The sequence below is a fragment of the Rosa rugosa genome, chromosome 1 (assembly GCF_958449725.1).
Source record: "Rosa rugosa chromosome 1, drRosRugo1.1, whole genome shotgun sequence".
Lineage (NCBI taxonomy): Eukaryota > Viridiplantae > Streptophyta > Magnoliopsida > Rosales > Rosaceae > Rosa > Rosa rugosa.
Window position 1 is genome coordinate 39,233,531 of NC_084820.1, and position 72,089 is coordinate 39,305,619.

The 72,089-nt window shown below is 42.4% G+C and overlaps 1 protein-coding gene across 11 annotated transcripts; it reads left to right on the forward strand.

Annotated features, from left to right (window-relative positions):
- Window positions 1–4,673: 4,673 nt before the first annotated feature.
- On the forward strand, window positions 4,674–19,199 carry LOC133724860 (pentatricopeptide repeat-containing protein At3g58590). Of its 11 annotated transcripts, none has more exons than XM_062151752.1 (6): window positions 4,674–4,887; window positions 5,457–8,205; window positions 8,329–9,988; window positions 10,524–10,625; window positions 13,374–13,491; window positions 18,850–19,199. In XM_062151752.1, exon 2 carries the CDS (start codon window positions 5,699–5,701, stop codon window positions 7,919–7,921), a length of 2,223 nt encoding a protein of 740 aa, XP_062007736.1. In that variant the 5' UTR covers window positions 4,674–4,887; window positions 5,457–5,698; the 3' UTR covers window positions 7,922–8,205; window positions 8,329–9,988; window positions 10,524–10,625; window positions 13,374–13,491; window positions 18,850–19,199. The 11 variants fall into 11 exon arrangements, with proteins under 11 accessions (XP_062007736.1, XP_062007734.1, XP_062007733.1 ...); XM_062151750.1 differs by having other exon boundaries at window positions 10,524–10,621; XM_062151749.1 differs by lacking the exon at window positions 18,850–19,199 and adding an exon at window positions 16,103–16,868.
- The last annotated feature ends 52,890 nt before the right edge of the window (window positions 19,200–72,089 follow it).

The window sequence follows — 72,089 nt, forward strand, 5'->3', positions numbered from 1 at the left end:
ATATTTGAATGGATAATTTTAAATCTGAATTGAATACACTAAGATTTTAAAGGATTGTTTAATATCTCAGTTAAATACCCATAGACTTTTAATATACAAAAAAATCTTGTAGACTCTTAAATGAATACACCCCCCTTAATTAATATTGATATATATTTTTTTTGACAGAGTAATAGAGATTTCATTTAATCCCAAAGCCAGAACGGCACATACAAATAAGCCCTATATGCTTGTATGATATGAGCATTTTAATGCGACGTTTTAACTGCATTTCCCTACATTTTCTGCGTTATTTCCTTAATAAAACTCTGTTTAGGAAAGTTTCCATTCTCCGATTGGGAAAGTTCCTATTTGTAGAAAGTTTCTATTTTTGTAGTTTCTATTTTTCATTTTTGGAAAGTTTCCATTTTTAGTTTAGGAAAGTTGCCATTTTTCATTTTAGGAAAGTTTCTATTTTTCTTAATAGTTTCTATTTTCAGGACCTCGGAGCTAAAAAGTGGAAATGAACTCATAAATGGAAAGAGGAGCTTGCAAACGTTAAGGGGAGCAAAAATGAGGAACAATGGACCACAGAAATGAGCAGAAATGAAGAAAATAAGTTTTCCTGCTTCAACCAGGAAACCCTGCGAAAGGGAGGAGAGCTTACCAAGCAAGTTTCCAACGTTACCATGAAAAAGAAATGGAAAAATGAAGTGTTATGGCGTTGGAAGGTGACAAGGCTTGAAGTTGAAGCAACAAGGCCCAAGAACTCTCAAGACTTATTGGATTTTCGGCAAATTGGATAAAAGCTCATAAAAGCCCATGCAATTAGGGTTTGTGACGCAAGGTAAACCCTAGAGAAGTTGTTGCCGTGAAATCCCAAGAGAGAAACAAGGGAGATGGCGTGAAAAATCAGAAATTAAAAGAAGATTTCGATTGAGATTTTCTAGGGCAATTTTTATGGAAAGAAAATATACTTGGAAACCCTAGAGATCTTTTTGCCGTCCAATGCCAAGAGATAAACAAGGGAAGCAACGTGAAACCCTAGCAAGATGACGCCAAGAGAGATTCAAGGGAGAAATAAAAGGAAAGAGAAAAAGGTGGAGACCAAGAAAAGTGCTAAACAAGTCTAGATACATTCCTAAAATCCCTAAAGGAAGTTTGGCCGAATTTGAACTATAAAAATCAGAAATTATCTCAAGGTATTTCGGCCAAGATTTGTAGGGAATTAAAAGAGAATTTTGTGATTGGTTGGACCACCTCATAGGGCTTATGTGGCAAGCAAGCATTGGAGGAAATTATGAGGAGTTATCACATTGTTGCCGTGAGAAATTTGAGGAAGCACACGGCTTGGAGAGCAAGGAGGCCGTCCCCTATATATACTCTCTCTTTCTCAACGTCAAGGGTTCCTCTCCTTTACGTTTTTAACTTTAGAAAAAATCAGAAAAGTTCCTTAGCATAGCCGTGAGTTTCTCCATCCTCTAGAGCAAGCCACGAAGTTCAAGCAAGGCCAAGGAAGAAGAAGAACCAAGCCGTGAGCATCATCATCCATTCTCCACCTTGAAGCTTGCTTTCGAGATTCAAGACTCCATACGTTTTATCTTCCATCCCCATCTCCATCTCACGGTGTAATTCAACCTCTTTTTTTGTAACCTTGTTTGATTTCGTTGGTTTTGTTCTAGTTGACATATATGTTTGAACAATTGTTAATTTCTAGAATTTTTATGATTAATTGAGAATTTTCAGATTCATATATTGTGATTCTAACATTGCTTATGTGAGTTTGTTTAATTAAATTTGCGTTATAGATATCTTTTGTATTTTAATCTTATGTGGTTCGAAACACTTAGGGTTTTGATATGATCGTTGCTAGGTTTAAGAACATGAAATCAACTTTTTGTTTTGTGTAAACTTGAATCAAAGTAGTAAAGGTTTTGGACAAAGATCGAATTTAATTAAAGAGAATTGCAATTAGGTGGACTTTTCCATACTAAGGTGTACACTTGAGTTGATAGCCTTTCTTTGTGTTTCATGCGTTAAACATGTTATGATTGACTAGCTTTCTAGGGCTTGATTACATGTTTGATAGGATTGATCTAGGTGCTTTCGCTTAGGTTAATTAGCATTGAAAAGTAAAATATGGGAAATCATTTGCTTTCGAATGTTTCACATGATCAACTCCTTTCTCATGACTTAGATGAACAATATTAGGGTTTGAATCAATTTTAATCATAGTTTCGGTTTTGATCTTTGTTCTCTCATTCCATTCGTGTTTTTATGTTTTTGTGTTTTAATTGTTTTCTTTACTTAGTTTAATTTTCGAAAACCAAAACAAAAATCCCCCCTAATTTCGTAAATAATGTTTATACTTGTGAATATCTTTGTGAATATTATACTTTGTTTTAATTTTAATTGTTTAATTGTTTGACAATGACAGGTGTACCCTCAATCCCCGGAATAGAACGATCCCTATTTGCTTATACTATTAACGATATTTTTAGGGTTAAATTATGCGCTTGCAATGAGCGTGTCATTGTACCCTAAATCAGTGGTCAAGCAGTTAAGGGAATACGGGTACCATCCACTAGTACAATGAAGCTCACTTATTTAGAAGCCTACAAACTATAAAAATTCCATCAACACAGAGAAAACTACTGTGAATCTCCATTCGTCAATGCACTCAATTGTGGTACTCCAGGAGATTCATTAACTAGGTGTAAAAAGAACCCATAGTTTGTAAGCTAGAACATAAATGAAACTGAAAACTAAACTTTCCCCTTACCCTTAGAAACAGGGCAAGGAGAGCAATTAGGATAGGTCAACCTTAATGGTTCCATAGCAGCAGCAGGCATCTTATTTTTTGGTGGATTCTTGTTCTTGGCTCCAAGAGGTCGGCCTCGTTTCTTTTTAGTCTCCACATGTTCCTTATCTGCCCCAGTTTGGGAGACCATCAAACCCTCCGAAGTTTCCATGAGACCAAAAGACGTAGCAGAAATACGGGTGGGGAATCCGGTAATTTCACTTTCTTAGGAGGCAAAAAACAAGCTTGCCTACCTTCCAGTACTGCCTCCAGACCATGCTTCATCTTCTTTGGGGACACATTCGGAGATACTGGTCTGTCCCTCTTCTTTTGCATGGAATCAGTCACTGGTACCACTGCCAAGGTATCATCTGTACTTACGGAAGCCCTAGAACCGGCATCCCTGATGACCACAGACCTCTTGTCCTTCCTAGGCCTGACAAACTGCACGTCCGTAAACAGCGACCGTGCCACATGAGATGGAATAGAGGACTGAAACTGAAAAGTTGTCCTGCCCAATTGGAACCTACCTTCAGCGAACTGGAGCACAGGACCAGCCCTACTTCCTTGAGTTGGCAACGGTGCAGTAGCAGTACACCTCCCATCTTTATGAAAAATAAGAGCACAATTTCGGCACCTGCCAATCAAATTCTCAAAGAAAAAATGGATCTCCTCCTCGATGCCTGGACCCAACCTCATTGTTTTTGTCAGAAAAAAAGGCTTAGAGATATCATGCGAAACCCTAACCCTAATCTCCCTTTCATACTTAAAAAGCTTCTCATCCATATCAAGATATTTCCCAGCCATAGATGCTATTTTCATAATATTCTCCTTAGTCTCAAACAAAGGTGGAATATTGGTAATACGTACCCAATATATGATCGACGACAGATCCACTTTGTTGATTGAGGTGGCGCCATCATAATCCTGCAGGATCAAAGTAGCCCGGTTAAGATTCCAGGCTCCTCCCTTCAAGACCTTTCTGCAATCCCCACGATCGTCAAAACAGAAAAGGAAACGGTCCAGTGGTTTTTCCTGAATCTGGAATCCCTTCTCCAGCATCCACACACGCCGAAAGTGGCGGCGCTCGTCCTTGAGAGCCACCGTCTTTATGGTCAGAAAGCGTCCCAGAAGAAACGCTTGAGAAGTACGCTGCACCGGTCCTGCGACCAATTTGCCCATGTCCACCACATCATCCCCTGCCAGCGCAAGAGAGGAAGCGAAGCTCGCCGTCATGTCTTCAATGGTGGCCATGAAGGAAAGCTAAGAGCAGAAGACGTCGAAGAGGACGTCGAGTAGAGGCGCGCGGCTAAAAGGAAGCAGCGCTAGGTTTAGGGTTTCTCACGGAGAGAAAAGTTCTTTGGTTGAAAAAATTATGATATTAATATTGATATATCTTACATATTTTTGTAACTTTATGAGGAATAGTAAAGTTGATAAATATTGCCTTATATATTATTGGGAAGAGGAGCTACTGAGGACCTTTAAAATGAGGACTAGTTGATGATTTTCTAATCAAACGATTTGAGAGACTCAATTTTCAATTACATTTGGACAAATCAACTGTTAGATGTTTTTGCGTGCATGAGTAGATCATTAAATTTTTTTTTTTTTCAAATTGATAATCGTTAAAGTACCGAACTAGATCAAATCAATGGACGAACTAAATATGTCAAACTTGAACTGTTCATGTTTATAAATTATTAATTACAATTATGAATGCCTTAATGATTTTCAATTTAATTGAAAATTTACAAAAATGATCTACAGAACATTTAACTGTTGATTCGTCGAAATGTGATCGAAAATAGAGTTCTACAATGGTTGATTAGAACTTGTATTAAAATGAGTAATTCGACCTTGAAAAAATAAAAAAAAAACCAAAAACCGAAAGAGTGGGGACTTCTCAAACAAACAGAAAAACAAAAACAAAACCAGCCTAAACAACACTAGTGTTCTTCTTCAATCTTCTTCTTCCTCGCCCTTCATTTTTCTTCGTACCCATCACTGCAGCCCCAAGTTTTAACGTATTTCACACCTGAAAACTGAAATTCATTCCCAAGTTTCTCCCCAGCGAGAATCGTCCTCACTAACCCCATTGAACCCAGGTAATCGTCTCTTCTTTTCTTCTAGTGCTGAATTTTCTTTCTAATATATGATTGAATTAGTTGAGTTCAATATTGGGGTTTTTATTTAAGGTTTAACCTTGGCCTCAGTCACTTGATTCTGTCATTGGTTGTATGAAAAACTTGAAATTGTTTCCTACACTGTATTTGTAAATTGTAGTCCATATCTTATATGTTTGATTATACCCAATTCATATTATGAATTTCAGATTTTCAGTAACTGGAATATAGATGTAACTACACTTCTTTTCATTGTGGATATACTAACTAAAATATAGATGTACTTGGCAGAAAATTCAAGTGGTCTCAACATGAAACTGAATTTTAGTTCGAATGCATTCATTGTTAGAGGGTATTGATATTTTTACTAGTGCGAAAGGTTGTGTCGAGTAAGCATTGAACATGCATTTCTGGATAATTTAATAATATCATAGTCAGCAACCTTGTGTAGTTGTCTTGAATGTGGATAAACTACTGGTTCTATGGTTCATAGTTTGTCTTGTAAATACTTATACTGTATTTATCTTGGTTCATTCGTTTCTATTTCGCAGCTTTCGTAGATTTGGGAAATATCAAAAAGGTGACTACCAACATTTGGACCAATTCCTTTTCCTGTGATTGGAGGTTCAGCACACCCTATTCTGAAATCCCGCTCCTGTTTTCCCTTCTATGACAAACTCCCAATTAAAAAGCCAAATTTTAGACTAAGAGATTGTCCATGTCCAGAGCCGCATAAGTTCTCATTGCCAGCTTAACTCAGGCCAAACCAAAAATAGTGCTGCTTACCAGCTGCATGAGCTTCCATGGAGAATTCCTCAAACATCAAAAACGTCTTCTGCAACTACTGCATGCATGCTCAAGGGTACGATCCCTCAGGGCAACAAAAGCACTCCATGCTCTCAACATCACAATGGGTCTGTCTCCAAAGCAGCCCATCTTTGCTTACAACAATATCATGTCACAATATTCCTCACTCGGGAAGTTATTAGTTGCACGTAAATTGTTTGATAGGATGCCTCTTAGAAATGTTGTGTCATATAATATCATGATTAGTGCTTATAATACGTCTGGGTATGTTGGGGAAGCTTGGAAAATGTTTTATGAGATGAGGGTTTCTGGGTTTGAGCTAACTCAGTATGCAGTTAGCAGGTTATTGTCATGCGGGTCATTGGATATTTATCATGGGGTCCTGTTGCATTCTTTGGTAATAAAGAACGGACTGTTTGATGGTGATGCTTTTGTGGGGACTTCCTTGTTGGTTTTTTATGGAAGGCATGGGCTGTTAGAGGAAGCGGTTTGGACATTTCAGGATATGCCTTGTAGGAGCTTGGTGACATGGAATTCCATGATATCTTTGCTTGGGAATCATGGGTTTTTTGAAAATTGTGTGTTTTTGTTTCGGGAGCTGGTGAGGAGGGATGTTGATTTGTCTGAAGGTTCTTTTATGGGTGTTTTTTCTGCATTTTCATGCCCACAAGACTTGGAATTTGGGGAACAGCTGCATGCTTTTGTTATAAAGAATGGGTTTACTTGTGAAATTTTGGTGATGAATTCTCTAATAAGTATGTATGTGAAATGCAGTGCCATATGCTCGGCAGAGAAATTTTTTAAAGAAGTACAATTTAAAGATGTTGTATCATGGAATACTATCATTGGTGCAATAGCAAAAATTGGGGGACCCCAAAAAGCAGTAGAACTCTTCTCTCAAATGTCCATGGATGGAGTGTTGCCTACCGAGATCACATTTGTTAGTCTAATAAACTGTTGTACCAGTTTGGAGGTTCCAATCTCTGGAGAGTCTGTTCATGCTAAGATAATCCAGCATGCTTACGAATCTAATGTCTTAGTAGGTAGTGCATTGGTTGATTTTTATGCTAAATGTGATAACTTGAAAGCTGCCCATCGCTGTTTTTATGAGATATGTGAGAAAAATGTGGTCTCTTGGAATGCTTTGATTTTGGGTTACTCGAATAGTTCCTCACCTACATGTATACTCTTACTGCAAGAAATGCTTCATTTGGGTTACCGACCTAACGAGTTTTCATTTTCTGCTGTTCTTAAGTCATCATTGGCATTAGAGCTCCAACAACTTCATTGCTTAGTTGTAAGAATGGGCTTTGAGCAAAATTATTATGTTCTGAGCTCTCTTATAATGTCGTATACCAAAAGTGGTTTAATATCTGATGCCCTGGTCTTTGTCACAGCTTCCGATGGTCTGCTTCCTGATGTTCCCTCTAATGCCATTGCTGGAATTTACAACAGAACTGGGCAATATAATGAAACTCTAAGATTCCTTTGTCCACTTGAAGAACTTGATATTGTTTCCTGGAACATTGTGATTTCAGCTCTTGGCCGCATCGGTTATTACAAAGAGGTATTTGAGCTTTTACAACAGATGCAGTTCAATCAGGTCTGGCCAGACAATTATACATTTGTTAGCCTTCTAAGTGTCTGTGCTAAAACTTGTAATCTTGCTTTGGGAAGTTCTCTTCATGCTTATATCATTAAGACTGATTTCAGTTCCTGTGACACATTTGCATGCAACGTTTTACTTGACATGTATGGGAAATGTGGTAGCATTGGAAACTCAGTGAAAATCTTTGACGAAATGAGATGCAAAAACTTAATTACCTGGACAGCTTTGATTTCTGCTCTTGGAGTTAATGGTTATGTTCACAAGGCATTAGAAAGATTTAGAGAAATGATCTTCTTGGGCTTTCAGCCTGATGGAGTAGCTTTTACTGCTGTTCTTACAGCTTGCAGGCATGGTGGGTTAGTTAGGGATGGATTGGAGTTATTTGGGCAAATGATAAATAATTATGGGGTTGAACCAAAAATGGATCATTACCAGTGTGTGGTGGACTTACTGGTTAAAGGTGGTCATGTTACAGAAGCAGAGAAACTAATTTCCAGCATGGCCTTCCCACCAAATATGATTATATGGCGTTGTTTCCTTGAAGGCTGCAAGAGTCATGGAAATGCAGTGGACGTGGACCAAGCAGTAGCACATGCTTAATTGTGAATCAGCCAACAAATTCCTTTGGACAACTAAGTATTCTGACAGAGTTTTTGAGCCCTCCTTACAAGCTCTACCTCTGAGAGAACTTTTATGCTGATTGTGCTCACTTAGAAATTGCAACGAGTAAAAGACATTTCTTATTTCTTAAAGCAGAGCATTCTTTATGTGTTATATTTTCATGTTGACGACGTGCGTGCTAATACACCTCCATTGATGGAAAGGTTGCATATCTACAGCATCCAGAAAGGAGGAATCCTAATCCCCATTAAAACTATAACAATGTAAGACTTCATTCAATTACATTTTATTTGCTTCAATTTGGTATCTTATTTTCATTCTTTACTTGTGGCTAATCACACTGTTTCTTCCTTCTTGTTCTTTTATTGTTTTTCTTAATCTATTAGATAAGCTTTGGGAGCAAAGAGAAGATCACGCCTGCGGTGCAGGCTGCAAATGGAAGTTGCACAGGAGTTTATTGAGTTTATTGTGGAACTGAAGAGTATTTGCGGAGTTTGAAACTTTAGTATGTTGCACCCTAACCCCAAATTCTTTCTCAACTGAATGACAATTTTTTTGTGCGTAACTCTTACAGTGCACCACTCACAAGGGGTTCCTTCTTTTAGCGTTCTCAGGCACTTGTTTTCCGTCACAAATAAGTCTACGGGATCTCGAATTGTTGAGTGTAACACCAGATAGTTTCTCTATCTACACCAGAGAATGTTCTCTCTCCGCAATTTGCTGCTTTCCTTCCTTCTCTGTATACTCATTTTCGCCTAAGAGAAGTATGGTGGTGAAGTGCATTTCCAATATTCACAAATATAGCTTCAGCATTAGAGGATCTCTTCAGTTCCAGCTTCTGGAGCAACACTTATCAGGGCAGGCTGTGTAGCTGGGTTGGCATTTTTTTTTGGCTACAAATATCTTGAAAGGCAGAAGATGCCCATCTTACCCTTGATGAGAAGTCTAGACGTCCACGCAATGATTTATCCTGACAAGCGAAACAGGAATCTATGTGAAAATGCAATATTGAAAAGGAAAATGAAGTTGAGATTTGGCTGACAGATCATTGGGGAAGATGATGACACAATTCAGCTCCTAAATCCAAAAGTTGTGTTTTGAATCTGCATCTATACACCACATCCAAACACATTCTGATTCCCATAACAACGGCTACAACTTGTTTAAGCTTACATAGTCAAATTAAAAATCAGTACATTATGCTGGGGAACCTTGTAAAGTCATTGACATGACAGTGCTCTCTTCAGACCAGCAACATGACAGTGCTCTCTTCCAGAACAACATCAAATTGACTCTGATCCCTTTTCTTCAGATTATAACGGGAGCCTGGATGGTTGTTCAGATCTTGATAGCTCTGATGATGAAGAAATCATCAATCATACATCTGACTATCTGAGGAGCAGAAAAACTTATGTCCTTGGTAAAAATGCGGTACACAGAATCGGAGGCTTCAACTGCAATAAAATGATGCGGTATTGCCTTGACAGTTGTTGAATTACTAATTTCATATTGGATGCTCAGATTCCAGAGGCAGAAGTTGTTCATCTCCTCATTGATGAGAAGCCTCATCTACGCAATGATTTATCATGACAAGAAGACTAGGAAACTTTGTGAAATTGCTATATTGAAATGGAAAAGGAAGTTGGGACTCGGAACCAGATCACAGGGGAAGACGATTACACAATTCAGCGCCCAAATACAATGATTGGGTTTGGGACTCAAACTTATCTTTGCCATATCCATGCGAGTCTTTAAGAGGCAGTGACATGACCATATTTTGTACTATGAGAATGCGGCGTTGACTCCTAGAGGGGAGTGGAGCACCATATCCTGTTTTTCATATGAAGTGCAGCCTGAGTTTTTTTATTCGAAGTATTGATGTGTGGCAGCAAGAAAAAGGGGTTATGTTCGCAATCTCCAGATCGGAATTGATTTCGATTTATTCCTCTTCCATCACAGAATATATGGATGCATTTCCCATGTCTACGTGGAGTGTTATATCAGTTCCTTTGGTGGATCTGGTCTCGTGGTTGGGTGGGCTTGAGGGTAAAGTATACCCTTTTTTATAAATGTTTTTGTATCTTGGAGGTGAAGCGCATTATGGCAAATTACAAATCGTGCCCATTTATTATTCTATCTGCAATTCAGACATTTGATATTTTATATGAACGAACCATGATTTCTATGATTTTTGACTGTTGAAAAAAAAGTGATAAATTTATGAGATCTCTGAAATTTTCTTCAGTCCCAATTTCTTCATCACTTTGTTTTTTGTTTCCTATTTTTGATTACGAATGGATTTCTATAAAAGTATTGATGGGATTTGTTTGTGATGCTTTGGCTGATGATAACTAGGTTGTGTCTGCTTTTGCACCACTTTGTTAAGTCTTAAGTCTTATATAATCTTCATAAACAACTAATGTAGATTTAGTTTTTGATGCTCTTGTAGTTTTGTGAATTTGGAAATGTTATATGTTTATTTTGCATGATTTGGTTGATTTTTTTTTTTGGTGCTTGGTCTCTATCTGACTCTCTTTCATTCCAATCATTTCTGTTGACTTAAATTTGACGGTTTTGGCAGGGAACCCCATTGCAGTTAGCAGAGCTTCAAAGATGATGATGGTGTGTCCATGTTTGTTTAGATTGGACTCCTTTCGATGCTTCCACTGGTGGATATGGGTAGGTATCTATATTAGTTTTTGCTGATATTTTAGCTAAACATTGATGTTGATAATCAAATTGAAATACCATCTCCAGATTACCTGGGTCACAGTGTTTCAGTTAGCAGCTTGTGGTAATTCGTTAAATGGTGTCTGAGAGTTCCTTGCTAGGGAACCAGAGATGGGACTTGATTAGACTTGACTGGGTTATCCTTTCAAAACAAGGGGTGTTAATATTTGCTGTTGAAACAACTTCCCAAATATGAATATTAGGAGGATTGTTAACCGATAATTTGATTTTGTTCTCTTGTCATATTGACTGTAAGTGCATCAATGCATTGCAAAGTAAGAATACTAGCGACCGTTCATAGCTCAACTGCTAGGGGTCCAGAGATGGGACTCTATTAGACTCAATTGGGTTATCCTTTCAAAACTGGGGTGTGAAGATTTGATGTTAAAAGAATTATCCCAAATATAAATATTATGAGGTTTGTTAACCAATAATTTGATTCTGTTCGCTTTTCATATTGAATTTAGATGCATCAATGCATTGCAAAGTAAGAGTAGATTGCAAATTATAAATAATTAGTACTGGTAGAAGATCACTTGGCTCTACCGGAACAGTTCCAAAATTCTGATTGGCCCTTCATGATTGGTTTTTTCTTCTATTTTCTCAAATTGGAGTGCTGTTGTAGTTTATCTTTTCTTTATTAGAGTAGTTCTTTGTTGGCTTTGGTTGTGTTCTCTAATGTGTACTTCCTATTTAGTGGATCTCTTATCCACACTTTTGTATCCTCTGTCTCTTCAATGAGATTTAGTTTTCTATAAAAAAAATGGTTAGTTGTCGGTTCATATACTTTAAATGAGGGGTTTAGTTTTTGTTGAACAGGCTTTATATATACCACAGTTGAGAGTCTAAGGTTGTCCACAGTCATAATCTTTAGCACCTCCAGTTCAGTTTAGCATCTCCACTCTAAATGCTACGCAACAGTGGCAAGAGTTGTTGAGAGGTAGCTTTTGCGGTGATGCTCTGTTGTTGAACTTCATTGCTACTACCTGTCTTGGAATCAAATTGAGGAATTTGAGGAAAAGCAGGGAGCATAGGGATGTGTCCATACAATTGTTGTATAACAAATGGCTTTGGAGTTGGATTTTCCAAAAGTGACCAACTACCTTTGAGTGCAGCACAATTTTACTTTTAATTGACTAATTACACTAGAAGATATTTGTAGCCGTGGTAATAGAAATCAGATTATGCTTGGATGTATTGGGCTGATTAACATCCTTTTTCTTTATTCTTTTTTTGTTTTCTCTTAAGGTATTGAATTTTTCTAAATAAATGCAGCCTCCTGCTTATATGTCTCTCAGTGGTATTCAAATTTAATTTTTCTTTTTGTTAGCTCAATTGATGTCATAGGTTGTAATTAGGGCTGCCACTTGGTTTGTTAATTACCAAACCGACCGAATACCAACCGATACTTTAGGTTTGGTAAACTGACTTTTTGGTAACCAAAACCGATAAAACCGAAATCGAAAATTACCGAAAAAGTTGGTTTGGTTTTGGTAAATACCGAATCTACCGATTATCTAAATATTAGCTTTATATACTATGGTTTTCAATACACATACATGTATATTAAGAAATAAACATAAAAGTTTTCATAATAGTATGAACATTACTCAATATACTACATAATTAATAGTACATGTATTTTGAGTAACCTAGTCCAAGATGGTTAAATAACCTAGTTTTATTGAAAATAGATAAAATTTGATGTCATATATACAAAAGAAAGCTATGATTAGTAGATGAATACGAAGTTTACGGTTATAAAATTGAAAAACCTAATTTTGTTCATTCTAATTTATATTACAAAGAATTAGTTGTTCTAAAGTTGGTAATACCGAAAACCAAAATACTGAATTTGGTAGATATGATTAAAAACAAAAAATTTTGGTTGGTAATTGGTAGCTCAATTTTGAAACTGAAAGCTTTGGTTTTGAAGTTGGTAATACCTATAACCGATTCGGACCGACCGAGTGACAGCCCTAGTTGTAATATATATTAAATTTTAGGCACAGACAGAGATATAAGGGGGCAACATGTGCTACAGCCAGGTTTTTTATTTTTTTTTGTTTTTTTTTGTTTTTTTACCAAGTAGTCCTAAACTCCTAATATACCAACCTTCAATTATATAACCTCAGCCCGCCCACTACACTAGGTGCAAATACGTAAACTATTGTTTAATTGCAGTATATTTATCAATGGAACTTATTTAAGAGTTACTGAAGTTAAAGCTCTACCTAGTATTTGAATGACCATTTTAATTAATTACCAAATGATTAGCAACCCTAAATCGTCCTTTTGTTTTATTTATTTATCCAAACTAAATGGCTGTGGCTTTTGAAGAAATAAATACAATTCGCACACATTTTGACAATTTTTTATTTAGAAAAAAAAAATTGTTCGTAAGGTAAATCTAGCCCAGTCTAGTTCGAAATTTTGGCTCTGCCCCTGATTCCAGGAATTGAATAATGCAACGGACATCTCAGAAATTTCAGGTTTATGATTTTGCAATATTGCAAGAGACAAAAACCAGATATGTATATCTGGAAGTCTCTTAAGTTGTTCATGTTGTTTACACCATAGGGTTCGTGTCTGTGCTTCAACTTGTGGATATGTGGTGATTATCTACATGTATTCTGATGCTGCCCTGAAATTTTAGTTAAACAGTCATAATCTGATATTAAATTGGCACTACCATCTGCAGCTGCCTGGGGAGCGCACTAGTTCATTCAGCTGCTTCTTGTTATTGCTTACATTCTCATTGCTTGGGAGCAGATCTCCCTTAATTAAACTGAACTGGGTAACCCTCTTCAATGGAATGGGTAAGTTTATTTTCTTTTGAACATTAAATAATGCATCTTGCCAAATATGAAATACTGTGAGGTCAGTTTTTGTCCATACATGTGACTTTTGATTGCGAATTTTAGTCCATGCTATGAGCTCCATGTTAGTTCATATGTGATGCTACTAAACTTTAATTAAGCAAGCATAGCATGACCAATAGATTGCAAATTAGAAATGAAGTAGCGTGTCTCCATACCTCCACTGCCATATGACCACCTGGCTAGGCTGACTTTGCCATCCTAGTCCAATATATTAATTGGTCAAGTTAGATCAGACTTTAACCAGGGTTGCAACTTGTTTATTTAAAACCATAGATGTCTTTGTTCTTCATATACTGATTTATATGGGGATGGTTAAAACAAAGAAATATATAGGTGTTAGAGAGATTTCCTCTCCTAATCAAAACTGATTGTATAACTGCACATCAATAGCATTTGATTTCTTGTAATCATAGCATTCAATAGTGTTTATAGCATTTGTAACAGCTTGTAATCTTTACATTGAATACTGTTCTCTTGTAACAGTCAGTCATATGTTAGCTATATATATATATCTGTAAATTGTAATCCTACAGAATCAATGAAAACCATTTTCTACAATAGGTAGCATCTTCTGTCTCAAGATTCTTGAATAGATTTTATAGATTACAAGCTACCAGCTATTGAAGTTTATTGTTTTAAAAAAAAAAATTTCTATGGTTAGTTTGTAAGTTCAAATTAGGTGTTTTAGTTTGTACTCACAGTTGAGAGGCCTATGGATTTCGTGTCTAATTCAGAGCCATCCACCTGTAGTCCAGTCTAGCATCTCCCTGGGTGACAATTGTTTCTGGTCTCGGTTCAAATCCCTGATTTTGTCCAATTCCATCAAATTAGACCCATGAGCAAGGGTATATACCACTTTCCTGTTATAAAACAGTAAAAAACTTGATCAGTTAACTTAGAAATAAGAAATTGCATTCAATGAAACTGTAATACAAAGCTGTTAAAGAATTTGACTGAAAATAGAAGGAATTATAGACTTGGACTCAGATTGGCGAAAATTGTCACCCCATTGAAAAATTTTTGACCAGAGGACAAGATTGTGAATCACCCCACCGCATGGATTATCCTGATTTTCGCCCTATGTTTTGTTCATATTAGGCTAGCAGTGTCCAACTATCCATTGAAGATGGGGAATGACATTTGATGTTGATGGGCTTGTTGGATGATAAATGGCAGGGAAAAAAATATGCCTTTCCAAGGTTCCCAAAAGCATTCTACTTCATCAGGCTCAGTGGGGCAACCTTATTCTTTCCTTCCTCACACGATTCTGCTTGCAGAATTCAGAGAGCATACTGTTGGACTGTTTTTGGTGGGCTCTCATCTGCATCATAGTCCTTTAGAGCCTTCTTGATCCTCTTAGTTAATTTTGCACCAGCAAGGCAAGTTTTAAACTATTTCCGCTTTCTCCAAGAAGTCCCCCATCTCCTTGTCATGAGAAATGCATAAAATATATTAATGGCAGAAGGCGAATAAAAGGAAATCTGTTCTCGATCTGGAGATTGTGACCATAAACCTTTTTCTTGCTGCCGCACATCACTTTGAATCAACAAACTCAGGCTGCATATCATACGAAAATCGGGATGTGGTGTTCCACACCCCTCTAGGAATCAATGCCACATTCTCATAGTACAAAATATTGTCATGTCGCTGCCTCTTAAAGACTCGCGTGGATATGGCAAAGATAAATTCAAGTCCCAACTTCCTTTTCCATTTCAATATAGGAATTTCACAAAGTTTGCCTGTTCTTCTTGTCATGATAAATCATTGCGTAGATGAGGCTTCTCGTCGAGGAGGAGATGAGCAACTTCTGCCTTTGGAAACTTAGCATTTGATATGAAATTAGTCATTCAACAAGTGACTAGCCAATATCGCATCAATTTATTACAGTTGAAGCCTCCTATTCGGTTTAACCCCATTTTTACCGAGGACATAAGTTTTTCTGCTCCTCAGATGGGCAGATGTATGATTGATGATGATTTCTTCATCATCAGAGCTATCAAGATCTAAAAAACTATCCAGAACTCTCCCCTTAGAATCTGAAGAAAAGGGATCAGAGTCAATTTGTTGCTGTTCTGGAAGAGAGCACTGCCATGTTGCTGGTTTGGAAGAGAGCACTGTCATGTCAATGACATGTCTTTTACAAAGTTCCCCAGCAAAATAATTTGACAAGCTTAAACGAGTTGTAGCCATTGTAATGGGAATCAGAATGTGTTTGGATGTGTATAGATGCAGATTCAAAAATTTTGGATTTGATAATATTCATTTATCATTTTATTGATTTCTTTGTGAAACATGCAGATTCCTACCTATGATATGAATGCTGCACTGAGACACTTTAGAAAGTTACAAGAACCATATATACGCAACCTGGATGTTTTAAGTTTAGATTTTGTTGGTTGCTTCTGCATGACATATCTGGTTTTGGTCCTTCCCTTCTTGATTAGGCCTCTACTCTTGGACTATGGTGACTTGATACTTTCTTTTTGGTTTTTGTTTTAGCAACTCGCTCTCACATAATGAACTTGTTCTTATGAAAACTAAAAATTAGGTTTTGTGGAATACACGTGCGAAAGAAGAAAACTCCTCCCATTGCTCACCCAAGTATCCGTTACCACTGCCTTGGTGTCTGTTGTAACTTTCTGATCTTTCTTTTGCTGCTCTGGTGACGGTGAGCTCACCGGTCTTTGCCTTCGGCGAAGACAATTCATCCTTCTTGTTTTTTTTTTTTCAAAAGAAATCACACAGATGATGTACTTCGTGATAAGTTGTAGGCAGTTCATGTAACTACTACTGAATTTGAATCTTCAATTTCTGAATTTGCTTGTTAAATCTAATAGCTATGCTACTGGGCTAAATCTTGTTTGCCAGTATGGTAGTGCAGCAATAGAAGACTTTGTACAGCAATAGAAGACTTTGAGATTGCAAATTGGCGCCCACCATTGCTTCTCTTATCGAGTCAACAACAAACTCAACTTGGAATGGCACTGTGCAGTCATAGTGAAACTTATGGGTAAGCCAAACACTTCAAATGCTTAATTCATGCTTGATGGTCTTCAACATAACTGGAAACTAGAGGGCCCTTGACAAGTAATATACCGAATGATTATTTTGTTGTGAAATATAAAGTTGATGAGTACATGAACACTGCCCTGTGTAGAGGATCATGGATTATTGCAGAACAAACCCTTTTGATTCGACAATGGAGGTCGGATTTTGGTCCATTTAATGACAAAATCAACAGAATGGTTGTTTGGGAATTTTGGGTTATAACCTGTTACATTATTCAAGAATATACTGTCAATAAGATTGGTTCAATATTGGCTACTATAGTTGAGATTGATAAGCTAACAGTTCCTTTTTTGTTGTTGTTGTGATAAGCAAATACTATATTTAAATATAGAAGCCATTCTCACAAAAAAAAAAAAAAAAAAAAAAAAAAATATATATATATATATATATATATATATATATATATATATATATAGAAGCCTATCGGGCAATCAGAGTTTACAAGATCAAACATTAGAGCATGAGAAGCTCTACTTGGGATAGAATTGGTTCACAAATGACCATTAGAAGATCTATGCCCTAGGTTGACAATAGCATCAGCCAAAAAGTTTGCTTACCGAAATACATGACTAAGGTGATTGACTCAAAAGAAGAGGCAATTTGCCTAATATCTTGGATGATCTTCTGCAGTCTTCATGGTGAAGATGTAACTCCATAAACGCAATCAATGACGAGCTTAGAATCACCCTCCACTTGAATTCTTCTTGAGCCTGCTTCTTGTTGAGCACTTAGAAGGCTGTCTCGTAATGCAAGGGGCTTCGGCAATAGGTATAGAAGCAGCACATATTCTTTTAGTAGCTGCTAAAATGGGAATGCCATCAGAATTTCTGATTACAAAACCTCTAGCAGCCGAAATCCTGTTAACGAATGCATCAAAGTTAATTTTGAAGGAGTCATTTGGAGGGGGTTGCTACAAGATTGTGGTTTGATTTTTTGAATTGATGCCCCTCGTTGTAGTTCCTACATAGCTATTGAGCTGGTCCATAGTTGTGGCAGCAATTGCTCCTACAGAGGTCGGGTTAACTGACCTTTGCCCAAATATTGTGTCATTCGTTGCTTTCCACTTTCTAGACCTGCCAACAAGTTATTAAAATATTAGCAAATAAGCTGCTATCATAATGTTGGATAATAAAGAGATTTTGAAAAATAGTGAGGTAGTCAATACTCCAATCATTAGAATTGTCCAATTTAGATAATCTCCAAACTTCCTCGAAAGAAGAACAGTAGCCAAAAACATGGTCAGCAGTTTCATTAACACTTTTGCAAAAAGGACAAGTATTATCATCAAGGACTTTAAACCTTGAGAGTCCATCTCTTGTTTTCAGTCTTTTCCTCGATAGAAGACAAGCAAACATCTTAACCTTTGGTGGAATGTTCAATTTCTACATTTTGCAATAAGATCAATCTGTTCATGCTTTTCTAACTCGCCATATAAGCTGCCAGTTATTGAAGTAAGCAGTACATGTAGCAAGCTGGGCAAAGAAACCTTCTGGTGCTATAAGTGACTCAAAGCAAGCTCTCAAAGAAACTACTAATAACAAACCACTCAACTTGATGTCAGAGAAAGTTCTAAATATGGACCTCTGAATATTGCCTCTAAGGCTCCACATAGTGTTAAACCTTCAGTGTCTAATTCAAATAGTAGAAGAAGATATATTATTGCTTAGGATCCACCAATCAAGCCACCATTTCCCACTTTGAGCTCTTTACTTCAATGGTGAATCAATTGATTCCTTCAAAGCTCAAAGGGACATTAGACCATGGTGATCCTCTTTCACCCTATATTTTTGTCTTACGCATGGAAAAGTAATCACACCTCATTTATTATGCTGTTGATAATGGTAATGAGAAGCTGTGAGAGCTTCTCCATCTGGACCTAAAGTCTCTCACTTGTTATTTGCTGATGATTTCTTGATTTTTGCTGAGACTACTCACACTCAAGCTACTGTGTTGAAGCATTTTCTAGATCAATTTTCTCCCTCCCTAGTCAATATGTAAGTTATGAAAAAATCTCTAATCTTCTCTTCCACTAATATAGTAATGATCTTGCTTTTGATATTAGTCAAATATGTGGATCCCCCTTAACTGATGATTCGGGAAAATATCTTGGGATGCCTCTTATACACTCAAAAGTCGATAAGTATATACTTATGCTATCATCCTAGATAAAGTGCAAAGTAGAATATCTAGCTGGTAGACTAACTTTCATTCATTCTATGGTTGCAGTTACTGTTCCAGACTATGCTATGCAAACTACTAAGCTGCCTTGTATCTGTGATATTCTTAACAAGAGGGATATAAACTTTCTTTGGGGAGATACTGATTCATCTTATCAATAGCGATACATTTTGCCTTCCTAAGCACCTTGGAAGTTTAGTTATCAAGAAGACATCTGATGAGATTGAAAAAGGCTAGTTAGAGATTGAGTGTAGGTGATTCAGGGTTATAGGCTGAAACTTATCATGATCGATAAATATCTAACTGTAATTTGCATGACAATGATTATCATATTCCCAAAGAATGTTCAAGCACTTGGAGAAGTCATGGTGCTCAATTGTTAAAATAACGATTATTATGGAGAGTTGGGGATGGACAAAAAATTAACTTTTGGATTGATCTTATAGTTATCCTCTACTCCTTTGATTGATCAGAATCTTCCTTCAACTGTTTTCGATATCTCTGATAAAATTTACAAATTTTGCAAATGTTGGGATCAAAATGATTGAATATTGACTTACTCACCCTGCCTCCTTAAACTATTGTAGATAAATCTTTATTATTTTTCCTAGGTTTGATGCCTCTGGAGATGATGTGCAAATTTGGGGCACTGAAAATTCAAGAACAGAACATGTTTTATGGAAATCGGGGATTGATAGGCACGTTGCAATTCTTACTGGGCATAAATAAAAAAAAATTCACATAGAAAGCACAATTTTGGTTACGCAGTGAAAACCTCAAATTTGAGATTAAAAACACTGCGGGGCTCTTACTCTTGAGAACCCAAAATAAGATCAATCCAAATATCCAATAATAGTGAAGGATATGGTTCTTTACAAACACATATAGCTCTCTACGTGGCTACAATCTCTAGACTCACTAAAGAGGTGCTTGTCTTGAATCTTGACCTTCTTCTTCACTTGAACGATCTGCAAATATCGCTTCTCTTGTAGCACCAACTTCTCTACTGATCTCAAGAGAATCAATGCATATGAATGAATGATTGGTGAGACTCTTCTACATGGAACAAGTGTCTCGAGACTCTTATGTAATCCTTTCTAAGCAACACAAGAAGAACAATGATTCTTGCTACTCAAGAGCCGTGACAAAAAGAACGCATGTTTCTGAATATATGCACGTCCAAAAAGCAAATCCTCAATAACCAAGATTTACCCTAATTGGACTCCTAATAGGAAAAGACTTTAAATAAAAGATTTTCCAAAATAAATAAACAAATCCTAAATTAATTTGGATTTCACCAATGCAACTTAACATACGGGAAGTATCTTTGCATGATAAAGATTAAGAAAACAGAAAGATACTTTCCTAACGAAAACTTCCTACAACGTACCTAGGTGCAAATGCTGACTCATGAGATGAAATTACCTTTATGATTTCTCCGAGACCAGTGAGTAGGATACTTCAACGTTTTGTATGGGAATGCCAATATACCAAGTACAACCTTTGTACCTACAGGCACCAATTCCAATGGTATTTCACTGTTAAATTTGCTTAAGAGTATCTTTTTCGACTCTTATTGTCACTCTAATTCTCCTTGGCAATTTACTTGGAAGCTTCATGTGCCTCCTAACCTTCACCCGGGTGCTATGTCATGGTAAATTACTCACTAATATATATAGAGCAAAAAGGAACTTCATCATTGATGATTCTTACTCTATCTGTTATCAAAACAAGCTTTCTACCCATGCATTTGCACGGACTCACAAAGTCCCTGTTAATTTTAGTTTATCAACTTATCCACTTGCTTTTAGACGTGTGAATTTGAAATGAATGCAGCTATCTATCCTATATTTTTCCCACTACCTATGACTCTATTCCATAATAGAGATTCTTAGGTAGGGCAAGCGTATTACATGGCGGTACGCTCAGCCAATCAGTGTCTATGCAGGGGGTGCTTTAGGTATTTCATTTTAATTAAACATGGATAGTTTCGGAATACAATTAAAAAAAAAAAAAACATGATTGGTTACGCGTATCAGTCATGTGGCACGTCTACCCTACTTAAGAATTTTTCATTATGTAACTATTTATTTATTTTTGTTTGTTTATTACTATAATAACCTTTTGTTCAAGTAAAACTCTAATTTGTGTTTGGCCCAAACTCTAGGTTACTTGACCTAGTGGTAATAGGGTTTAATTAGAAGAATCTAGAGATTATCTTTCCTTGTATGATTCAGACTCTATGCATTGTAATCCTCTATATAAAGAGGCCCCTATTATCAATGCGAATACACAGTGATTTCCTCTCAATTTCAATTTCTCTACAACACGTTATCAGCACGAAGCCCTAATCCTGAAACAAATAGCCAAACCCTGATTCAAGAAGCTAAAAACCTTGAATCCGAATACAAAACCTTGAAGCCTTTTCTGCCTCCACCCCACACCTTGAAGAACTCGATTCCAGGAATCCAGAACCGGCGGCAACACCCCAAGAACCGGCCGGAAACCTACCGAACCGGCCACCGGAAGCTCCATACAACTCGCAGCAAATATTCCACCGGTTCACCATCTTCCGGACCTCCAATTTCTACCAAATTTTGATAGAAGAAGCCCACTGATCTGAAGTTTCAGGAACCGGAAGAAAACGTTCAAAAACCGGCCTAAAACTACGTGAACCGGCCATCTGAGCATCTGCTTCTTGAACCACCAGAAAAGAAGAAGAGAAGAAAAGAAAAAAAAAAAAAAAGGGGGAAAGGAAAAGAAGCCCAGAAGCCGAAGAAGCCCAAGACCAAGCCCAAGGCAGAGGCCCACTGACGCAAGGCCCACCGCCACGACAGCTTCCAGGACCCACTGCCACGTCAGCTTCAGACCCCACTGCCACGTCATCACGGACCCCACTGCCACGTCAGCTCGGTCAGCAGTCAACAGTCAACTGGGTCAACGACCGCAGACCAGATTTCCGGCAACTTTTCCGGCGACTTTTCCGGACATTTTCCGGCGACTTTTTCAGACCACTTTTCCGGTCAAATTTTCCGGCGACCTATTTCGAGGTATTTTTTACTAAACGTTCCCGTTTTTTTAGAGTTTTTAATTCAATTTCTCTTCTTTTTCGGGGACTTGCAACCTCCCTTTTCTTCTTCATAGGGGAGACTTAATTAAGCCGAACTGTGGGGGTTCGTGCTCACTCCAAGCTTGGAGCTTGTTGAGATCTCCAAACTTAGAGTTTGTAGAGAATTTATGATCGACCACTTGCATCATTGTTTCGATCTAATCCAATCCCTCTTGGAATCAAATTTCTTGGAAGCGACTACGCTCAGAAATTTTATATGTTTTCGTGGTAGCTTTTTCCGCTCTGAAACTAACCCTTTTCTTGTTCTCTTTCAGGATGAGTAACCTGAACAAATTGGACTTTTCTCCATTGGGAACAACTGGCTCTGAATATCACAGGTGGGTTCGTGATATCCACCAGCATCTCAAGGCCGATGGAATCTTGAATACGATTCTCAAGCCTAGCCAGGACGTGCTAACTGTTGAGCAAGCTCAAGCTTTGGAAGCAAATAGAGCAGCCTTAGAGGCAAATAAGGCGAAAGCCATCATCCTAATGACTCGTCATATGGATGATTCGCTCCAGTACGAGTGTATGAATGAAGAAGACCCCAGAAGGCTGTGAGTTTCACTCGAAGAAAGATTTGGCAACGTCCGTGACTCCCTGCTTCCTGACCTAGAAGTGAGATGGCATAGCCTCCGCTTCTGTGATTTCAAGTCAGTTCTTGACTACAACTCGGAAGCACTTCGCATTAAATCCTTAATGGAATTCTGTGGTAAAGAGATCACAGATGCGATGTTGATTGAGAAGACTCTCTCTACCTTCCTCGTCTCTGCATTGATGGTTGCTAAGAACTATCGAATCGATGTTACTGCAGGACAGATCACAAGGTTTCATGAGCTCATTGGAGCTATGAATGTCGCTGAAAAGCATGACAACATCCTTGTGAAGAACTATAATTCGAGATCCGTGGAAATAGAGCATATTCCGAAATCCAATTATAGTCGCGCCCCTAAGAGAAGGCGCCAAGAGCGAAACCCTAACCTTAGGGATACTTCTGGACGTTCTGGTCCATATAATCGCTCTACTTGGGAAGGTAACCGCCAATATAGGCGAACACGGAACCGAAGAGGTCAACGTGGAAAGAGAGAGGGAGGCAACGCCTCTGGCCATGTTGGTGACGCCACCAACACTAAGAGCCATCTAAATGACGCTTTCAAAGCGCCTCAATCAATGGAGTTTGAGGAAAGAGATGTATGTTCTCGATGTGGAGTGTCTGATCATTGGGCACACATTTGTAGAGCTTGTGAAGAAATTGTCACCGCCTACAAAGCATATTGTGAAGCAAGAGAAGCTCACTATGTGGAAGAAGATCAAGAAGATGATCTAGAGTGAAGGGTTCAAGACTACAAATCTGGATGGGATCAATAGATCGCCAATTCTGTTTAAGTCTTTATTTTCCAAGAGATGTAGGCAATTGCCATATCATTTTTGTAGTAGATGCCAATGCTTTTGTCTTTCTTCAAAGTAGGCGTACTCAATGTAAATGTGATGTCTAGGAAGGTTTTGAGATTAGCGGTACTTAAGCGAGCCTTGCTCCACCGACATCTCTCTACTCACCTGGTCACATTTATTTTGGAATTACCGAAATAAGTTAGACGACTACCATTGTTTTGCATTAGCTAGCATTTGGATTAGATTCTCCTAATGATTAAGAGACAATGATGTACTCCGTTGGCTTATGAATAAAATTTTGAGTTCTTTTCATTATGACTCCATTTTGATTCATGACCATGTTACTTTGTGACTACGATGGCTGGGCCATCAAGAATTAATTCAAGGACATAGAATAGCCCAAGTTCCCCTTGCCAAATGGCACCTTGATTACTATGACGGATACTCTCTACGCTCCTAGGGCAAATCGTACCTATGAATAGCCAACGGATTCCATGTAGAGAACGGAAATGAGTTCCTTTGCAATACCTCTAATGATTGCGAACAAAGGCGCATCTTAGAGAAGTTTATGTGTCTCTCTAGTGGACTTAGACACATATTGGATTTAGACACATATTGGCTTTGTCATGACAGAAGATAGGTCATCCTAGTCATGAGAGAAGATCTCTTGGATTTAGACACATATTGGCTTTGTCATGACAGGATAGGTCATCCTAGTCATGATATGATGATCCGTCTATTAAACACTTCACACGGATATCCATTCTTCAGAGTGAGAAGAAGCTAGAATCGAAAATTGATTCCAGGACTAAATTAGACAGCAGCCACCGCAGCATCTGGTGCTGCAGCTGTATTGGGAAGTCATAGGGCCGCCCAAGTCCCTCGTGATGACGCCATAAGTGGCGCCAACCATGGGCATGACGCCATGGTTGTTCCTCCCAGTGGCCATGACGCCATACATGATATTTCCATGGCCCCAACGCCATTATGGGAGATGTAGTCACATATTTTGCTTCTAATAACGTTACAGACGCTTAGGCCCGACCAAAATCCTCATTGGTTGATTCTATGGCCTCTCGCTCATTTTACAAAGCCTGTTCCTTAGGGAAATTAGGACTGAGACCGTCCTATGCAAAGGATATGACAATACTCATTATGTTCTTACGTAGAATCCGTAGGGATTCTCTGGACTGATTCACCCAACTTGCGGAAGTTTAAATATCTCATGATGTTGGTTGACATGCAAACACGCTGGTCACGTGTTGTGCCATTGTCCACTTGTAATGCTGCTTATGAAACACTCCTAGCACACATCATATGACAACGGGCTCACTCCCTGAATCATCCTATTCAGTCAATTGGATTTGACTATGCTAGTGAGTTTACATCGAAGATTTTCGATAGTTATTGCATTTGGGACTAATGTTGGACATCATATTCCCATGAGCACACCCAAATGGTCTCGCGGAAACGACTACGATGGTAGTCCGGACATTGGTAATGCGCACCAACCTCCTTATATCCGCTTGGGGTGATGCAATATCGCATGCAGCTATGCTAATTCATCTACGACCCACTGCCACTCAATCTACCTCTGCGTTACAGCTAGTGACTGGGTACAAATATCGTACTTACACATATTTGAGTGTGCCATTTATGTGCCAATTGCGCCGCCACAGCGCTCTATAATGGGTCCTTACAGACGAATGAGCAACTCAATTGGATTTGAGACTCCAACAATCGTCCGCCACTTAATGCCCTTGCATGGCGATCTCCTTACCGCTAGATTTGCGGATGTCACTTTGATGAGACAGTCTTCCAGTCGTTAGGGGGAGATAAGAACACATATGTTCAGCAGGAACGACAGGAATTGTCGTGGCCTGTCCCCACTATGTCTCATCTCGATCCCTACTAAAGTGACGAGATCACACAAATATGCTGCAAACATGCCTGCAAGGATGGACGTCCCTACGAGAGGACGTAGCGCCACCCTACACAGAGGTAGGCATGGCGCCAATGCCAAAGAGAGTGGCACTCTGGCTTTATAGGCCATGGCCCCAGCTAGGATGCGTGGGAGGCCCATGAGTTCGAAGGATACTTTGGCACATTCCAATCCTTTGATCATCGACACTCAAAATCTGTCTCATGAGAATCTTCCGGGTTATGGTTATCGTGGGGGACGCCTCAACGTTAGAACCCTATTCCTGAGAATATAGAGCTCTATGAAAATTACACTAGTGTACATGAGACGTGGGATAGAAACTCCATCATAATTGATGATGTAGTTGTGCATTTCGTTGCGCATGAGTTTGTTGAGTCAGATGATATCGAACCACGCTCCGTTGATGAATGAATGCCAACGTAGAGAGATTTGGCCTAAATGGAAAGATGCGATCCTGGTTAATATGGATTCTCTAACGAAGAGGAAGGTTTTCTGAGCCAGTAATGCCAACACCTCCTGACATAAAACCTATTGACTAATGGGTCTTCGTTAGAAAGCGTGATGAGAAAAAGAGATGGCAATCTCGCCTTATGGGGCAAGGCTTCTCACAAAACGCCCTGGAATCGACTACGATGAGACATATTCTCTCGTAATGGATGCCATTGCACTCCACTACCCTGTCAGTTTGGTAGTTTCCGAATAACTGAACATGTAGCTTACAAATGTGGTCACTACGTATCTCTATAGGGATCTAGATACGGAATATACATGAAGGTTCATGGTGAACTTCATTTACCCAAGTCAAGTGGCTCTAGACCACGGAGCGCGTTTACAAAGAGGTTGAAACGCTCGCTAAAGTGACTACTTGATTGGGAAGGGATATGCCCACGCGTTTCCATAACAAGTTTCGGATTCTATCGCGGTTCATGTTGGACATGATCTTCATTGGAAGCCCTTAAAGAGTTAAGGAAAACCGCTGAACACTTGAAATCCGATTTTGAGATGAAGGATTATGGGAGAACACGATTATGTCTCGGTTTGGAACTTGAGCATCGTGTTGATAGATGCTTAGGCATTTTGACAAGGTCAAGCCTTCAAGCACCCCCATGATTGTCCGTAGTCTTGATCCTGAAAAGGATTCTATTCATTCGAAGGATGATGACGAAGATGCACTAGGGGCAGAAATGCCCTAGTTAAGTACAATAGGCGCATTATTGTACCTAGCTCAATGCACAATACCGGAAATCTCATTTGCCATGAACTTGTTAGCTAAGGTATAGCTCTGCGCCAACGCGACGCCATTAGGATTGGTGTAAAAGATATTTTTCGGTACTTGAGATGTACGATTGATATGAGCTTGTTCTATCCCTACAGAAAGATGATGGATTCGGACCCATCACACACCAGGAACGCCGCCAACACTGGCCTGCGTCCATTATCCCCATCCCAAAACAACATGTGTTTTGGAAGGTTTTGCTGATATTGGGTATCTCTCTGACCCATACAAAGGTCATTCCCAAAGTGGTTAAGTGTTCACCATGGGTAAAGACCATGATATCTTTGAGGTCTACAGAACAGACCCTAGTCGCTATGTCTTCGAACAATGCAGAGATCATTGCTCTTCACGAAGAGGTTCGTGAATGTATATGGATTAGATCCATAATTACGCATGTTCGAACAATTGTGGTTTGAAGTCTACCACAGATGAGCCTACGAGCATTTAGGATAATGCTGCTTGTTTTGTATAAATGAAGCAAGGCTACATCAAAAGCGACAACACCAAGGATAATCAGCAACAACAGACTCTCCTCAAGATCAAAGTGAACTAGGTTCAATCTGAGGACAGTGTGGCAGGCTTGCTCACTAAGTAATTGCCTCAATTCCACTTTCGAGAAACATGTTGATAGCATCGTTTGCGGAAGTTATCCGAACTCCCATGACTGTTGTCATCAGGGGGAGATGCAGACATCAGGGGGAGATGTTTACATGTATGGTCTCGAAATGTGAAGGGTGTGTTTTGCTCTTTTTCCCCTTCGACCAAGGTTATTTTTGTCCCACTGGGTTTTTGTTACTCGGCAAGGTTTTTAATGAGGCAACGAGAGAAGCACCGCGTTTGGGCAACACAAGGGGGAGTGTTCAAGTAAAACCCTAATTTGTGTTTGGCCCAAACTCTAGGTTACTTGACCTAGTGGTAATAGGGTTTAATTAGAAGAATCTAGAGATTATCTTTCCTTGTATGATTCAGACTCTATGCATTGTAATCCTCTATATAAAGAGGTCCCTATTATCAATGAGAATACACAGTGATTTCCTCTCAATTTCAGTTTCTCTACAACACCTTTGTATTTATTTGTTTCAATTAACTCAATGAAAATAATTAAGATATTTCAAAATTTGGTAAAACTCTTGAGTACTTCGCTTTATAGTAGTAGAGATAGAGACTCTTGCCCATCTTTTCGGAGATTGTCTAACCTATTTGGGAGTCTTTTACTTTTCATGTTGCAGTTGTTAATACTTTTAGCCTAAAATGAACTCCGTCGTTTTTATTTTATTTATATGAAAAGACTATAACAAACAAGATATAGAAGTATGTAAGGGATCCTGACACCAAAATTGTCAAAGTTGAAAGCATTCAAAGCATTAGTAGAGAGTCTTCCTTCCCAAATACGCACTTCTCAGGTTAAGTGTGTGCCAAATTCATGAGGGCATCAGCAACAAAATTCGCTTCTGTTAATGCTCAAAGTCTGGCGGTAGCCAAACCTTCGTTTAACGCGGGTCCGGCGGGCGGACCGCTACTCTGTATGCTTGGTGATTCCTGCTAGCTGCCAAATGAAAGACAAAGCGTCAGAAGGAGACCGCGTTGGGCGGTCTTCACTTCTCCGATGCCTAAGTCAGTTGATATATAGGCAGCACAGTAATAAATGAGAGTTAATGCGTAATTTAATGAAGGGAGAAGAGAGGACCTTTTATAGGTGAGGAGATGTCTGATCTTCTCCTTGTTTTCGATGTGGGACTGATGTGCTTCAGTTCCCAGTTTCAGTAGCTTCTGATGCCGTCTTGGCAGAGTGCGTGGCGGCGCGTCAGCGGTGATCCTGGGGAACTCTTGTGCTCCGGCCGTGGCCCGCCTGGCTGCCTATCTGTGGGTTACTCCTTTGATGATAGTTGGTACCTCTGGCGGTACGATGAGTGTGTCTGATTATAGCTAATTATGCTTTGCAACGTACATGTAGGTACAAGTCCCCCAAGTCCCCAGTCAAGGAGGGCAATCTTGGTTGGGGAGTTGATCGGCGGTGTGAAGCGTTTTCTTCCGCTAGACTTTTGCAGAAGCATAATTAGCGTCAGTGCGTTGTCAACCATGGATATTACTGAGCAAACGCTTTATACCCTTTCGGGTGGGCCCCTGCTAGGCCCCCCAGGGAGTCCCCCACTCCCCGGCTAAGATGGACCTCCGGATGGTCGCGAAATTTGTTTGGTGAGAGGGAGCTGCACGGAGCAGAAGGTGTTGGGTAGCGAACCCAATCTTTAGGACCCGAGTGACGGGGGCCAACGTACCTGATCAGGGTCGTCGTAGACTGTTGACTAGTCCCCGTGTCCCGTAGGGACAATCTGACTGTAATGCCGCGTGGCGGTCATTTGTCAGAATGAGGCGTGGCCTCGGGATCCGCCGCTGGCGGGAGTCCCCCCGCTGGTTTATAGCAGTAAACAGCGTCCAGTGGACGTGCTTGGCGTTAATTTATTGAGCGGTACCGCGCTGAATAAAGTACGCGATTTGTCAGATAAAAGAGGTTTCCGCTAGAGGTGCGTAGCGGAAGGTGCCCCGTTTGTATGATGACAAGGGAGAAGTGTCGCTTCTAGGAGACTTCGTAAATAACAGCTAATGAAAAGTTCTGCTGGCGGGGTTCCGCCCGGCGGAGAACGTCACTAGGAGAGGATAAGTGAGAAGTTTCGCTGGCGGGATTTCGCTCAGCGGAGACTTACTTGGAGAGGACAAGTGAGAAGTTCCGCTGGCGGGATTTCGCTCAGCGGAGACTCACTTGGAGAGGACAAGTTAGAAGTTCCGCTGGCGGAGTTTCGCTCAGCGGAGACTCACTTGGAGAGGACAAGTGAGAAGTTCCGCTGGCGGGGTTTCGCTCAGCGGAGACTCACTTGGAGAGGGGTGTACCCTGGATTGCTTTCGTGATACGCCTTGACACGTGGCAAGTAACTAGAGGGTTAGCGTGTGGAGACGCGTCTCCTCAGTCCGGCCGTCTTCTCGTCATTAATGCGAGTAATGATGGATTTCGTAACCGAGGCGACGCCTCGGTTAACCCGGAGGGTTAGTGCGGACAGGGGACACGTGGACGACTGGGGTGTGATGTCGTTTTCTAGCGGACGGCCCAAAAGCCGCTGATGTTGACATAAAAGGGGGGGAACGTATTGAGAAGGGAGATCAGAAAATCCATTCGAACTGTTTGTCGTCTTCAAGCTCTGCCCAGCCGAGATTTGCAGAGAGAGTGCCGTGAGTTGGTGGAGTTCTCGTGGTCGAAGAGACGAAAATTTCCGTCGTCGGGGCATAGCGAGCATCAGTACGCCGGCGAGTTAACGACAGGTTAGTGTTCTGGTTATCCTTCTCTTCGGTTTTGTGTTGTTGTCGAATTGTGGGTTTGGTATTTGTGTCTGGGATTGGTGTGTGAACTGGGTTTCTTGATGCTCGTCGGGGGTGTAAGATGAGATTTGAGGTAGGTTACGATGCTTTGACAGAGAGTTGACAGTTAGGGTTTTGCTAGATGGTTGAATCTGGGTTGAGGGGGGGGGGGGTTTGTTCATGTTTTGGTATTTTCTGGGTAGCTGTTCGTGGTGCTTTGCTATGGCTGATATAGGGATAGGTTAGATCCTTCTGTGGGCTAACTGATTTGGGTTTTAGGGTTTTTGGGATGGCCAACGTCGTAGAGATCTCGAGCAGTGAGGACTCCGGGTCTGACGTGTCAATCAGTGCGGCGGATAGGGTTTTTATTGACTCGTTGCGTCCGTCTGCCCGTGCAGGAACCTCACTGCCAGAGCCGTTAGACATCGAGCCGCTGCAAACCATACCCTGGGAAGTTGTCATGGGCCGTACGTCGCGTCCGGAGAGTTCTAGGGCGGGTGAGGAAGCTGCTGCGCGGGAGAGGAGTGAGGAGCGGCTAGCAAGTAATAGTGCCGCCAGTGGTTCTGCTGACGGGGGAAACGTGACGGGGGAGGAAACAGAGTCGGCGTGGGTGCTCCCGGATGGGACCCCCGTCGACGAGGCGGGAGGGCGGATGACTGCCGCCGTGGTCAACCGGATGAAACGGACATACCGGCTGCCGGGAGTGGTGAAGCTGCGCCAACCGACTGCGGACGAAAAGGCCTCAATTCTTCCAGCGGGGTTCGCCGCCGTTCACGAGGCAATATTCCGCCAAGGAGTGACGTTGCCGCTAGTGCCCAACCTTCAGATCCTGGTGTGTGAGTTCGGCGTCGCTTTTGGGCAGATCTGTCCCAACATGTGGCGGTTGATGCTGGCGATGAACTCCTTGTGGCAGCTATCCGGGTGCGAGGGGCCGACGGTGGCGGAGGTTATGCACTTCTACGAACTGGTGTACATTAATCGCCAAGGGTGTAGGGGGCAAGTAAATTTGAGCCGCCGGCAGGGAGCGCCCAAGCTGATAGAGAATTTGAGGGATTCGATGTCCTACTGGCGGGGGACGTTTTGCGTGGCAACGACGGGGTGGGAGTATCAAGCGGAGTCCAACCAGGGGGAGCCGACATTTAGGATTAAGTCGGAGTTTCAGCCAATCCGAGGTTGTCCGTCGATCTCCGCTGAACATAGCTGGCGGTTTATGGTATACATGTTGCAATCGTTTGACTGACACTTTCTGTTGTTTTACAGCGGGCCTGCGCTACAATCTGACGCGGGAGGAAGAGTGCCGGGTTGCGCGTATCAAAGGTTGTTGGAAGAACCGCAATTTGCTGGACTTCCATCTCCTCACCGGCTGGGAGCTGTTGGTCGATCAGCAGCTAACGCGCGCCATTGGTAAGAGGCCTCCGCCACATTGTATCTTTTGATAACTTGGTTAAAGCTGACAAGTGTTTGCATGTTCTCAGAGACTCCGCCAGGCAACAAAGCGAGCCGTGACGCCTTTGACAAAGCTATGGATCGCGCGGAGATAGACAACTTCCTGGAGACAATGTATGCTTCAGGCGAGGCGGCCCAGATGACAGTTGTGAACCCGGAGACGCTGGAGGTGAGCGCATCCGAGGTTACGGTGACGCTGCCCATGCCGCACCACTCGCACCTAGGGGCCGACGGTCTGCCCAGCGTGCAGGGGGATGGGAATGCGGGCGGGGGAAAAAAGGGATCCTCTACCGTGCCGCAGAAGGAAAGAGCGGTTGGCACTCGACGTGGGCCGCAGAAAGAAAGAGTTCTGGCGCCGGCGGGGGCTGCCGCGACTGCGGTGGGGAGACAACCGCTGATGGGGTCCAGGGCTGCGCCCACTGGAGATGCACGGGGGATTCTGCGGAAGCGGCGCCAGTGTGACTCAGGCGGGGAGGAAGATGATGACGAGACCCTCGAGGTCCACAGGCAAAAGAAGAGCCGACAAGGCCCGTCGAAGGCCCCTGTGACGGCCGAGAGGGAGATGCCCGTGAGCGATCTGGACTCCTTTGCTGCCTTCACCGAGTCATGACCGACAGTGAGAGGGAGTTCCTATATCACCTGTGCGAGCGGTTGGGGTTTGGCGGCCTGGCAGGGATGACACGGCCAACGGCGATCGAGCGGTCGCCCTTCAGCTCAGCCTTTGGGCACCTGGCGGTTGGGCTGAACGAAATGTTCTTGGCGGCCTCCAAGCAACCCCGGATTGAGGGACAGCTCCGGGAGGAGGTTAAGAGGCTTGAGAGGGAGCTGGCGGAGGCCAAGGACAGGCTGGCAGATGTGGAGCGACGCCTGATGAAGGCAGACTGTGACGCGGCGGACGCTCGAGGCAAGCTAGACGTCGCCATCCAGCGGGACATAGAACGAAATGATCAAGTCTCCCAGCTGGAGCAAGACAAGGCCTTGCTGCAAGAGCGTGTGACCGCCAAGGAGAAGAAAATTAACATCCTGCAGCGGGAGTCTGCCGCCAGGCAAGGGGAAGTGAAGAGACTGGAGGGTGAGTTGACCCGGCTGAGGGATGATGGAAGCCGAGCCGCCGCCGCCGCTGTGGAGAATTTCAAGCAGTCGGCGGAATACAAAAACGCGCTGAATGAAGCGGCGAAGGCCGGCGCCCTGGCGAATGTCGAGATGTTGCGAGTGAAGGGTGCCATTGATTGGGCCAAGGCGTCCCTGCCCAAGGCGCCGCAAGCAAAAAATGCAGCGCCGACGAAGAGACCCCCGCCAGTACCCAGTCCCCCAGCAGGAGGTGGCAGCTCAGGCAGTGGGTATCAGACTCCGGCGGATGGGACCATTGAGACGCCAAGTCCTACCGCTCGAGGGACTGACCAAGCAAGCTGTGAACAGCCGTCGCAGGCTGAAGTAGGCGACGCCGAGGCCAACCCCTGACATGCCGGACGTGCCCTGTTTTGACTGTGTAGCCGCTGAGGCTGAAAATATATGTACTTTTGTTGTTTTTTTTTTAATGTAATGAACAATTTTTGGGTGGGGAGTCCCAGCCCTGAATATATGAAATATGGAATTTTTGACGTTGTGTGATGACATGTCTATACCGCTAGAGTTTTGACTTAGGATGTTCTTTTGCAATCAATGAAAAATTAAAGGAATTAAGATTGGTCCAAGTGCACAACGTAGCGGACGAGGTCCGCTGACGATTGCCGGCGTTGCCAGCTGCCCTCAGTGCTAGACTTGGTAACAATGGTCTGAATAATTCCTCGTTTCATTGATAACTGACTGGTCAGTGTTAACAAAAGTGGGGATGTACCCGTTGGGTAACTTCCCTTAGCTAAATATTGAACAAAAATTTAGATAAGTCAAGATGCTCCTGGGTAGCGACATGACTATTTGTAGTAATACCGAAGGTGTTCGGTATTCCAAGGGTGGGTCGTAGTGACTCCATCCTTGTCCATTAAGTAGAAGGTGCCTGGGCTAACGACTTCTACTATTTTATATGGACCTTCCCAAGTTGGGCGGAGTTTTGTTGGTGCTGGAATGACTTCCTTCATTACCCAGTCCCCCAGTTGGAGGTTGCGGGCCTTGACTCTGGCGTTGTAGAAACGCGAAACTCGTTGTTTGTTTTGCAGGTTTTGCAAATGGGCCTTGTGTCGTTTTTCCTCTAGGAGGTCCAAATCCAGGTTGATGCCATCGCCGTTGGTCTCTGGGTGGTAGCATTCGACCCGAGCGGTGGGTTGAGCCACCTCGACAGGCAGAACGGCCTCAGTTCCGAACGTCATACAAAAGGGGGTTTCACCAGTGGCGGAGGATGGAGTCGTTCTGATGGCCCATAGCACTTCTGGAAGCTTTTCCGCCCACAGGCCCTTGGCAGTGTCGAGTTTCTTTTTTAGCAGCTTCTTGATTATCTTGTTTGCCGCTTCGACCTGGCCGTTGGTTTGGGGGTGGGCGACAGAGGCAAAGCTCATCCTGGTGCCCAGATTGGCGGTGAACGAAATGAGCTCCTCATTGTTGAACTGTGTGCCATTGTCTGTAATGATTGTGTGTGGGACACCATAGCGGCAGTAAATGTTTTTCCAGAGGAAGTGAATGACTTTGGCGGTAGTGATGGCCGTCAGTGGCTCTGCCTCTATCCACTTGCTGTTGTAGTCGATAGCGACAATGATGTACTTGAACTGTCCCTTGGCGGTTGGGAATTTTCCCATTAAGTCGAGGCCCCATGTAGAGTGGACCCATGGACCGATGATGACTGAAAGTGGTTCAGCTGGCGCATGCGGGAGATCGGCGAACTGCTGGCATTTGTGGCAAGATCTTGACACCTGCCGGGCGTCCTCACCCAGCGTAGGCCAAAAGTAGCCCTGTCGCATTGTACGATTGGCCAGGGATCTGGCGCCCGAGTGGTTTCCGCACTCCCCGCCGTGGATTCCTGCCAACACGACCTTTCCTTCCTCCGGGGTTAAACAGCGGAGGTTGGGGTGAGTGAACCCCTGTCGGTAAAGCTTGCCATTCTGGATATTGTAGCGGGTTGCTCTCCGCTGAATTTGGCGTGCCTTGACCTTATCATCTGGTAGTGTGCCGCTGCGCTTGTATGCAGTGATCTCGTCCATCCAGCTGGGGTTGATTTCAATGTTGAAGATCTCCGCTAGGGTTTTCGTGATGCTTGGCTTGTCAAGGCATTCCACCTTTGTGTCCGCTGGACTTTGATGTGGCTGGGCGGTTGCCAGTCTTGCCAGGGAATCAGCCTTGGCGTTCTTTTCCCTGGGAATTTGTGTGATGGTGTGAAAGTTGAACTTTTTGAGCAACGTTTTGACATATCCCAAGTATGCCGCCAGCTGCTGGTCCTTTGCCTGGAAGCTGTCGTTGACCTGGTTAACGACTAATTGAGAGTCGCTGAATATGTTGACGCTGTCAGCCCCCGAGTCAATGGCGAGAAGTAGACCGGCGATCAGTGCCTCGTACTCCGCCACATTGTTTGAAGCTTTGAAGTTGAATTTCAACGCGTACTCCGCGTTCAGTCCCCCGGGTCCTGTTAGGATGACTCCGGCGCCGCTGGCCTTGGCGCTGGCGGATCCGTCCACATGTAGGTTCCAATCCGACTGGAGGGGACCTGCCTCCCCGACGGTTACCACTTCCGCTCCAGGTACCATCTCTACACCGGGTTCAGGTTGACGTTCGGTGAGTTCAGCGATGAAGTCCGCCACTGCCTGGCCCTTTATGGCGGTTCTTGGTTTGTATTCTATGTCGAACTCGCTGAGCTCGATGGCCCACTTGCTGAGGCGCCCCGAGTGTTCAGGGTTCTGCATTACTTGTCTCAGCGGTTGATTTGTTAACACATGGATCGTGTGGGCCTGGAAGTACTGGCGGAGGCGCCTGGTGGCAACGATAAGTGCAAGGGCCAGTTGTTCCAAGGGAGGATACCTTGTCTCTGCTCCGTTCATGCCTCTGCCGGCGTAGAAAACCGGGAGCTCATCTTGGCCTTCCCTTCGGACAATTGCGCAACTTACCGCTGATGCAGATACCGCTAGATATATGAATAGGGTTTCTCCTTGGACAGGGACAGAGAGGAGAGGGACTGCCGCCAGATATTCCTTCAGGCCCTGGAACGCCGCCTGACATTCCGGATTCCAGTCGATGACCTTCTTGTGCGTTGTTTTGAGGAGTTTGAAGAATGGGGCACACTTGTCAGTGAGTCGAGAGATGAATCGAGAAAGGACGGTTAACTTGCCCTGGAGGCATTGGACGTGCACCTTGTACTCTGGGTCCGCCAAGTCAAGGATGGCCTGGACCTTGTCTGGGTTAGCCTCGATGCCCCGCTCGCTGACAATGTATCCCAGGAATTTGCTAGCGGTGACCGCAAAGAAACATTTTTCCGGGTTGAGGCGCATACCATAGGCCAAGAGAATGGTTACTATGATCCTGAGGTTTGCCACATGTCCGCCGGCCTTTATGCTCTTAACTAGCATGTCGTCCACGTAGACCTCGATGATTTTTCCCAGATGCTCCGCGAACATGGCGTTCATCAGCCGCTGGTAAGTGGCACCGGCGTTCTTCAGACCGAAAGGCATGACATTGTAGCAGTAGAGGCCTTTGTCGGTGGTGAAGGTTGTGCATTCCTGGTCGCTGGGGTGCATTTTGATCTGATTGTATCCGGAGAAAGCGTCCATCATGCTGAGGAGCTCATGTCCGGCGGTGGAATCGACCAGCTGATCGATACGGGGTAGCGGGAAACTATCCTTTGGGCATGCCTTGTTGAGGTTTTTGAAGTCAACACACATCCGCCACTTGCCGCTGGGCTTTTTGACCATCACCAAATTTGAGATCCACGGGGGATAGATGACTTGGCGGATGAATCCAATGTCCTGGAGTTTGGCGACCTCTTGTCCGATTGCCTGGTATTTTTCTTCATCGAAGGCCCTCCGCTTCTGCTTGTTGGGATAAAAAGAGGGTTTGATGGTCAGTTTATGAGTGATAATCTCAGGGGAGATACCTGGCATGTCCGCGTAGGACCATGCAAAGACGGAGGCGTTATGACGTAGGAATTGAATGAGTTCTGCCTCTACTTCTGGATCTAGTTGGGCGCCTATACGGACCGTCCGCTCAGGGTGCTCGTCCGAGATACAGACAACCTTCAAGGATGTGTCCGGGTTGACCGGCTCCTTCCTTACATACTTCTTCTCCTCATCCCTAGGGTCCTCGAAGATATTTGGTGGCGGTGCCTGGTTTCCTACCGTTAGGACATCATGGCGGCGTGTTGACCGTGCCATAGTCGTTGAATAACACTCGCGTGCCAACTGCTGGCTTCCCCTCGCACTGCCAGTGCCGTTAGGTGTGGGGAACTTCAGGAGAAGCATGTACCCGGCGATAATGCACTTAAGCTTGTTGAGCGCCGGTCGTCCGAGGATGGCATTATATGAGCTGAGACAATCAACGATTATAAATTCTGTATGTACCTCTGCCATACACGGACTAGTGCCAATAGTCAACCGCATGTAGTCAGAACCAAGCGGCTGTGTGACGTCACCAGAGAAGCTGAGCAGTGGCTCATGATCCTGGAGCAACTTGTTATTCCGCTTGAGATGGCTGTAGCAACCGCTGAATATGACGTTGACAGCGGACCCGCTATCTACCAATATTCTCCCCACTGAGAACCTACCAAGAATGGCGTCGACCAAGAAGGGGTCATCATGGGGTAGGTGCACCCCGCGCTCTTCCTCCTCAGAGAATGTGATAGGTTCCCAACCAACCTTTGGGACCTTGGCGGATCTCTCGTAACGGATATTGCAGACTTCCTTTGGGTGATTAACGCGTGCGTAACGCTTCCTGGCTCTGTGAGACAAGCCCGTGATTGGAGCACCGCCGTCGATTGTGTTGATGCGGCCCAACGTCTCTACGTTGGCGATCACTGGTGGCGGTTGGCGCACCTTGAACTGTTCCATCTTGCCTTCACGGTACAAGGTCTCAATTGCCGTCTTGAGTGCGTTGCAGCTGTTGGTATTGTGGCCGCTGTCCTCGTGGTATTTGCACCATCTGCCGGTGTTTTTGGGTTTGCCCGTCTTTGGGTATTTTGCTGGAGAAGGTGGCGGGATCTGATCCTTGCACTGATTGTATATTTCCTCGTACGAGGTTGTGAGGACCGTGAACACTGCATACCGTTGAGAAGACTCCGTTTGCCTATTGCTGTTATCTTCCTGGGTTGGGCGGTTTCCCTTGTGGTATTGATCCTTCTGCCGCTTGTTCTGGTAGTGACCCTGTGGCCATTCCCTCTTCTTGTCAGTTGGTGATGCGGCGGGTGCCTTATTAACGGTTTCATGACTGGAGGTAGGCTGTGTGGCCTTTGCTGGCGTTACCGGTGGCGGTGGGACTTCTCCATATGTAATGAATTCCGCCTGGGCGTGAATGACCGCCTCACTCATGATATGGTCATATGCCGCATTTGGATGATTGTAGTTGAGGTGATAGAGGAACGGCCCTTTGAGGAGTCCTTGCTTGAAGGCCGCCGATGCCATCGATTTGTCCAGATCGCGGCACTGAGATGCCGCCGCTCGCCACCTTGTGACGAATGCCTTGAGTGACTCATTCTCTCCCTGTTTGACGCTGAACAGCTGACTCGTGTTATGATGTCCGGCGGACAGTAAGATGAACCGGGAGAGGAAGGTATGTGACAGTGCGTTGAATGAGTCGGTGGATCCTGGCGGACATTCGAAGAACCAATTCATTGCCTCCCCGTCCAGTGTTTCGCTGAACAAGTGGCACAGAGTGGGGTCGTCAAATCCCTTGTTGTTGGTGACCTTCTTGAAGGTGTCCATATGGACGAAGGGGTCGGTTGTACCGCTGTAATGCGACATTTTCGGAGTTTTTGCGTACGCAGGCCTGATAGCCTGTAGGATTGCAGCGGTGAAGGGCCCTGGTCTGGACGTGAAAAGTGGACTTTGAGTTGATGGCGCGGCGCCCGACTCCGCCCGGACCAGCCTTTGTTCCAACTGCTGCATCCTCTCCAGAATTTGGGCTGTTGCGTCGCCAGCGGGTCCGGCACATGTACTCCGCTGGGTCTGCCTATGCCTTGGCGCAGGCGGACCACCCTCAGTTCTTGCCCTAATTTCCGAGCGGTTGGTGCGTGGTACCGACTCTGCTTCCTGCTCCAACATGAGTTGGGGAATGGGCGGTGGTCCCATCCCCAGTAGTTCAGGGGGGTCCAGCGGGACCTGCATCTGTACAACTGGTTCCGGTCCCAATGCACCAGCGTTGGGATGACTACGCCTTGTACTATGCGAATGCTCGCTTTGTACCGGGTTGGCGGTTCTTTCTAACGTCCTTTTCAGGTCATCAAAACGTGACATCAGCGCAGCCACCTGCTTTTGGGCCTCGGTCTTCTCTCTGCGCTCCTCTTCACGTTCTCTGTTTGCCTTGTAAAGGTCTGCCAGTGCCAACTCGTACATGGCGGCGAGGTCCTGGCCTGGTGGGCGGCTGCTGCCTGGATCCGTCTCACCGCCAGGGTTAGTTGGGGTGTTGAATAGTGCGCGGTTAACACCTACCGCTGGATTGGATGGTTGGGGGATGGCGGACTGGTCTGCCTGCTCATGGGCGTTTCCCCCGCTACCGCTAGTCATGGTAGTTGTGATGGGATGACCTCTTGTTCAAGGATTCCCACAGACGGCGCCAATGTTAATGCTCAAAGTCTGGCGGTAGCCAAACCTTCGTTTAACGCGGGTCCGGCGGGCGGACCGCTACTCTGTATGCTTGGTGATTCCTGCTAGCTGCCAAATGAAAGACAAGGCGTCAGAAGGAGACCGCGTTGGGCGGTCTTCACTTCTCCGATGCCTAAGTCAGTTGATATATAGGCAGCACAATAATAAATGAGAGTTAATGCGTAATTTAATGAAGGGAGAAGAGAGGACCTTTTATAGGTGAGGAGAGGTCTGATCTTCTCCTTGTTTTCGATGTGGGACTGATGTGCTTCAATTCCCAGTTTCAGTAGCTTCTGATGCCGTCTTGGCAGAGTGCGTGGCGGCGCGTCAGCGGTGATCCTGGGGAACTCTTGTGCTCCGGCCGTGGCCCGCCTGGCTGCCTATCTGTGGGTTACTCCTTTGATGATAGTTGGTACCTCTGGCGGTACGATGAGTGTGTCTGATTATAGCTAATTATGCTTTGCAACGTACATGTAGGTACAGCTTCTTTGAATATGTGTTTAAAACTGATGGAAGAGAAAAGATTTGCAATGTCTCAGATATCTCAAATGATTGATCTCAATCTATATGGTATATTGTGTTGTCCAGTAATGCACTTAATTATCAGCTAAGGATTACCCTCTACCAACATGTTACAAAGACCTTTTCTTTTGGCTTCAATTAAAGTGTCTCAGAGATCTATAGCTTCTGCTAACAGAACATTGGTGCGACCAATTCTTTTAGAGCTTGCTAATATCTCCATACTTAAGTTTAACCGTATAGTTACCATAATTATATAAATTTTACTTTAGAGCAGCACTCGTCACCTAGCATAAAAAACACCATATCAAAAGCTAGTGCACAGCCCAAACTTAACCTTGGCCTAAAAAGAAACCCTAGCAACCACTACCATTCAGAAACTATAGTCACTGTTAACAACCTTAGAGTAAGTTCACCCGTTGGGTCACTGAGTCAAATATTATTCACTGCTTTTTTATCTTTATTTCCATCATCTGGGTCACAGTTAGGTCAGTTTCGTGACCTACAAACTGACCTAGAATGACCCAGGTCAGTTTGTAGGTCACAAAATTAACCCAGAAAGTGACCCAAATTAGTTTGAAAACTGTGCCAGTGACCCAGAGGGTGTAATTAAACATAAAAAAGTAGTGAATATTATCTGACCTAGTAACTCAACGAGTGAACTTGCTCTTAGAACCATGAAACTCATTGCAAAAGAGGACGTGCACCATTATCCTTAACCATTTCGCCACAAGAGATGTGTGACCCCATCACCGCTGAAAGCTGACTCCGTGAACCCACAACACCACAACAAATGAACATTAAAGCCATCAATGCAACCAAAAGGACCACCAGATCAATTTTCAATGCAAGAAGCAAGGCCTCGAAGAAGAGGACATATGTGAGAATTAGGACACTAGGGAGAAAGTATGACCAAGGCCCAAAGAGTCTAGCCATTGGAAACAAAGAAAAACTCCTTCACCAAAATCAAAGAGATGGGGAGAACAGAAAGGGACGAGAGAACAGATAGGGAGAATCGAAAGGGATGGGAGAGAGGAGAGAGTGGTAAAGAGAGAACAAAGGTCTCCGTAATCAACGTTGTCGATGAAAAGTATGAAAATACCTTGAACCGCTGATTGCTGACTGCTACTCTGCTAGGGTATAGGTAGAGAGAAAAAATATCTCTCATTTCAACCAAATCATATTTTTATCATCACTAAAAATGTTGTTAAACAAAGAGAGATAACCTATTCAAAAAAAAAAAAAAAAAGAGAGATAACCAAATGAAAGACATTCTTTTCATTCTTGTTTCTGGACATCTGGTTCGTGGGCGCGCATTCTCTTTTTTCTGTTTCTTTCTTCTCTTTTTTTTTTTTTTTTTTTGAGAGGCCGGCAACGTTCAAATCTTTGTAAGTAGGTATCCTCACACGTGATCGGAGTTCTTTCTGTTAAAATTCTTGTTGTTTTTCATAACATGCATATGAATTGAAATTATGGTCTACTAGTCCAGAGGTACCCAAAGGACCTAGATAGTGGTCATTTACAGTGATCGGGGTACCAGACAAGATTAACCGATCGACAAATTTTTTGGGACTTTGACTCAAAGCACAAAATTGAGCAAATGTTTTCCCATTTACTCTATCAACAAAATTTTATTCCTACTAACCCAATTTAACGTAAAATGTCAATTTTGGCCTTAATGTAACTAAAAAACTACATAATGCCACTCTCATCTCTCTCTCTCTCTCTCTCTCTCTCTCTCACACACACACACACACACTCAAATTCACCGCTGATTCGACTTCCGCCGGCGACATCACTCCTCACCCAGGCGATAACGCAAACCCCTACAGCCGACAACATCGAACTCTCCTTCCCGGCGACTCCTTCAACGTCGTCGTCGTCGTCGTCATCTGCGTCGTCTCTTCGCTTCATGTTTCGATTCTGGTTTAGGAACCAGAGCTTCCAACCGGCGGCGGCTAGGGCAGAGATGATATTGTCGAGGAGGAATGAGGTCGCGCAATCAGATCTGGTTTCGAGGAGGCTCTGGGATCGAGGTCCCGGAGGATGTCAGCGACATCATCCACGACCCTTGCCTCGCCGGAAGACTACTTCCAGTCCTGGGTCTGCTACCCGAAAAGAAGGGATAAGTGGACATGGGTGCCCAAATCAGTTTAGTTTTTTTTTTTTTTTTTTAGGTAAAATGAGGGTAGATTTGTTTCTTTTTTTTTTTGGTAAAATGAGGGAAGAATGAAAGAAAAAAAGTTTTATCGAGGGGCAATAGAGGTCTGTTGAATATCTATTGGGGGCAATAGACGTCTATTGGGAGGCAATAGATAGTCTATTAGGGGGCAAGAGACTATTGGGGCAATTGACATCTATTGCCCCTCTATTGGGAGGCAATAGACGTCTATTAGGGGGCAAGAGACAATTGGAGGCGATAGACGTCTATTGGGGGCAATAAACATTTCCGACGACCTCTTTGGGGACCTCCGGCGAGGTTTTCAGAAAAGTCCGGTGGGTGGCGGCTGGTGACCACAATCCGGCCACCGGTGACTGGATTCCGGCGAAAGTTAGCCGAAATCCCGTGACCGTGCTCCAGTGAAGTCTCCTATGATTTCTTTCTCTTCCATTCTCTCTCTCTCTCTCTCTCTCTTTAAGTAACAAATAGGTGAGGGTAAAATAGTATTAAAAAAAAACAAAAAAAAAACTTAATAGGGTATTAAGGAAGACTAATATAATGGGGTAAGGGGAAATTAAAAAACTTAATGGGGTAAGTGGGAAAAAAATCCCTAGAAATGGGGTAAATGGACAAAACCTCAATTTTTTTCCTTTTTTTAACCAAAGAAAAAGACAATAATGGTTCGTTGAAAATGACAGTGAGAATTCAGATAAACAAACTAATACTATTGGAACAGAGCAGATTTATTTTTCAGAACCATGAGATGAGATTTGAGATTCATTCAACATCCACATCGGACCCATGTGGCAATAATCATTTCTGCCTATAAACTTAATCAGCAAAAACAAAGAGATTGTTAAATAAATTTTGGCATATATGGTTTTGTTGCTGATTTAAAATGAATAATTGTACAAGCGTGGCAATAATTAATACAAGAAGATGACTAAGCTTCACAATGTCGATCGTTTTAGGGAGGGACAGCAGAGAAGGGCTGGGTACAATGAGGATATACAAGACAAACCAAAAGATAAAGGAGTCAAAAAGAAAAAACACACAGATATATATAATCCTCTCTATAATAACACTAGAAAACAAGAAATTGATGGCCAATTTGTCGATGATATGTATCATCCTCAACCCATTATTCATATCCCCCATTCCTTATTTCTCTATAAATTGGAGCCCTCAAACCATTTGAATCCCTCCCTCTCATTCCATCTCCCCTACTTATAACTGGAAACCGACGTATATAGTGCAAGTCTGTGTTAAACAATTGCCCTCTCCCCAATTTCCCTATAAACCATTTTTATCCTCCCTCTCATTTTGCTTCCCCTTTTATATCCAACACCGACACATATAGTACAATCCGAGAGTTGGCTTCCCCACTTCGCATTCTTTCGTACCGAGTTTGTAACAAAAAATGAAGCTTATTACTTCGATGTTGCGTATGCTGATACTTGTCTTGGTCATCTTCTTGACTTTCTCTAGGGTTTCGGAGGCACGTCTACTTCAAGGACGTCATCACCAAGGCATTGTGCATAAACGTGTAGACAGCAAACATCTTTTGGATCAAATACTTGCTCGTTATCAAAAGGTGCAAGTAGACGGCGGCCCCAACACTGATAGGAAGGTACCAGGAGGACCAGATGGTCAGCACCACTAATCTTTGGCCATTACATGTTGGAGGTTTCTAGCTCGGGTGGTGGTTGAGACTATTTACCTCCGCCAATGCCAGAGCGGGGCTTCACCCTGCTATCCCTTTTGAGCACTTATGTAATCAGAAATGAAAAGAAAAAATTACTACATTTTGGATAAGGTATCTGTACGTATCTGGAATTGAGTACTTGCATTGTCTATTTTCCATCTCAGAAGCTTTCCTGACATATAGTTAAAGAGAAATGCGATCTTCTTTGCTAATGTTATTTTATTATTTTACTTTGGGGAGTCCCCGTTTAACTAATCAGCACCAGCTATTATTATAGTTCTAGCCAATTGTTTCTTATTGTCTACTATATATCAGACTCCGACCCCTAAGGCCCTAAGGAACTATAAAAATGAAAAGGAAAGAAAAAGACATTTCTCCTCCAGAAGAGTAAAGTGCATGCATGTTATCATGACTAGTACATTTTCGGAGATCCGGCTTCAATTATTTCAATACAATAGAAAGACTGGGTAAGAAATTTTCGGTTTCAACGACGAGGATTTTAGCCACCTCTTTCTCCACGAACCTCCAAACACCTTAACCGAACCGTACATCACTTGTGGCGTTCAACCAGATCGGTTACAGCAATTTAATAATTGATTTTCTTTTGTTTTTGTCAACAGATTATTGATTTTCTTTAAAGAAGCAATTTGATTATGCCGAAATGATCTATTGCATGTTCCTTCATGCGTTCCAATTTATGCCTTAAATGTACAAATTAAAATAAATTTCCTTTTTTGGCAGTATCGGGCACTCTTTCGAGTAGAAAGCTCCAATCAATATATCATATTTTTTGTGATTGTCGGTACTCTCCTTTTGCTCTCCCACCATATTGCCACTTACCAGAATCTTCAATTGTCCATTTCAAGACGTATAATATTATAGACTGGCAGCAATTGCTGTTTCAGAGTAATGGCGAGTGTTAGTTTTCATGCACTATATATTAGTTTAGCTTCCAAGCAGCGGAGCCGGATTTGGAAGCAGATGGCTATCAAACAGCTCAACCGGAAAAGATCAAACCCATCAACACTGCTGGCAGAGGCCGTGCTAGCTGCTACCTGAGACATTGCAGCAATTGTCCAAAGCAACATATATATAAACTGTCTCTTCAAAAAAAAAATATATATATATAAACTGTTTTGACCGCAAAGGAAAACTTTTCCTGATATAGACCGAAACTTTATTTATAAGATTTGATTTTCTTTTCTGGCCGAAGGTGACAACTTTATTAAAACTAGAAACTGATCAGATGCAATAGAAATCAGTTTATTTATTTATTTTTTCCCGGAATGGAGAAAAATTAATTATTGGAGAGAGTGGAAAAATTACTTATACGGAACGTGTGTAATTTTTTTTTAATTATATAATTTTTTAATTAAAATTCATTTTTTTCAATAATATATGTAAAATATGAAAATAAAACTTAAAAAATCGTGAATAATATGTGTACAAAAGTACAAGAAATTTAACATGTCGATTTTAACAGTACATAATATGGAAGTATTTTTAAAAATATGTTAGGATGTGTATTATTCGCGTATTATATGAGAAAGTGCTCACAAAGTTGCTAATCTGAATCTTGAGGAGAGTCTGTTGTTGCTGATTGTAGAAAAACTTTGGCAATGTGTGTTTTGTATTATCACCCTTGATATATCCTAGCTTCATCTGTTCGATGCAAGCTGCATTATCTTCATAAATGCAAGTAGGCTCTTCAGTGGTAGAACTCAAACTACTAGTCCCTCGAATATGTGTAATGATAGCCCTTAACCATATACACTCACGAACCGCCTCATGTAGAGCAATGATCTCAGAGTGATTCGAGGAGGTAACCACAAGGGTTTGCTTGGTTGATCTCCAAGATATCGCCGTATTGCCAATGGTAAATACATAACCAGTTTGGGAACGACGTTTATGTGGGTCAGAGAGGTACCCAACATCAGCAAAACCAACCAAAACATTATTTGGTGTTTCAGTGTAGTGGGTGGCGCTTTCGCCATCAACATTTCCTTTAGGGATTGTAGTTCCATCTGCGGTCCCTCTTGTCTCTCTGTAGGGAAAGAACAGTCCCAAGTCAATCCCAAGTCAGTGGTTCCTTTTAGGTATCGAAAAATGTTCTTGATACCATTCCAATGACATTGCGTTGCCACTGAGCTAATTAAATCTAGTTAACAAGTTCACTGAGAATGCAATGTCTGGTCGAGTACACTGGGCTAAGTACAATAATGCGCCTACTGCACTTAGATAGGGAATTTCAGCTCCCAACACCTCTTCGTCATATCCCCTTTGGATGAAATTGATCTTTCCTTGCATCCAAACTTCTACCGATCATGGGAGTGCTAGCAGGCTGCGCTTTGACCATGTTAAATCGCCTGAGCATCTTTTGGACATACGCAGACTGGTGGGTTAGTATTCCACAAACTCGGTGTTCTAGTTCAAGGCCTAGACAGAATCGAGTTTTCCCAAGATCATTCATCTCAAATTCAGATTTCAAGTAGTTCACGGTTTCTCTTATTTCATTAAGAGTACCTATTATGTTCATATCATCGACATATACAGTTACAATTGAAAATCCGAAACTTGTTTTCTTTATGAATACAAAGGGGCATAATTCATCGTTCTTATATCCCTTCCCAATCAAGTAGTCACTTAGACGGGTATACAACATCCACCCGCATTGTTTCAATCCATAAAGTGAGCATTTCAACCTAATTGCAAACGCACTCCGTGGTTTAGAGTCACTTGACTTGGGTAATGTAAGGCCATCAGGCACTCATATATATATATATATGAATCAAGATCCCCATAGAGATATGCAGTAACCACATCCATGAGCTGCATTTCCATTCCTTCAGAAATTATCAGGCTAACTAAGTAGCGGAACGTTATAACGTCCATTACGGGAGAGTATATCTCCTCGTAGTCAATTTCAGGGCATTGTGAGAAACCTTGCACCACAAGGCGAGCCTTGTACCTCAGGACTTCATTCTTCTCATTACGCTTTCTGACAAAGACCCATTACAGGCTTTACACTTGGTGGAGTTAGCACTACCGGACCAAATACTTGTCTCTTTGCTAGAGAATCTAGTTCTGCCTGGATTGTTTCTTTCCATTTTGGCCAATCTGCTCTTTGTTGACATTCTGCAACACAGCGTGGTTCGATATCATCATGCTCTATGATTTCTTGAGCAACAATGTATGCAAATACATCAACAATGCGTATGAAAGATCTTTCCATCAAGTCATATACATTTTCATAATCCATTGAGATTTCTTTGTTCTCTAGAATCATTTCAAACATCGGAGTGTCCTCTAGTATTGATTCATGGATATAACTATAATCAGAGACAATCTCATGAGAGGGATTCTCTACATTGATGATTAATGGATCGGTTTGTGCCTTACTCGCCCTCTTCTTCCTTGGATGAGTGTCAGTCGAACCAAGTGGCCTCCCCCTCTTCCTTTGGGGAGCCACGGCCTCAACCACACCTCCACTAAGTGTGGTTGCAACACCTCTATCTGTGGCGCCGTGCCCCTTGTTGGGAACTCCTAACCTTACAGGCACATTTACAGTTGGTATATGTGATCTCGTCACTTTTGTAGTATCAGTAAACACATCAGGCATCGAATCTGCTACGTTATGAAGATCAATTAATTTTTTCACTTCACTTTCATATTGTGAAATGTGGGGATCAAAATGAGACAGAGTGGGGACAAACCACGACAATTCCTGTCTTTCCCTTGGAAAATCCTTTTTCCTATCTCCCCCTAACGACGGGAAGACTGTCTCATCAAAGTGACAATTCACAAATCTAGCGGTAAAGAGATCGCCTATCAAGGGTTCCAAATAGCAGATAATTGTTGGAGATTGGTATCCAACATAAATACCTAATCGTCTCTGAGGACCCATTTTGGTGCGTTGTGGGGGCGCAATAGACACATATACTGCGCAACCAAATATGCGTAAGTATGAAATGTCAGGCTCATATCCAGTTACCAACTGGTACGCAGAAAAAGGTTGGCTAGCAGTGGGTCTGAAACAAATAAGTAAAGCTGCGTGCAATATTGCATAACCCTAGGCAGATATAGGTAGGTTGGTGTGCATAACCAGTGCCCTAGTCACCATATGTAGTCTCTTGATGGTGGCTTCTGTGAGACCATTTTGTGTATGCACATGAGGTACAAGATGCTCTACATCGATCCCAATAGACATGCAATAATCATCAAATATTTTTGGTGTAAACTCTCTAGCGTGATCAAGCCTTATAGACTTGATAGAGTATCAGGGTGGTGAACCCTTAAACGTATAATCTGTGCTAGGAGTTTTGCAAATGCAGCATTTCTTGTGGACAATAATGCGACATGTGACCAGCGTGTTGAAGCATCCACCAGAACCATAAAGTACTTGAATGGTCCGCATTCTGGATGGATAGGTTTTTTACCGATATCTCCTTGTATCCTTTGTAAGAATGGAATGTTTTGTTTTGTATCTTTAGCATAGGAAGGTCTCGATCCTGTTTTTGCTAAAGAGCAAACTTTGCAAAACGAGTGATGTGCCTTTGAAATAGTAAATGAGGCATAATGGGAGGGAGGTAGTACTTCTGGTACTTCAGAAGGCAATGGCTACATTTGAGCAGTATTAGGATTGACACCTTGCAATGTGGCGGATTTTGTCCCATTATATTTTTCACTCGAAAGAAGGGATGTCCGTGTGAATTTTTTAAAATACGGATCATCATGTCACGACCAGGGTGCCCTAGGCGGTCATGCCAAAGCCTGTATGAGTCATGTCCCACATTTCATTGTTGGTGACAACATAGGATTCAATGATCCAAATAGTAGTGAGGTACAGTCTACTAGATCGACTCATTACTTTCTCTAAAATGTGTTTCCTTCCACATTCATTAGAGGTAATATAAAGGTATTCGGTTCCATTCTCACAGTGGGTTTCTATATGATAACTGTTGGCACGAATATCTTTAAAACTTAACATGGTTCGATTAGCTCTTGGTGCATACAGCGTGTCTGTGACTTTAAATATTGTGCCGTTAGGCAGCAAAAATTTGGCAGTTCCTCACCCTTTTATTACTTGTGATGATCCAATCATCATAGTCACAGAGGAATTATAGGCTATTAATTCAATGAATAATTGCCTATTCCTTAATATGGCGTGGATATTCCCACTATCAACTAAGCACTCAAGTTCTCCTCGATTCATTCCTACAAGTAAATGGGAGGTACTATTAAATAATTCAAAAAATATATCTCATATTCTTTAGAGTATTTCAATTTAGGTAGAAGGATAATCTTTTCATTCTAATAATTTTTCTTATTTTTCTAGGTGTATTGCTTTACATCTTTATAGTGCTATTTCGAACCATGTATATATGTGTAGTAAATAAAATCGAATGAATTCAATGCTTCAGAATAAAATCTGAGATTTATTAATAAGTCAACGATAATCAAATCAAGATCTTGTTTAGAAACCTAATTCATCAAACCATTATTTAAATAAACTTTAAGACCAAGCAATAGTCTAATTAAAAAAATGAGGCATATATTATGCCTTCACAACTGTCTTGGGAAAATAAAATAAATAAATAAAGCATATCAGTCATAATTTGGAGCATCCATTGACTGAGCAAGTTCCTTGTTGCCATTGAAATCTGCAATTGTGAGGTTGACGTCTGGGTCATGGCCTCCTTCTTCCATATAGTGAGCCTCTTGTTCTTTAGACTGCCTATACCTCTTGTAAGTGGCTGCTACTCTGTTGCTTGCTTGGCAGTTCTTGTACCAATGCCAATAACTCCACACCTATATCATGACTCATTGCCATCTCTTTTCTTTTTGACTGAAGGGTTCTTAGGTACCTTTTGCACCTTGTTTCCATGACCACTAGGGCCAGCACCACCATCTTTGCTCCATACATTGGGAGGGCCTCCACGGCCCATACCACGACCCCCATGTCCCTTTCCACGTGGTGCATTGTTTCCACTTGGGTAGGGATCAACACGTCCAACCCCCTTTGCATTGGTGTTCTTTCCACCTTAAATCTTGCCATAATTAGCCTCGGGAATTTTCTTTGTCCCAATGGGCCTGACATTGCTGTTCAAAAGAACCTCATTATGTCTGTCAGCCACTTGCAGTAGGTTGATTAGCTTATTGAAGGTTGTGATTCTTTTGTTGTCATACTCCAGCGTATACGTACTGGTTCGCTAGTATAAGTGCTGAAGTATGAAAAGTGGAAAAAGTCTTCTGGATCATATCATCTTTTGTGAGTTCCTTTCCACAGAAATTGAGACGTGCCTTTAGGCTTTGTAGTCAAGCAAGCGGATTTCATTTCACTGAACGGTCAGTTGTGGGAGCAAAGTGTCATGAATGTTCCCAAAACGTCCCTTAAGGGCATCCCACAGTTCTTTGGGTGTCTTTAATTGAAGGTACTTCCAGCGTAGGCTAGGATCAATATGTCACCTTAGAAACATTAAGGCACTTGCTTTCACCTTATTAGACGGTCCATCGTCTTTGGGGTCGGTGGGAGTTTCGATGGTGGCAGTGTAGTCTTTTGCCACAAAGACGGTTTCCACATCAGAAACCCAGCGATGGTACTCAAGTCCTTGTTAGTCCAAAATGTCAAATTCAGATCGAGTTGGATCAGCCATCTACATAAACAAGAGAGAAGATATATAAATTACGCAGTCATAAAGACATCCACGTGAATTATTTTCCAAAGATATGAATTAGATTTCAAGACCAAGATTCGTAATGGTCACATTTTTTCGATGCTATATGAAAAATACTTTATCACGTTAATTATGTATTTATAATGCGCATGAATTTTCATTATCATGGCAAAACTCAATTTATATATAAGATGCTAAATAAAACAATTATTAAAAAAACATGCTTTAGAATTCCACATTAAAAACAATTATAGAAGGTAGTAATATAAATTACAGGACATGTTCAAAATTTCACAAATAATATATAACAAAACATATGCTACACATAATAACAGCAATAATATAGCATGCTCAAATTTCTACGAATAATAAAACATAGATAAAATAACAAGGCATGCTAAAAGGATCAATATTATCTAACCATACATGCTCAAAAGTTCTAATTGTAAATAATTAAATTTACCGGAGTATGAAATTAAATAAATAAAAGCGAACATACTTGGTTTCGAGAAAACAAAACGATCCTAGCGCATGCGCATGTTGATGCAGGCGTACGTAGCGATGTTTTTTGGGCTTCTACTGGGCCTGCTGAATTGGTGGGCTGAGAAAACTGCGCACGTGGGCATGGGTGACAAAGGTGGGCAGGAGGACAAGGAGCAGAGGAGCCGATGCATATCTGGTAGGTTTTGTGCTCTGAGCTAAGCCCTGCGGCTTGGCTTGACGAGGAAAGACGCGGCACTGCTCGACTTGACTGATCTGGGTTTTTTTTTTCTAGTTTTGTTTTCTTCTGGTATCAACAGGAAAAAGAAAAAAAAATCTAGGGTTTTTTCTCTTTTTTTCTTGGCTATTGGCTCTGAGCGTGCTGATAACGTGTAAAAGTAAAATGGAGAAATTTAGTCTACTCATTTCATTAGATACTCAATGGTAATAGCAATTACAATAATAGATGATTGAGCTGTAACCGCTAATTCCCTAATTCCCTCTTTGTCAGTTACTTTGACGAAGGCACATAACGTGTTTTTCCTTTAACAGTAGGTTAATTTTTTTTCCCTTCTTCTTTAATATTTAAGCAATTGATGTATGGATCCAACTATAATGCTTATCAATGACAAAAAAAGTATGGCAATCTACAATTCTTTATGTTGTGTATCATGATATATGAACAATAAGAGAAAACTAACCAGCCAAAACGTTACACAAAAAATAAAGTGCTAAACTAATGACATAATTTATTTCATATCTAATTTACAAAAGAAACATGTGTGTATGTATCATTTTAACAATATCATTGGAAGTGAGCTTAATTACCTAAAAGGATTAAGGCTTCTAGAGCTATAGTGATAAAAAAAAAAATTATTAGATGAGAGCAGAGGGAGAAGATGACAGTGGATAAATAGGTCTAAGGCAAAATAGATGAGTGTCACATATTGAGGGTTGCTTCTTAATTTATTTATTTTTTTGGTGAAGAGCTTCATCATTTTTTGAGTGAGATAGAATCCATCAAAATCTCTTAGGAAGTGGTTGGATTGTTTTTGAGTTCTAATATGTATAAAAAAAAACACTATAAAATCCTCCAAAATCCAACATTTAATGAAATCCTTAAAAATCCGTATACTTTTGAATATCGGCAGATTTAAGTGGATAATTTTAAATCTTAATTGAATATATCACGATTTTAAAGGACTGTTTAAAATCTCAATTGAATACCCATAGACTTTTAAGATACAAAAAAATCTTGTAAACTCTTAAATGAATAGTGAGTGTTGGGAAGTTATGTTAGAGAGGGGGAGAAAGTGGGAGAAAAAGGAGATTCTTACTAATTTTTATTTACATATTTAGTTCGCTAATTACTATAATAACCTTCATTTATTAATTTTTTTTAAAGTGAAAGGACGCGCATTATGAGAAATTTCGGACAATTCAAGTAAGGAAAACAAACTCACTTCTCTTAATAATAACATAGATGATATAAATAAGTTAGTACACTGAGTATAGCTCTTTGTATCAAACAACGAGTGTTATAGGTATTATAAGAATAGTTTCAAGAGGATATTTACCCTACAAGATGACCATATTCAGAACAAAAGTAATACCCCCGCCTAATGAACGATTTGATTGTAGCCATCAATGGTGTCAAAACTTGGCAAGATGAACTCAAGATTGTAAAGAACAACAACCATATCGAGGATTGGATCCCAAATTTGGACCAAGTCCCCAACATCCACTTTCGGAAGCTGTTTAGATTTTGGACTGGATGCTAACTCAACGTGATCTAGATCTCAGATTCTGACTAGACTTGACATCCATTCTTAGCAACATTGACACTGGTGCCAAGCCAGCCACCCATTAAGCGCAGAGCGGGCTCGTATAGTGGATCCTAGTTAGGATCACAAGCATGGGCGTAGCTAAGGGTGGTTGAGTCTCTCACTTTAGTTTTTTAGTTTAAATATTTGATGTTTCTAATTTCACATAACTTATAAAGCCTTCATTGACCTCTCTATTTCTTATTAAACTTTGCGACTTCCCATTATTTTCTGTTTATTTTTTAGTAAACCATCCAAATTCTAATAAATTTAAGTCACAAAAATACGAAAAAAAAACCATAAAACTATCATTTATTTTTTACGTCGAAAATTCAGTTCTTTCATACATAAGATTAGTGAGCTATTTCAATCATGTTGTTGACCTTACTGAATAGAATATCTGGCTACATCACTGATCACAAACTAGGGAAAAAAACGATAGTAGTTAATTATCATCGGTCACCTTTGAGGCGACCCTGCGATGGTCGCAAGGAAACACAAATAACAACCTGAGATTACAACTAGCCAAAACAAAAGGGACCACCCAAAATAACCCAAGCGAGATCAGCTGAGTCTAACCACCACCAACTAAAATGCTAAGGAAAAGAGGCTTTTGTGCCGCTGGCCAATGAGGGTGGCAAACTTCGTCATGAGGAAGAGACGAGGATACACCGGTGTAGCAACACCCGATACACATCAATGATAGACAAGACAATTGTAGTGGTAGAGCAACACATTGCAATGGTAAATTAACTCTCTCTAATTAATTTTTAACAAGATAGTTTACCATTGCAAAAAATTAGTGTATACTATTATATGGAGTTAGTCTTGTATTAATTGGTCTACCGAAGATAATGTCATTTTTTAGTCTTAAATTAATAAGAGATGCATGGTAACATATGTTAACAATGCTCTTTACTTAATTATTTGTATTTATTGTCCGGACTCCGGACCATTAGTGCTCCTTTCTTGCCAAAAATATAATATCTGTATCATGAGAGTATAGTGGTTTTGTTGGTTTAAATTTTTGCTTGCATGTGCATATGTTCCGTTGTTGATCTTTTGTTGAGTGCACGAAAAGAAATTCCATGGAGGAGATTCTCCACCACCAATATGAAAGGCAGAGACAAATAAAAATAAAATTAACCAAAGCAACAGTTAACAAAAGTGGATCTCCTTTTGATATAAACTAAATTAATCCTACATATCCCCCCAAATCCAAAAACTATTTGTGTGCAAAGTGACTCATCGAGATCGAGTAAGTCATCTGTCAAGAGGACAATGTGCGTGGCGACTCGATGGGGCAAAATTGAGTTTAATTTGACGAAAGCAAATAATAAGAAAACGAAATATTGATTAACACTTTTTGTTTGGTCTGAAAAATATTGATTTACATGTTCTCGAGTGTTTATGTGTAGAGACAATTAGGCATTTAGTTTAATGTCGGCCACCGTCCAGCTTTGCACATTAAGACAAAGGATATGACTAGACTGTTCAAACACAAAGGCCTCGTCATTGTTGTTGGATCATTTGGATGCTCTCCCATAGTGATGGAAAACATCATAAACAAAGTGTGTCAATTATTTACGTTACTGTAATTTTTCTGTTCTTTTTGTTGTTTTCATTGAGCTCACTCGTGTTCTCCTCTTGATAGTGGGTGGTGCATGCAGATTGGAGGCCGGTTCGTGGTCGTGGATCGTTGTTTGGCGGTTTGGAACGCCGGAAGATCTCTGGAGGTTGATGTGATGCTGCATGTAGGGATTCGATCTGGGTTGAGGCTCAGATTGGAGTCCTGGCTTGTTGTCCTAGTCCCTCTTGTTTTGTTATTTGTCTTTTTGCTTTCTCTCAACTTACAGTGGGAGCACCCCTTGCTCAATTGACTTAATGGAAATGAAATGGCAGACACTACTTTAGAAATAGTATATGATTGATTGGTGCAGAAGACGAGGTCATTGTGCAGCACATTTTTTATACGCATGCGAAAATACGGTTGTTGACCCGGAGCTTAAAAAAGACTGTATTTTGACAAAAAATATGGGGGACTTATAAGTGTATGGTCATTTGTACCGTCGGTGCATAGAATAATTTCCAGAAAAACATTCATGTGACATGACTAACAATTTTAATGAAATTGGTCTTGCATTGAACAAAAACATGGGAGGTCTTCATTGGACTACCAAAACTAATTAAGTGCACTAAATATGTTGCAAGAGTTGCAGAGATAAAGAAAAAAGGGATCAGCGGTTTTACGAGAACCGATATAATGATTTTAGTTTTTCTTTAATTTTCAATTTGAACTCTTTTTTTTGTTAGCTATAATAATGATATTGTATAATTTCTTAGATCGAACACTTAAATATAAGCATTAAACACAAGGAAAAAATATATCTTTGTTTTTCATCATTGCTCAAAATATTTGAAATATCCGATTACATTAAAATATTCTCCTGGAATGGTCTTCGACAACTTCATTCCACCGTCACAGTATTCCAATACTGAAGGGGAACACACTTCACTTGATTAAAATGAAGAGCTGCCTGTGAGTATTTTGTACAGAAGGCCTATGAGAAAAAAGATTTGAAGAGGAAGATACTGAAGAGCTGCCTGTGACTTCGACTTCGTTTATTTCATGTATGTTTTATTCTCTTACTTTGTTTATTTTTTTTGTTTATGTTGTTTTAGTTATGCCTATATTTTACTTATGAATTGAAATAAATGTGTATATATCACACAGCAACGAAACCCTAACGGGGTTCAAGACCAAGTGGCTGCTCTGACCACTGTTGTCCAACATCAACAATTAGGGGTATGTTCCAAGGTCTACGGCTTCGTTGTCAGCTTCGGGATTGTGGTAGTGCACGGAGGAGAGTGTTCATTTTCTTTGGACATGCTCTGTTTGGATATTGGTTCCGTAAGGCTATTCAATTTTGATCTTGATTGGCTTCCTCTGATTAGCGCCATTAATCAGGTCATGTCGGTGTGAAGTTCTCCTAGGTGGTGTGCAGTGCATCTGTTAGTGAAGAATTTTGGTTTGCCAATGGGTCCTGCTTTAGTGGTGTCAATGGTGATGGTTTGGTGGTGGTGGCCGCCTAAATTTAATGGTTAATTAGATCCCAACATAGGGGTTTCAGATTAGGCTGTCTTGAGCATATATTCCTTGGATTACTTGTCTAGAGGATCTTGGTAGAGCTATTGTTCCAACTTGTGGGACAAGAACCGACCAAGAAATGTTGACTTGGTGTGGTATATATGTTTAGCCATCGAATCGACGAGGAGCTTGGAATATAGATCCTAACGAAATTGGTAATTATTCATGTTTCGTATGACCAAAGAGATAAAGGATCTCGTTGTTATTCCACATGTTACATGCATGATCCTCGGTCACTTCGGTCTGGACACATTAACCTCACTAGATGAAGAAAAAATACAAGAAATAGATTTAGGGTGCGGCTATTTCCACCCTACCATTTTCTTTGTTCACCCTACTTGCTCATTACACCCTACATTTTAATTTCAATTATTAAATTTACTTATGTAACCCATTTCTATTTCCAAAAATATTCTTATATGACATATCCAATTAAAAGAGATTTTTTTTAAAGAAAATCTCGCATTTAATTTATACCAATAAAAAGACTATAATATATTAAAGTTTCCTAACAAAATCATAATCTAATTTACTTCCATTTTTTTTTTTTTTTTGCTTTATGCTTCAATGTTCATCTATTTCAATCTATGTCAAAAGATTATAAGTTAGTTAACAACTATGAGCAATGAAGAAGATATTGAGATTTTTCTTTCGTGTTTTAAATTTTTACTTTCGGTGTTCACAAAAGGTATTGCAAAGATTTTGATGTAGTTAACACTAATGATTTTGTGAACTAAATAACGAATTCATGATGAAGAGGTAACAAAAAGACAAAAAAAATAGTAATAAATGTAAATTTGGGTGGAGAAGATGAAGATTAATGTTATCCAATGAGAAATGAAGTAATCTTTCTATTTAATTCATTGGTTATTTATTTATTTTTCCTTACAAATTTGGATTTTAGAAAATTAATGTACTTAGTAGTCATTTTACACTTGGGTAATATAGTCTTTTAATAATTCAAATGTTGTAGGGTGAACTAAGAAAATGGTAGGCTAGCAATAGATGCACTCTAGATTTAACAAGAGCTAATAACGTGGACCCACGTCCTTCAGTCGATGGATCCAATCTCCTTTAAAATATGAATCCGCCACAACATGGTGGATTGAAGCATGATAGATTTTGATTAGATTCTAGCTTGATAGAACAAACCTAAAAAGTTCTACATATTTTGGACTCAAACTAGGTCACCCATTATGCCTTCGTTGGTGTAACATGGACCCTTTCGATAACGAGCATGCACTTTATATTTTATTAAAAAGGTGGGAGAGACCATGATTCTCGGATAATAAAGGGATAAATCTGGAATGGGAAAATGGTCAGTACGGTACCCGTCTTTGGCTCCTTATAACTTTTGGTACCTGACAAAAAAAAAATATCAATACGGTACCTGAAGTTCTCTGCCCGACCGAGGATTAGTACATATGGCTGTTAGCTTCGTTACATCATCTGCCAGTTGGCAATTTTTGAAGGGTAAAAGTCCTTTCATGCGTTAATTTTTTTTTTTCTTCTAAGCATCTCACTCTCTGTCTCTCTCTCTCTCTCTCTGTTTCTGCATATCTATGTGCTGAGGAGGAGTAATATCTATGTGCATTTTCCGACGAGGCCATTATAAATATTCCCGAAACTCAGATCCCCGAGCACAAGCTCAGGGCCCTATCAGAATATTATGCACAGCCGAATCAAACCCCAGAACCCAAAATCCAATTTCGACTCGTCTTCGAAATCATTCACCAAATGAACCCCAAATTGGGGAGTTTGGCTGCTTCAAATACAACATTTCACAATCAAATTCCCAATTAGTAAACACAAACACGAAAACAACGAAGCTCCTCATCCACCACCTAAAGAAACAGCGATGGTGGACGGAAAGCCACCTAAAGAAACGGCGCTCTGCACCTTCCTTTCACTTTTCTCAGTCCTCACACTTCACCAGCTTCAATGGCGAGCCGTTGGTCCGTCGCCGGTCTGAAACGGTGGCTCCCACATCTGGACGCGTGGAGGCAGATTTCATCACTCAACTCTTCCTCCTCGCTGGTAGCCGAGCTCAAGAGCAAGATTTTCAAGCTCAAAAATATGGGGCACCCAATCACTCCCCTCTCCCAAACATAGCCGGGTCAGTTCTGGGTTGTTTTTGTTTCTCAAAATTGCATCTTGGATCTTTGATCTGGAAAGAGGAAGAACGAAGAACACAGAGAGAGAGAGAACCAAGGTGAACTGTTTGATCTGCATCTTGGATCTGCATCTTGGATCTGCATCTTGGATCTGCATCTACATCTTGGATCTTTGATCTGCTTCTTGGATTTCAGCCTCTGGTGAACTGTTTCTTTTCCTCTTGGGGGTTGATTATGTCAATGAGCTAGTTCTTCGATTTGGCTTTGGAATTTATGTTCTTTACGACCTTGACGCCATTTTCGTCTTGCTCGATTTTCTCCAGCGTCGGAATCGCCGGCGCCATTGAGAACAGGGAGGCGTTGAAAGTGGTGACCCGAATAGGCCTGGACTTCTCAGTTTCCGACCTGCCCAGCTGGCCGTTCGGGTGAACCGTCGCCGACGAAGACTTGTTGGAAGTGGGTTCGTGCTCGAATTGGGACTTGGAGTTCATTTTCCAGAACCGTTTGATGACGACTTTGTTCCGAGACCGGCGGCGGGACGGCTACCGAAGACGGGAGCAGAGACGGCGGAGGTTTCTGAGCATTGCAGGCGAAATGGGTTGGGGTCAAAAATGGGTCTTGGGTTGTGGGTTAGTTGGGGGAGGAGAAAAGATGGAGTCTTTTGCAGAGATGAAGAAGAAGAAGAAGAAGACACAAAAGTCTCTGGGGGTGAGGAGTTGGGTTTGGCATGAATTTGATGGAGGGATTAGTTAAAAAAAAAAAAAAAACCAAAGGAACTAAGGAAGAAGAAGAAATGAGGAAAAAACGTTCACAAAATAAAAAAAAAAAAATCTAAGGAAAAAAAAAAGTAAAAAAAGAATAAAGGGTAAACTTGTTATTTTAAGATCAAAATTGTCAGCTGGCAAGTTCTGTAACGGAGATAACGGCCATATGTACCAATCCTCGGTCGGGCAAAGAACTTCAGGTACCGTATTGATATTTTTTTTTTGTCAGGTACCAAAAGTTATAAGGAGCCAAAGACGGGGTACCGTACGGACCATTTTCCAATCTGGAATTAATGTTACTACCAGATAAATGATATAAAGTGCTTCTCAGTACAACTCGACTTTAGAGTAAAACAAAATTGATGCAGTTGACCAAGTGTTGGCATAGGATCAGATTTCCATTTGGGGTTTTAAATTATTTTTCCCTTTCGTTTTCATTATAGTTTTGGTTTTTATCCAGAAAATATAAAAGGTTAGTATGGTAAGATGTATGTGTCACCGCCTTCTGGCTTGAAATTGACATCCACTAAACCTACTAATTGGTAATATGGTACCCCGTACGATTCGCAAATCAGAGGGGGTCAAATCCCACTCGATTTCCCTAATTTTTTTTTATATGGTCAACAGTTCCTAATAGGCTAATTACCTCGCTCGAAAAACATGTTTTCTCTATTATGCATGTCATTTTCCTATGTAATTAAATTAGTTAATTACTTCCTCTTTTTTCTTACTTTCTTTATTTTCTTTTCCTAACACAAGACGACGGAATATGTAGATAAGGGTTAAAATATATTAACCAAGAAAGATGTTAGAGACAAAAATTTCAGATTACAACAAAGAAAATATCCCACATTAGAAGAAGAAGAAAAAAGTTACAAAAGATGTTTCTGCCTAGGCTCGGTGTTCGGTGGATGATTTAGTGAGGTATGCTAGTGTTGGATTGGGTAGGTCAGTTGATTTTGTGTGATCTCTTGTGGAGTGTGGTTCTCTACCCGGATTTCTTTAGTAGTAGCTTTCTTTAGTCATTTAGCTACTAACAATTGATTGCGGCAGATAAGCTGGAATGAGAACCCTAAGCTTAGGTTGTAGGCATAACGATTCTTGTTACTTTTTTTTTTTTTTTTTTTAATATATCCGGGATTCTAAGACTTTATTGTCTATTTTACGAACGAACCATCACTAGAATGATCATGTGAAGTTGCTATGTTAATGGCTCTTTAATTATATCGGGCCCTTATAAAATAAATAAATCATTATTAGTAGCTTCACTTTTAAAAGAAAATAATAGATTGTTTTCCGTTAAATTATATGTGTGTCTATGTGTACAAAGAGGCTCTCTATTTTTCTCTCTAGGGAGAGAAACCCTAATACCCTAAGATCGGTCTTTTCCGTTTCACTATTCAATCTCGTCCGGCGGCGCCCCGACCGGTGCTGGTTCCGGCCTTGCTGTCGTCTTGGGTTGCTGCCGGACGAGTATTTGATCCGATTCGGTCCGAGGTTTGTTCATGGATGGTTGCGCTTTGGATTTTCCGGACGGCTTGGCTTGTTTTCTGGCTGTATCTCAACCAGCGTCGTGGGTGTGCTGATCATGACCAGTGGGATTCCGGACGGTGCGAGTTGTGATGATGTGCTTGTGGAGTACGACATGTCGTCAGGAGTGCTGGGCGTGTGACATACGACATGTCGTTGAGGGTGATAGGCTGGGGACAGACCAGCTTGATGGACTCTGAAGTTTGGACTATTCCTTTGGATGCTTTGGGCCTGCTACTTTGGGCTAGGGTTTTTCCCTAGGTCTTACTATGTTTTAGCTTGTCTTTTACAATAAATTCCCTGTATTTCAAGAACCTAAGCACTGATATCCACCCAATGTGTCTCTAGCGTCTCTAGAGTAGTACCGAAGGAGGATATTCGCTAGTTCTACGTATTGAATGTATAAACCACTTGTGGGTACTACCACTAGCTTCTTGTCTGTCTATGTCCTTAAATGACAGCGGAAGGGTATGTAACGGCCTATTCTGGCTTGTGATGAATATATTATTTCGCCCCCGTGGCATTACTCAAGGAGACCATAAAATCCTTGATCACTGGTGACTGTGTGAATATTACTGATGTACAATGATGATCACATGATCACCACCCATCCTTGGATTTAATTTCAAGGGTTGAGATTAAAACATTTAAAAAATGTGGAACAAAAAAATCCAAGGATGGGTGACCAAAAAATCTTTGATCACAGGTGACTGTGTGAACGTTACTGTCTGTGTGTGTGTGTCTATCTATATATAGATTATATATTTACAGGGCCCTTCTAGTGAGAGATTCCCTTTTTTCCTTTTTTTAACCATTTTAAGGGATTGCTCATTAAACTCACTTTTCGATCACATATTTACTTCTTAACCATTCAGTTTTTAGGTATATATGAGTATATGAGTAGATCATCTCTGTAAATTTTCAGTCAAATTGATAATCATTAAAAAAAAATATATCTGACATATTAGAATTTTTTTTATTGAAAAAGAAATCATTGAAACTTTTAACAATTACAATCATTTAGAATGATATCCCAAACAAGCTTGAAGCAAACACAAGCCACAAACGGCTTGAAGTTAGAGCTAATGTAGAACACAGTAAAAGGTGTACCACACCAATAGCATGTTCTGTTACAAGAGAAGTTGAGCGCAACTCTAAAACAACTATATAAATTTGAGCAGAAACCAAAGGAAAACCTGTAGCATTCTCAAGATAATTATCAACAAGACTGTGAAAATCATTATCATGATCTTGAGAGTTGTTAATTAAATAATTATGGACTGATTTAAAGAAGAAAGCAGCAGACTAATCCATACTATACCTGTCCAAGCACAAATTGAATTGCTCACCCAAGCACGTAATTGTGGTACTCACAACATGCTGATACAGAGACTCATATAGTGTAGTATTCACCAATCTACCGAATAAACAAGCATCAAAATCAATAGACAAGGAACTTATAAAATCAAACGAAGTATTGTTCATCAGATGAAGTGAAGAAAAAATCTAAATAGCATAAAACCTATCGCAAGACTTGGATCTAATGTCCAGATCCAAAAAGGACGTAGAACATCGATTAGGATCCTTTCTTGATTATGCAAGCTAGTCCGATCAATTTGAGATGTGCCCTGAGTGGGCGAAGCCTCCATACCATCCATGTTACCCAAAGTACCCATAGCATCTAAATCCCAATTCTTAGAGCAAGTCCACCGAAGGTCATAGTCATAGTCATAGTCAAGAAAAACCTGACTACATGACCTTGAGATGGATTTTGCTCCTTCCACCGTTGGTTTTTTGACTGGGAAAAACTCACCCTTTCTTGACTACAGCCAAGAAATAAGTCAAGTTCATGACTTTTTCCTTGCCCAGCCAAGGCTTGTGCCAGCTCGACCCACACCCAAACGTGGGTGACAGGAGGAGGAGAGAGAAGAGGTCAGGCGACCTCGGGGGCAGCAGCAGCAGAAATTGAAGCAGCAACAGCAAGCATACCCGCCTGGGGTTGCTTCGATCTCCACCTGGGGACAGCGTCTGGGCGGGCTGAGGCGACGAAGCGGCCGGACGAGGTGAGGCGACCTCGGGGGGGGGGGGGGGGCCGGGTCCTTGGCCGGAGGACGGAGAAAAATCCGGGTCGGGTCGGACCTTCGTCTGGTGCAGCTGCGAGAGAGAGAACCGGAGGGGGGGAAATGAAAAACTGAAAATTTAAGATCCTTTTAAACAAAATAGAATTTTTTTTTTTTTGCTATTTATGGAAAATTTTCAGATTTCAAAAATTCATAATAAATTCATACGAACTCCGAATATTACGTTCCACGTATGCACGAGACCGTATCGACGATCTCTATAACTTTCATGAAGGAAGTTTTCCCAAATTATGTATGTGTAAAAAGTCGATTTTCGAGACCCCCTAAAATTATATAATAATGAATAGTGTTGACCGGGCAAGAAAAACAACGGGTGTAAACCCATGTCCAGTGGCAGTGAATAGTAACTTGACTGGTCGAATTCTTGACTTCTCGACTTTGCCTTTTCTTGACTACGGGTGCACTTGCTCTTAAGGCCACAAAATCTGAGAACTCAAAAGCAAAAATGCCGGCTACTGCACCTCTATAATGATTAGATGCGATCTTGGTGGTGCGACGACCCATGGTGGTCTTGAAACCAGTGCACACCGCTCATGTCTTGATACCTACCGACACCAAGTGTTGGCGTTGACCTATAAGTAGCGAGAGACAAAGAGAGAATCTCCTAATAAATTAACCTAGAACCAACGCCCTACGACGTCGATGGAATTACAAATGATGATGGCTAGAATTTGGAAAGAGCAGACAGCCTATCCTTTACCACCACATCAAGTTGCAACCTTATTAGATATTAACTAAAGGGGCACTTCTGTAAAAAAGGCAGGTAGCAAGGGTAGAAGTGTCTCTGCACTATTCATTCAATAGTACCGTCCTTCATTTACCCAAATTTGAGCTACACTAATGCCACTTACTCAAACATCTTATGAGATTTCTTACTTACCCAATGAATTACATATCTTTTGCCCTAATACCCAATTAAGTATTTTTTATTGTTTTTATTTATTTTTAGAACAATTTTGCCCTCTCATTCTTTCTCACTTAGAGAGAGAAAGAAGTCATCGGAAATTTCGCGGGACTCCCATGATCAACCGCGGGATTTCGGTGACCGAAGATCGGAATCCGGCGACCGGCCGAGGGAATTCGGTCACCAGATTCCAATGACCGGAGATCAATTTCCAACGGCCGGAGATTGGAGTCCGGCGACCGGAGTCCAGTTTTATTGCCCTCAAATTATTCCCAATAAACATTTTATTGCTCCTCAATAGAGTTTTCACTAACCCCTTAACAAAAAGTTTATTGCCCCCTAATAAAAGTTTTATTGGGGGGTAATAAAAAGGTTATTGAGGGTCAATAATCAATGAAAAATGAAGATTATTTTTGAGTTTGGAAATTTTAGTAACTCAAATCGTATTGAAAAAAAAAAAAAAACAAGTAATTTCATTAGAAATTGCATTAGTGATTATTTTGCAAAATAATACAAAATAAACCAAGAAATAAAAAGATTAGTTTACCCTGTACAAATCTAGAGAAATATAAGTCCATGACCTCAACTTGGCATATCCATCTTGGTAACATGCTGGATCACCCTCATCAACAAAACAACTACTTTGTTTTTTCTCTTTCTTACCCTAAAATGACTTACAGTGAATACTACGATAGTGTTAAAAGAAAACAATTGCTCACAACTGCAACCCATTCATAACCAGACTTTTTTTTTTTTTTTTTGGCAAAGCATTCATAACCAGACTTAGCGCACATACTGTGAATTTGCATTCCATGATCAACAATGCCCAAGATCCCAGACGCCTTATGATCAGTTGAAAAAGAGAGATAATGACCTTTGGCATTGCCACTGTATAAGTAGCCACACATTAAAGTTGTCCAGGAAACCACATTTCTCTCGGACATTCTATCAAACACCTCACGTGCACTTCCCAATTTACCACATTTACCATACATATCTATAAGGTCATTGGTCAACATCAAATCAGACCCTAGTCCCATTCTCAAACAGAGTATGAAAGTTAAAAGAATACTATGATAGGACACCAAGCACTCCTTTGCATTCATTCTTTCGAAGCCACAGTCGTAGATAGAGGGAGAGTCTGAGAGAATGAGACTACACGGTTTTTGCGAAATCTTACGGATTAGGGGATTTCGCCAGAGAGAGAATGAAGCAGCAAGGTGGTCCGCGCTTCTGGTTCTGCAGAATCCGATTCGGATTCGAACCGAGGATCCGATCACCGACGAAGGTTGACCTTCTCCGAAAGTCACCAAAAAACTGTGACCTCACCGCTTCGGTCATCACCGCCAACCCCACTGTGTTGTCGCCGGCGCCAGCAGAAGTCGAAATAGGGGTCGTCGTCGGCGTCCACGATAGGAAAAGAGAGAGAGTGGCGTGCTTGTTATTTGATAATTTAGTTTTGTCTAAAATAGTCTTTTAGCTGTTAAATGGGGAAAGTGGGATCATGTTATGTCAAATATGGGCCATTTGGTCGAGACTCTTTTTACATATAGCATATATAATGTGTTTACCAAAAAATGATGACAAAGAACCGAACAGATTAGATGAAAGTTTATAAAGCTAAGCACGGCTCAGTAGGTCGATCTTTTGACGAGGATAAGGTCCACGTCGCTTATAAATTAAAGCTATGTCAGATTGGATCTCCACCTCAACCAAGATTCTGTAGTACATAAAAGAGTTCAAAAAAATAGAAATCAATATCTTGGATCCAAAAGAGATAAAAAGCTATCTTGGGTTAGAATATTCTTTTCAGTTGCAACCACCATCAACCATGGGTTTGCAGATTAAGCTATCAAGGTAGTGCTGATGTTTTATGTGTGGGCTTTGTTTTTGGAACGATTCTCATCTTAATTCAGGATTAGTTGGTACTATAAATCAATTCTTCCTAATATAATTATTTAATTAACCTCCTAACCCTATTCAAATAAACATTACACACCGGACTACAGAAGAGCAACCCTACGATTCTTGAGAGGGCATGTTTAATTTCGGTAGTGTGAAGACAACACAAAAGTTAAGAAGATAACCATGTAGACACTCAAATCTCCATTGAAGACCTTGTCGGTCTACATGTTCTTCCCACTACATGACCTTGTCAGACAACCATGACTAGAGCTAATGTCTAGCTCCAAATAAATTAGTATGCTGAGAGCTAGCTTAACTAATAATATTGTTTGGCAGATTATATATATATATATATATGTTCCTATATATAGAACAGCTAGGAGGGTGTGCTGCAACTTACCCACGTTCTCAGTCAAAAAACCTAGCTCAATCACCTTCACTTGATTCGCATGGCCGATACAAATATTAGTGCAAGGGTGTTAGTTCTCTTACTAATCACCTTCTCCATGATGCTTATGTCTTCAAATGCACGTAGCCTTCTGGTGCACCAGGTCATCCTGAAGAAAAATAGAGACAGCAACAAACAACGTCTGCAAGACTACCTAGGTATTGATGTGTCCAAATTACTAGAGCATTCTAGAAGAAGGTCACTCTCAGATAGACTCAGCTCGTACCGGGAGGACCAGATTCTCAGCATCACAAATAATCCTCGGCCGCTGACCACAGCTGATCAACCCCGGCGGCCCAGCTGCTCTTATAAAATCACAGTGTGTGTTTCGAGTTTCCAAATGGCTTTACGTGGATTTGATTACAGTGCCCTTCATGCTTCATAAAAGTACTGTGGATTTTTTTTTTTTTTGGGTCAAGAATGTAATACTTTGGAGTTTATCGATCATAACCTAATGCCCTAATGAACGAGCTTTTTAAATTAGCTAACTGCAAGTATATCTGCAAATGTGTAATTTGTTGGTATACATTATCCTTATCTTATAACGATACTGACTTAGACATCGGAGCGTTGAAGGCCGGCACACCCGGTCTTCCCTCTGACCTTCGTCCGTTTTGCAGATAAGCGAGATCGATAGCGATAGTAGCAGATCGATATACCCCGTGTTTAGCTGGATCCGATCCCCCGTGAGATAGCTGAAACATTTGGCGCTAGAAGGACTCCCCTCGCTCCTTGCTGGCAGGACAACACATCCATGGCTACCAGCAGCGACGATCCGCTCAGCGAGGCAACGGCCCGCGAGGTCCAGCACACTCTCGAATTCCAAAGCCCGAACACCGAGACTCGTTCCATCATGACCAGCGATCCAACCACAGCGCTAGAAATAGCAATGCGCGACCTGATGGAGACACGTGAATAGGCTGAGGCCGAGCGCACGGCTGTCGCGGCAGCTTGACCAGAAGTCAAAAACATGGTGAACTAGAACCGCATTCTCCGCGAGGCACTCTAGCGGCGAGCCACGCATAACAAAGCATTAGACAGAGCCCATCAGCAGGAGACCCCGATACCGACTATCGGTGGTGTCCCGACACCAGGAGCAGTCCTCACCACCGACCCCGGCACTGGCCTCGCCGGCACCTTCGTGCCCCCAAGCGCCACATCGAGGAGCCCCACGCCTGGTAGCACGAGCACAGGACCCTAAGTCATCTACTTGAATTCACCCCTACTCTCCACTCCACTCGGCACGGCGCCATCACCTCAGCGTGTCCATGATATAGAGGGAACCTCAGGTGCAAACTCCGCCACAGCCGCCAACGTACCTCCACCCGACCCCAACACTCGGCTATTGCTCCAAATGAACGAAGCCATCGCCTCCTTACAAGCACTAGTTGAAAGCGCTGAAAGCAGGACCGGCTGGCAACCGATCACGGCGGGCTTTCAGGGTGTACATACATGTACATTTACAAGCATAATTAGCTATAATGGGCTACGCTCATTGTACAGCCAGAGGTACTAATTCCCGCCAAAGGAATAACATGCAGATACACAGCCAGGCGGGCAACAGCCTGAGCCTCGGATCACCCCCAGATCACCGCCGACGCGCCGCCACGCGCCGTGCCAAGATGGCGTCAGTAGCTCCCAGAGCTGGGGACTGAAGCACATTAGTCCCACATCGAAAACAAAGAGAAGATCAACCCCTTCCTCACCTATAAAAGGTTCTCTCCTCTTTCCTCATTGATTACGCATTTAATACTCACCTACTGTTACTTTGTCAACATAAATACATTGACTAACTTAGGCATCGGAGAGTCGAAGACCGCCCAGCGCGGTCTCCCTCTGACGCCCTCTGTATTTTACTTGACAGGTAGCGGAGGCTTCGGGAACGTCACAAGTATTGATCCGCCCACCGGATCAGCGTTAACAAAGGTTCAGCTATCGCTGAACTTTTAGACATTAACATTGGCGCCGTCTGTGGGAACCCCTGAACAAAAGGTCATCCCACCACAATCACCATGACTAGCGGTAGCGGGGGAAACGCTGAAGTGCAGGCAGATCAGTCCGCCATTCCCCAACCCACTGACCCAGCGGTAGGCGTTAACCGCGTACTATTCACAACCCCAGCCAACAACCCCGGCAGTGATGCAAACCCAAGCAGCAGCCGCCCGCCGGCCAAGATCTCACCACTATGTACGAGCTGGCACTGGCGGACCTCCACAAGGCAAACAGGGAGCGTGAGGAGGAACGCAGAGAAAAGGCCGAGGCCCAGAGACAAGTGGCTACGCTGATGTCACGCTTTGAAGAACTGAAGAGGACGCTAGAGACCACCGCCAACCCAGCACAGAGCGAGCAATCACGCAGTACCAGGCGTAGTCGGCCTGGCACCGGCACATTGGTACCAGGGCCAGTCATACAGATGCAAGTACCGCTGGACCCACCCGAACTATTGGGGATGGGACCACCGCCCATCCCCCCTAACTAATGCTGGAGCAGGAGGCGGAATCACTACCGCACACCAACCGCTCGGAAGCCAGGGCGAGGACCGAGGGCAATCCACCTGCGCCAAGGCGCAGACAGGTCCAGCGGAATATCCAAGTTGGTTCCGCCGGCGATGCAACCGCCCAGATATTGGAAAGGATGCAACAACTGGAGCAGAGATTAATCCGGGCAGAGTCGGGCGCCCCAGCGCCAACTCAGAATCCACTTTTCGCCTCCAGGCCTGGGCCCTTCACCGCTGCGATTCTACAAGCTATCAGACCAGCGTATGCCAAAACCCCAAAGATGTCACATTATAGCGGCATGTCCGACCCCTTCGTCCATATGGACACCTTCAAGAAGGTCACCAACAACAAGGGATTCGACGACGCCACTCTGTGCCACTTATTCAGCGAAACGCTGGATGGTGAGGCAATGAACTGGTTCTTCGAATGTCCGCCGGGGTCCATCAGCTCATTCCATGCACTATCACACGCTTTCCTATCTCGGTTCATCTTATTGTCCGCCGGACATCACAACACAAGTCAGCTGTTCAGCGTCAAGCAAGGGGAAGACGAATCATTGAAGGCATTCGTCAAAAGATGGCGAGCGGCAGCGTCTCAGTGCCGCGACCTAGACAAAATTAACAATGGCATCGGCGGCCTTCAAGCAGGGACTCCTCAAGGGGCCATTCCTCTATCACCTCAACTACAATCATCCAAATGCGGCGTATGACCACGTCATGAGTGAGGCGGTCATTCACGCCCAGGCGGAATTCATCACATATGGAGAAACCCCACCGCCACCAGCAACTCCAACAAAGTCAACACAGCCATCCTCCAGTCATCAGGAAACCGCTAACAAGACCCCTTCAGCACCGCCAACTGATAAGAAGAGGGAGTGGCAGCAGGGCCACCACTAGAACAAGCGGCAGAGGGACCAGCATTACAACAAGGGCAACCGCCCAACCCATGGGGATAACCGCAACAAGCAGGCGGAGTCCTCTCAGCGGTATGCAGTGTTTACAGTCCTCACAGCCTCGTATGAGGAAATATACAATCAATGCAAGGATCAGATCCCACCACCACCCCCACCAAGATACCCAAAAACGGGAAAACCAAGAAACACCAGCAAGTGGTGCAAGTACCACGAGGACAGCGGTCGCAATACCAACAGCTGCAATGCTCTCAAAATGGCCATTGAGACCTTGTACCGTGACGACAAGATGGAGCAGTTCAAGGTGCGCCAACCACCACCTGTGATCGCCAATGTTGAGACTTTGGGCCGCATCAACACCATTGACGGCGGTGCCCCAATCACTAACATGTCCCACAGGGCAAGGAAGCGCTATGCGCGCGCTAATCACCCAAAATAAGTCTGCAACATCCGCTACGAAAGATCCGCCAAACTCCCAAGGTCAGGTTGGGAACCTATTACCTTCTCAGAGGAGGAGGAGCGCGGAGTACATTTACCCCATGACGACCCATTCCTGGTCGACGCCATTCTTGGCAGGTTTTCAGTAGGAGAATCCTGGTGGATAGCGGGTCCGCTATCAACGTCATCTTCAGCGGTTGCTACGACCATCTCAAGCGGAACAAGAAACTGCTCCAGGATCACGAGCCACTGCTCAGCTTCTCCGGGGACATCACGCAACCGCTGGGGTCAGACTACATGCGACTGGTTATTGGCACTAGTCCATGTATGGCGGAGGTACATACGGAATTCATAATTGTCGATTGCTTCAATTCATATAACGCCATCATTGGGCGGCCGACACTCAACAAGCTCAAGTGCATCATCGCCGGATACATGCTTCTCATGAAGTTCCCCACACCCAACGGCACGGGCTGTGTGAGGGGAAGTCAGCAGCTGGCACGAGAGTGCTATTCAACGGCTATAGCGCGGTCGGTACACTGCCATGAAATTCTGACGGTGGGTAATCAGGCACAGCCACCAAACATGTTTGAGGATCCTAGAGATGAGGAGAAGAAGTATGTCAAGAAGGAGCCGGTCAACCCGGAGACGTCGTTGAAGGTTGTCTGCATCTCGGACGAGCACCCTGAGCGGACGGTCCGCATAGGCGCCCAGCTAGACCCAGAGGTAGCGGCGGAACTCACTCAGTTTCTACGTGACAATGCTGCCGTCTTTGCATGGTCATACGCGGACATGCCAGGTATCTCTCCTGATATCATCACACACAAGTTGACCATCAAACCATCCTTTTATCCCATCAAACAGAAGCGGAGGGCCTTTGATGAGGAAAAATACCGGGCAATTGGAGAGGAGGTTGCCAAGCTCCAGGGCATCGGATTCATCCGCCAAGTCATCTACCCCCAGTGGATTTCTAACTTGGTCATGGTCAAGAAGCCCAGCGGAAAGTGGAGGATGTGTGTCGACTTCAAAAATCTCAACAAGGCATGCCCAAAGGATAGCTTCCCACTACCTCGCATTGATCAACTGGTTGACGCAACCGCCGGACACGAGCTCCTTAGCATGATGGACGCTTTCTCCGGCTATAATCAGATCAAGATGCATCCCGGCGACCAGGAGTGCACCACCTTCACCACCGACAAGGCCTATACTGCTACAATGTGATGCCTTTCGGTCTGAAGAACGTCGGTGCAACTTATCAACGACTGATGAATGCCATGTTCGCGGAGCATCTCGGAAAGATAATCGAGGTCTACGTAGACGACATGTTGGTCAAGAGCTTAAAAGCCAGCGGACATGTAGCAAATCTCAGGATCATAGTAACCATTCTCCTGGCCTATGGTATGCGCCTCAACCCAGAAAAATGCTTCTTTGGCGTCACCGCCAGCAAGTTTCTGGGTTATATCGTCAGCGAGCGAGGCATCAAGGCTAACTCAGACAAGATACAAGCCATCATCGACCTGGCAGATCCTGAGTATAAGGTGCACGTCCAATGCCTCCAGGGCAAGTTAACCGCCCTTTCTCGATTCATCTCCAGACTCACCGATAAGTGTGCCCCATTTTTCAAGCTCCTCAAAACGACTCACAAGAAAGTCATCAACTGGAACCCAGAGTGTCAGGTGGCGTTCCCGGGCCTGAAGGAATACTTAGCGGCAGTCCCACTCCTCTCCATCCCTGTGCAAGGGGAGACACTATTTATATACCTAGCGGTATCAGTCTCAGCGGTGAGCTGCGCCATTGTTCGGCGGGAAGGCCAGGATGAACTCCCAGTGTTCTACGCCAGCAGGGGCATGAACGGAGCAGAAACAAGGTATCCTCCCTTGGAGCAACTAGCTCTCGCACTCATCGTTGCCGCCAGGCGCCTCCGCCAGTACTTTCAGGCCCACACAATCCATGTGTTAACCAATCAACCGCTGAGGCAGGTAATGCAGAACCCTGAACATTCGGGACGCCTCAGCAAGTGGGCCATTGAGCTCAGCGAGTTCGACATAGACTACAAGCCAAGAACCGCCATGAAAGGCCAGGCAGTGGCAGACTTCATCGCTGAACTCACCGAGTGTCAGCCAGAACCCGGTACCGAGACAGAGCCCGGAACAGAAATGGTAACCGCTGAGGAAGCAACTCCCCCACACTCGGATTGGAACCTGCATGTGGACGGCTCCGCAAGCGCCAAGGCCAGCGGCGCCGGAGTCATCTTAACAGGACCCGGGGAACTTAACGCGGAATACGCGTTGAAATTCAACTTCAAAGCTTCAAACAATATGGCGGAGTACGAAGCACTCATCGCTGGCCTACTCCTTGCCATCGACTCTGGTGCTGACAGCGTCAACATATTCAGCGACTCTCAATTAGTCATTAACCAGGTCAACGACAACTTCCAAGCCAAGGACCAGCAGTTAGCAGCATATTTGGGGTACGTCAAAACGTTGCTTAAAAAGTTCAAATTTCACACCATCACACAAATCCCCAGGGAAAGGAACGCCAAGGTTGATTCATTGGCGAGACTGGCAACCGCCCAACCACATCAAAGTCCAGCGGACACAAGGGTGGAATACCTTGACAGACCAAGTATCACAAAGACCCTGGCGGAGATCTTCAGCATCGAGGTCAATCCCAGCTGGATGGACGAGATTATCGAATACAAGCGCAACGGGACATTGCCGGAGGACAAAGTCAAGGCGCGACAGCTCAAGCGGAGAGCAACCCGCTACAACATCTAGAATGGCAAGCTTTACCGCCAGGGATTCACCCATCCCAACCTCCGCTGTCTAACCCTAGAGGAGGGGAAGGTCGTACTAGCAGAAATCCACGGCGGCGAATGTGGAAACTACTCAGGCGCTAGATCCT

Excerpts from the sequence above, each read along its gene's own strand:
- LOC133724860 (XM_062151752.1), top strand. The coding sequence starts at position 5,699 with ATGAGCTTCCATGGAGAATTCCTCAAACATCAAAAACGTCTTCTGCAA.